Below are 72,089 nucleotides of genomic sequence, written 5' to 3' on the forward strand. Positions count from 1 at the left end.
AAGGTGGCGGGTGGGGTTGGAGGAGGTGGCTGCTTAATTTTTCTTTTTTTTTTTTAATTTTGTTTTTGCTTTTTTATTTTTATTTTTTTTGAACCAATGACAATCCGACACGTGTCCAGCAACCTACAATAAGAGGTTGTTGACCGGTTTAGGATTGTTAGAAGAAAATGGAGGTGAAAGTTGGGACTATTGTACAATAATCGATAGTTGAGATTATTTAAAGTAAATTGGCCAAAGTTGGGATTAATAAAGTGTATTTTTCCAACGATTTAAGCACAAATGCATTTTATCAAATTTTGTTCATTAGCTTTGTTTGAATGTATTTTTTACATTTGTTTATTTCAATAAGTTTTGTTTAAATGTATTTCATTAAATTATAAATAAAAGAGGAAAGAGAAGAGAGAATAGAGGACTACACAAAGTGGTGATCGGTAGGGGTGGCAACGACGTTCACCAAGGGTCAGCAAATGGTGGTGGGCCGGCAACAAGTCGGTCCATGGGACCTAATTAATGTGCCTATTTTATTGTACCTTCACCCCAAGGTCATATTTGTGTTAAATTTTGATCTTCAGAGCTATTTTATTACTAATATGTGTTTTCTAGTGTTATTGTAGAGTTGACTTCATTTTGTAAGAATTTGCGGTTTTGCGGAAATTTCTTAGCGTTTTGGACCATTACGAAGCAATAGAGTTGGTCAACATTGTATGGCTGAGATATTCAAAGTCCAAGGTCGAGCATGAAGATTCAAGCGTGGTGATTAAGGGATCGATTTAGTGGATGACGGGCTTAACATCAAAGCCCAAGTGAAAGAGCCACAAATCAAGACAAAGGCAAAATTGAATTTGAATTGATAGGCTCTATAATGCAAAGATTCGAATGAAGATCATCTTAAGTCTTCAAAGAAGGCCCTAAAGGCATCTGAGCCCAATCAACTAGCATTTGTCCAATTAAGCGACCATAACTCTGTGAAGACCGAACAATGCACTTGGGGCCGATCGGGCACGATGGATTTTTTAGCTTAGCTTGTAGATTAGAGTTAGATGACATTGTTTGTTTTGGGGATAATATAAAGGAAAAATTGTTCCCATTAATCTGAATTTTTCCTCGTCCGCCCAAATTAATCCCAACTTTGGATTATTATCTATCACTCCCAATTTTAGGGGGTATTAATTTTTGTTGCACCCAACAGGTCATCCAACCTGATGTAGCAGGTTACCTAGACACGTGTCAGCGTATGATTGGCTTAATTTAAAAAAAAAAAAACAAAAAACAAAAAACAAAAAAAAACCCCACAAACCACCCATACCAAGCGGCTGCCACCACAGCCCCAACCCCACCCCCACCCAGCCGGAATATCACCCCCACCCCCGAAAACCCCCTCCCTTGCTGCTGGAAACCGCCGCCCAGCCTTCCCCCTCCCTCGAAACCCACCCCTTCCCTTCCCCCACCCCCGAAAACCCCTCTCTCGTTCTCCGAAACCACCGCCCAACACTCCCCCTTCCCTCAAAACTCACCCCTTCCCTTCCCCCACCCCGAAACCCCTCCACCATTGCCGGAAAATGGCGCTCGTCCCTCACCCACCCTCAAAACCTATCCCTTTGCCTTCCCTCACCCTCAATTTCACCCCCTTCCCCGACAATTAGCCATGAAAACGGCACCCCCTTCCCCGTCAATTAGCCACAAAAATGGATGTGCTGGGTTGTTTCCAGGGTCTGGGATGGGTGATGGAGGAAGGGCGGTGGTTTTTAGTGGAAGTCGGTGGTTGGCCGGTGAAATTGAGGGCTGGGGTTAGGGTTTCGGCATGATTGAGGGAGGTGGTGGTGGTGGTGGAAGTTGTTGTGCGTGGTTATTTTTTTTATTTTTTTTATTAATTTTGTTTTTTATTTTTAATTTTTTTTATTTGACCATTCATGTAGTGACACGTGTCCAAAAAAATCTAAAACACAAATGTTGACCGGATTAACCGGTTGCAGGTAAGTTGGGTGCAATAGAAATTAATACCCCCTAAAGTTGGGATTGATAGATAATAATCCAAAGTTGAGATTAATTTGGGCGGACGAGGCAAAGTTCAGATTAATGGGAGCAATTTTTCCTAATATAAATACCTAATTAGGTTGTTTTCTAAGCACGTTTTTTAGCTTATCTCAATTAAATTTTTTAAGTTTTTGGAGCACTTCATACTCTTGTTTATATTCAAGCTTTCATTTAGTTCACATTTAAGTTCATATTTTGTTAGTTTTTGTATTAATTCTTTACTTTCATTTGTTTTAGTTTCTTGTTATTGATTTCATGATGTTTAACCTAATTGCTTTAATTTGATTAATTAGTTTAGTTTTAATTATTTGTAGTTTGATTAATTCTAGGGTTCGTGGGATCCATGAAGGGATATTTTATGAATTGTTAATTGCTGACTATGCATGTTTATTTCCTATTATTGATTGATTTAATACTATTCAATTAGAATTGGAGAAGTTTTATTAAATTAGTATTGCAATATTAGATCAATTATCAAGAGGTATAAATTTAATATTAATGCTAATTTCACTATATAAGTATAATAGAGCCTATTAGTTTGGTTAATAGCATCATTGATTGTTAATTATTGTGTTTTATCCCATAATATTATTTATTGGTGAATATATAAGCTAGGCTTTGTAATATTGATTTTCGCCATAGTTTAATTATTGTTATAGTATAATATTATATTACTTGATTTATTATTAGAAAAAGAAAAAAACACATTGTTTCCCTATGAATTTGACCTTGCTTCCATGCTTTTATTGAATTCATTTAATTATTTTAGCTTTAATTTAATCTAATTGGCCTTTTCTGAATCCATTCCACTAAATAAAATATGATTCAATTTTCTTTACTTGAAACCATTTCAATTTAGTTTAATTCAATTATTTTTGTTCAAATTCGTTTCACTATTATTTGATTCATTTAGCATTGTTCGAATGTGTTTCACTTTCATTTGATTTTAGTGATGACAAAGAGGTTATTTTCTCTGTTAACTTCACAACACAATTCCTTCAAACTCTAACATTTTCTTTATTATTTTTTTCTCCTCCATTATTAAAGTCTTCTGAAGATAAATCATCCTCCATTGTTGATTTTCATAAGCTATTGTGTTATTGAAATTTATCAATATTCCCACAAAAAACGCCTGCCGTATTAGGGAAAACCATCCCTTAATTTTTGTTAGATACGAGTCTAAGCTGCACCAGCAAACCAAGAGAGAGAATCCACTTCACAAGTCCAAGGAGGTTCCACCCCAAAACCATATGGCAATAGGAGGAGTAGCCCCTTAGCCTTATAAAGTGGTTAACTCTCTCTTTTTCAACCAATGTAGAACACTTAGACCATCTCCAATGGTGAGACTCAACTTTGAGTATTGAAATACAAAATGAGTTGTTTTTTACCTCCAATGGTGATACTTAACCACTTCTCAATTTAGCAACTCATGTAAAGTCTAGTTTTCCAATGGTGAGACTTTCTAAATTAAAGTATACTAATGTCACTTTCAATTTATGGTCCAACAAATCATATTTTAAGTTTTTTAGAAAAAATAAAATTTAAACTTAAATAAATTACAAAACATATAATAATATTGATAAGGGCCCACACTTTTTGTCAAATGAGACTGAAAGTTGAGTATCTAAACAACAACTTTCTTTTGGAGTTGCTAAGTTTAGATACCAACTTATTGGTATATTTTGCTAAAAATACTCTCTCTCTCCTAAAAAAACTCACTCAAGTCTCACCATTGGAGAGTGTCTTACATGTGATGATACTTGAGAGGTCTATTCTTCAACAATTTTTCTATTTTTCTTAGGGTTTTCTTTGAACCCGACAGTAAAGCAATCGAAAGAAGGTGAATAAATGGTACCCAAATTTACAAAGAAAATTGAGAGTGAGCATGGATCAACCAAATTAAAATAGGAGCAAATGCAACTTTTCTTTAAAAATTCAAAGAAAGATGGTAGAAAGAGATGAGTTCTTGTAAAGCAACAAGAACTCGAATTGGTTGATTCTTGCGGCTGAGGTGATGGTAATGGTGGTGTAGGAGGTGGCAACAACATGGATTTCATCTTATCTAATGGGTTTCTAATGGTCAAACACGTATATTGTATAATTTTTAGAATCAAATCGAAATTCCAAAATTGAAATTATTATTTCTAGTATTTGCCAAATCATTATAATTCCTTTGTTTTTTTTTTTCAATTGCATCACTTTGCAAATTGCGAATTCCTACACAGTTTTTGGAGATGAGAGAGATAAAGAGAATAAAGTAAGGGGTTGTTTGGTTGCCTCCATTTGACAAAGGCATTGGGAAATCATGGGAAGTGAATTTCTGTATTGTTGTTTGGTTGACAAAGGGTAAAGAAAATGGGGGAATCGACAATTCCTTGGGAGGTTACAATTCCCACAAAACAAGGGAAGTCAGTGACCCACCCCCCCAAGGTCACTCATAACTCCCACATATAATTTATAAGTAAATTACATATTTACCCTCATAAAGTGATGTAAAGGGCGCCTAATTTTTTTCATTTCCCTCTCAAATCTGGAGTCCTCTATTACTTGACTATGATAGCCCCTTCTCTCTCTCCTTGATTTGGTTCCACCTTCATTTCTTCTCCAGCACCAACAACACAAACCAGAAATCCAAAGTATGTGAATTCTCTCTCTACTACACCTGTTTTATTATATATTGTTATATGAAAGTTTAATTTTTTTTAATGGGTATATTTTACGGTAAGTCATAAGGCGTAATTGTTTGATTAATTTCAATAAATTCATATGAAGAGATGATTTTTTGCTTGATTCAAAGGTTCATGGTCTTTTTCTCCGTAGTTAATTATATCTTTAAAATGTGAATTGAATATTCAAATTCATCTTAAAAACAGAAGCAATTTAGGTTTTTAGTTTTAATTTTGACAGTTTGGGGTTTACATGCATTTAATTTGTATAGAAAATTAATAGATCTAAAGGAACCTATTCACAAAAGAAATAATTGTTTTTAATATTAATAGCCATTGCAATTTAATTTTTGAAGATTACAATATACAAGTATGTCGTTAGATACTACAATAGTATGATTGTCAATGAAGTTTTTTGGTAGTTGCTAGAATTATAGGTCTAAAGCCCATTAAAGTCTTGTTTGATCTACATTCTTGATCTTAGCCCCCCCACTATTTAATATTTGAGTGACACTTTATGAGAGATTTCTTATTTATGTTCCTAAACTTACTAGTTTTGTGTTAATATCTTACATAATTATCTACATTGTGCGTACTCTGTACATATTAAATGTAGTTATGGCTCGTCTTCCATTACGTAAACAAGCGAATATTGCTACAACCTGTGTTATGATATATAGGCAAATGATGATTATGCTTCTAGAGATGATGATTGAGCTTATGTATCTTCTTACTAGTTTGACTGTTAAGATACCAAAGCCTATGACTTATATATTTGACAATTCCTCTGAAGAAAGATGTTATGCTAGAATCTTGAATCTTAGGGCAATGATTCAAGGAAGTGACATAGCATGCTTGGATCATCTTAGAATGGACAGGGCTTGTTTTTATAAGCTATGTGAGATGCTCAGAGATGTAGGCAAGTTGCAAGGGAATAAAAATATGAGTTTGGAGGAATGTGTTGCTTTATTTTTATTTACACTTTCTCATGATACAAAAAATCGAAGAACTCAACTACACTTTAGACGGAGTGGAGAGACGATATCAAGACACTTTAACTTAGTTTTACAAGCTGTTCTCAAATGTCACCACATCCTATTTAAAAAACCTGAACCAGTGACAGAAAACTGTCGCGATGATAGGTGGAATTGGTTTAAGGTATGTTTAACTTGATATCACATTTACATCAATTTGAAAAAGGAAGAAAATTAGATACAAGTTTAATAAATTGATTATTTTTTGGCTGATCTAGAATTGCTTAGGTGCTCTTGATGGATCACATATTAACGTTCGTGTTGGGGATAATGACAAAGTTAGATTTAGAAATAGAAAAGGAGAACTCACTACCAATGTATTAGGTGTATGTACAAGAGACATGCAATTTGTATATGTGTTGCCTGGTTGGGAGGGTTCCGCTCACGACAATAGAGTAATCCGTGATGCGCTCTCTAGGAAAAATCCTTTGAAAGTCCCTCAAGGTAATAACATGTACCTTAAATTTTTAATGATTTTAGGAAAAAAAATAATGACAATTAAATTACTCTGAACCTTTTTTTTTTTTTTTTTTTTGTTTTTGTTTTAGGTAACTACTATTTATGCGATGCTGGATATATGAATTGTGAGAGATTTTTAACACCATTTAGGGGTCTGTAGACACCCATTTGTGTCTCCCCAAAACCAAACCCAGTGATGAGTACCTTTCACGTCGAATCATAATCGAATGAAACGAAAGTGTGGAAAGGTCTAGTGTTGCGGAAAGTTTTATTTCTTTTCTCTTCTCCCTATTTTTGAAAACTTTATTTTAAGAAAACAGCCAATCCAGTTTGGTTGGTCCATGATATGGTCCAATAATGGTATAATTGGATGGGGCTTGCAAAGACCTTTCCAACGATATATTATAAGCCCAATTCCGATGAATATTGAGGAAGTTATGGCCAATTTACTAAACTGGGCCCCGTTTGAGTTTTAAGTACGACCCAATGATCTAGGGGAGGGCCTAATATGATTTATCATTCCTAATGCAATTAGGAATGGTTTTAGTCTTCTAGAACATTCTAGAGGGTTCTTTTCATTCCTAATTCAATTAGGACTCTTCAGAGTTTTAATTAGATCAAATAGCATTTTCGACTGAATTTATATTATTTTATCTTCCAGTACGGTAAGTTTATCAGATTTTCGAAAACGCGTTGAAAGCCGATTTGGCGTCCAACCCCAGGCCTTGGCGCCTGGAACCAGGATTGGCGCCAGACGCCAGCATTGGCGCCTGGCGCTAGCCACTGGTCCTGGCGCCAATGAGCCAGGTCTGGCGCCAAAGTGGTTTTGTGGTCTTCAGACTCTGTTTTGATAAATTATCTTTTTTGGATGATTTTCTCTATAAATATCGTATCAAAAACTCCGTTTTCATGGACGGATTATCAATATTCATTCACCAAGAATCTTCAATTCTCTTCTTAAAAAATCATTCATTCTTTCTTTTCTAAAACTTTGTTTTCTCGAATACAAAATTCCGCATTCGCAAGATCTTGATACACCTAGCCATATTCGAAGTTGCCTTCGCCCTAGACGTGAAAGGTTTTAATTTCTGAGGGTTTGGTCCCAAATCTCTCTTTACATTATTTAATTTGATTGCTTTGATTATTATTTTCCTTGAAGTTACTAACGCGTGTATTTTGTAATTAGAAAGAGGTACGAGGCATCCAAGTAAGTACTTTAATGGTTTAATTGATATTATGATGTAGAAATCATGCTTAGATTGTTATTTTGATTCCTAGTATCATGTCTAGGGTAACTTTAATATCAAGTATGATTAAAAATACGATGCTTCCTATATTCTTCCTAATATTTATTCATGTTAGTATCATGTTAGGGTTAAAGATTTGATTTTTATTGCTTAGTGACATGTTAGGGTTTGTTATTAATCTTGTTAGTATCATGCCTAGGATCTTGCTATTATTATTATGCTTTAATATTAACATGAACATGATTATGAATATTGTTATTGTTATTATTATGATGATTATGATTTTTATTATCATGATATTATTTATTATGTTGCTTGATATGTATCATATCTTATATTATTTATTGCTTGATCACCTTTTATTGCATGTTTAAAGGGAATTGGTACTTTCAATCACGCTTAATAAGATAATTAATAATCTTGTTAGGTTAATTGTGATTATAATTCAAGTGATCGCCAATAATAGTTTATTTGTGCATTATATTCAACCAACATAGATTAAACAGGTTTAGGGTTAACCTATTGATTGCATGTTAATCAGAAAGCGCACATGAATACGAGCAGAATAAAGTAGAGGCCTATTATTAGGGCAGGTTCAATCTCTTTTAGGTTGGATTTGTACCATCATCCCCGAACCCTTATTTGGTTCATGACCTTATGGAGTTGACGATCTCTTGGATCGTTAAGGGGGTGTAACCTTCACCTCGTGATGGTTTACAAGTTCCTTAAAAACTTGTTGGCGACTCTTTTGCTCTATCTTCTTCCCTTTTGGACGCCACCGTACTTTAGTGTATGATCACAGTGGGGTTCAAGCTAGTGGGATTTTAAAGGCTTGAAATTATTCCCTACAGGGTCAAAGATATCATTTGAGTGTTTGGAAAAGTGGTGCTCAACCATTATCGGCAGAAGAATATTTTAATATGAAGCATTCTCAAGCAAGGAATGTCATAGAGAGATGTTTTGGATTATTAAAAATGAGATGGGGTATTCTAAGGAACACAACATGGTATCGTCGAAAGGTCGTCAATAGAATAATTTTGGCATGTGCTTTGATGCATAATTATATTTGAACTTATATGATTGTAGACCCTATGGAGTCCTTGATTGTAGATGGCATGGAAGAAGATAATGAAAACAATATCGAGGTTATGGAAACTAGCACAGCGTGGAACACATTCAGACAAGAACTAGCTACTGATATGTATAATACATGGTTGCAATCCAGGGCTACTTGAGTAGTTTTATGAATGTATTAAAAAAAAATGTAGTTTATATGAGTATACTTTCATCCTTTAACCCCTATTTAGCTCACTTGTGAGAGTAATATCATTTTGTTTCTTATTTATCCTTTTATAGTTTATGTATGAATTATACATACATACATACATATATATATATACATATATATATATATATATATATATATATATATATATATATATATATATATATATATATATATGTATATATATATATATACATATATATATATACATATATATATATATATATACATATATATACATATATATACATGTATATATACATATATATATATATATGTATATATACATATATATATATATATATATATATATACATATATATATATATATATATATATATATATATATATATATAGTTTATATTGGGTTTGATGTTTCAAAGAAAATGCATTGTATTATATGTGTACTGTAGATGAATAATGCTCAAGGAAATGTTGTGCAAGGAGCTAATGCTTGCAACTCAGTTAGAAACTGCAACAGATGGTCACTTAGTGAGGACCGTGCACTAGGCTATGAATGATCTTATCGATCTAGGTGGTTGGAAAACAGATAATGGCCAGTTTAAAAATGGTGCTTTTGCTAAGTTGGAAGCTCTCATGAAACAAAAACAACCTGAGTGTGAAAAAAAAGCCAAGCCTCACATTGAGTCTAGAGTAAATGTAGAAACAGAGAAACTTCACTTAATTTTATTAGCTTTCATGAGCTCAATATTTATAATACAAACAATTAGTTTCCTAAGCCACATAAAACGTGTGTTGCCAGCTTAGGAGAACCAAGATAAGATATGGAAATATTCACTAGATCAAAAAATGTTTCCTAAATATATCTATTTCCTGAAATATATCTTAATAGTAAAGCTCCTTAGGAAGCAGTATGATGCTATTTCAGAGATGCTTAGTCTGAGTGCTAGCGGATTTGGGTGGAATGATGATGGGAAGTTTGTTACGTGCCCACAATCAGTTTGGGATGAATGGATTAAGGTAAATTGCTTCTACTTTTTAGGTCTTTTACAAGAATATTCACATACAATCTGTTTGATCTCCCCTGACTCCCTGAGTGTCTTAAATCAATGTAATTAAATTGTATGAATTACCTATAATGTGAAGATTTACTTGTGACTTGTGAGCCACAAAAGTTGTATGACAATTTGTATTTCTTATTTTGGCAGAGTCATAAAAATGCAGCAGGCTTAAGAAACAACCATTTCCTTTTTATGATGACTTAGGGAAAATATTTGGCAAAGATAGGGCTATTGGGAATGAAGCTGCAAATGTTCATGATGTACTTGATGAGGTGGATGAAGAAAACAAAGGAGAAGAAGAGCAAGAAGTCCCTCAATATTCTGAAGAACATATTAGTTCAACTCCTCTATGTAATCAAACAAGGCCTCCACTTTCACCAACACCTACAACTAGTAGGACGAAAAGAGCAAGAACCGAAACAATTGAAGTTTTAAAAGAGTTTTCGACCAAAGTTGGAAAAATAAGCAATGTAATGGAAGCTGCAGGCGAGCGCATAGGACGACTTGCCAATTGTTTCAAGCATGAGTCCGATTCTGCTGAGCGAAGGATGAAAGTGACTTCCGAGGTAATGAAAATTGAAGGCTTATCTCCTACTGAAGTTCTTTTGGCATCCAAAAAAATTTCCCTTAATCCTCTTGAAGTTGACTTTTTTTTTTTTAGCCTTCCAAATGACTATAAATACCCTTATATTCAGGGTCTCTTGCTTCCAGATCAATGATTGAAAAAAAAACTTTGCATTTGATGTAGGTGATCCTAACCTATGACTCGTAAATTTTTTGGTGTTTTAGTACTACACACTTTTTGTAAAGTCTAACGAAGTATTGCAGCTTGTGAGCCAAATTAGATTTGCTTATGCTCATATAATTAGGGATATAATACTGGTCTTTTGTAAGAAACACTACTAAACAATCTCATCTAATTTAGGCTTACTTATTTGGATAGTCAGTTTTTGCAGATTATATTATCTCTTTGTGTAAGCAACTTGTAGCTCTTTTGCAATATATGAAATATGTATTATTAAAAGTAGCCATAATACTTGTATACATTTTATTGCTTTTTATTATCACTAGTGCCTCTCCATTGCTTTAAATTTTCAAATTATCTTGCAAAATTAATTAGTTGTTAATAAAATTCATATGTTGACTAGTTAAGATTGTGTGTATATATATATTATGTAGTGCTGTCAAATTTCAAACCGAAACCGTTTAACTGTCCGAAATCGACCGACCCAAATGAGAATCGAACCGATTAAAAACTGATTTTTTTGAAACCGAAAACCGACCCGAACCCCATTTTAGTAAACCCGAAACCGAATCGACCCGAATAATGTTAAACCGTATAAGAACCGAACCCGTTAACAAACCGAACCGAATATAAACCGAACTGAAAGAAAACCGAACCAAAAAAAACGAACCGTATCTAACCCGAAACCGGTTCCAACCCGAAACCGTTTAAACTGGCAAAAAAACCGCTTACACCGAACCGTTAGCAAACTGCTACTCGTTTGCACCGAACCATTTAAAAACCGAACTGATTGTAAACCGAACTCGTTATAAACCGAACCGTTTATGAACCAAACCGCTTCTAAATCGAACCGTTTACAAACTTTTTTATATAATTAAATGGATTTTTTTTTTTTGACGGGGATATAACTAAATGGATTAAATATTAGAAATCTTAGAATATTTTTTTTTAAAATAGCAAGGCAAATCATTCATTAAGGTCTTAAGGATAATCAGTGTTCACAAACAAGAGCAAAACAAGCAGGCTCAGGCCCTGCCTCAAACTATTAGCAACACTACTGCCTCTAGTCATGTATACATTTGAGGTGATGAAACCAAATGAACAAAAAGCTTGTAATATTAAGTACCAAGGCTTGGCTGAAGGCGTAATAAATAAAATTAATTCACAGAGACTATTAAGCATATGATTACATTGATTCTGTGAGTAATAATGAAATAAAGACGGGAGTGTGCTAGTGACATGAATATACTATTAGGCTATGTTTTAATTCAGATTCAACTATAATTTAGTAAACTTGAAATGGAACCAATATGAATAACGTTAAAGTGGTTAAACAATCGAAGAACCGAACCAGTTATAAACTGAACCGAAAAAGAACCGAACCAGTTATTAAAAACTGAACCGAAAAAGAACCGAACCAGTTATAAACTGAACCAAAAAAGAACCAAACTGTTTCTAACCCGGAAACCGTTTCCAACCCGAAACTGTTTGAACCGGGATAAAAACCGTTTACACCGCACCGTTAACAAACCGCAACCCGTCTGCACCGAACCGTTTACTACCCGGACTGTTTACAACCCGAACCGAATTAAAACCGCTTAAGAATAAACCGAAACCGAATCGAACCGATAACTATTTAAACCGAACCAAAACCGACCCGTGAGACAATTAAACCGATTCCAAACCGACCCGATTAAATACCGAACTGATTTCAAACCGAACCGAAACCGAACTGTCAAACCGTTTTGACAGTGCTAATATTATGGGAAAAGTAGTTAAAGTAGTTACAATTCATGGGAAATAGATAAATACAACCAAACAAAATAAGGGAACTTAATTCCTGGGAAGTGTAAATTCATTATTGTCAACCAAACAACTTTAGAGAACTTCCTAGGAAATGAATAAGGGAAAAAACTTCCCAGGAAAATGAATTTTCCATGGGAACTTATTTCCCTTATAAACCAAACAACTCCTAATTGGACCCATGTAATAGGAGAGAGATATAGATAGTTTATTAACTAACAAGAAAAGTGATGAAACTAATTTGAAATTTCCGTTTTAGGAAAGCGATGCAACTAAAAAGAAACGGAGGAAATATTTAAAATTAAATTTGGACTGGATCATCTTGGATGACAACTTGGAAGACGATAGTTAAGTCCCCTTTAACGCCGTTTATTCCCTTCACTCACAGAGTATATTTTCATTCATTTAATCTAACCGTCTAAAAAGACAAGAAATAGTATTTTATTGCTGTCGTGACACTAATACTAAGCACAAAGTCTTATATGTGGTTGACCACATGTCTAGCCTTTCGTTAGTGTAATAAGGGATACTTGGTCAGTGTTAAAAGAGTTACTTCGTCAGTGTAATACGGTTACTCGCTAGTATTATAGGGGTTACTCGATCAATATTACAGGGGTTACTCGATCAATATTACAGAGGTTACTTGGTCAGTGTTATAGGGATTACTTTGTTCTTTTGTAAGTGGCCACACGGTGTGATTAACCACATACAACACGGGCCGAAAATCAAGACATTTATTCAAAAGAATGCTATTAGAATTTTAATTAATTGCCCGCTATTAAGGGCCTGTTCTCTTCCGTTGAAATTCAGTTCAGTTCAGTTCAGCTCTTAATTTACGTCTAATGATATTGCTAATGATATAAAGCCAAATTTCATTCTTTTAAGCTCTTATTACAACGACAACAACAACAACAACAACAACAACAACAACAACAACAACAACAATAATAATAATAATAATAACAATAATAATAATAATAATAATAATAATCAATAAGTAATAAATAATAATAATAATAATAATCATCAATAAATAATAATAATAATAATAATAACAATAATAATTGAAATAATAATACTAATAATAATAATCAATAAATAATAATAATAATCATCAATAAATAATAATAATAATAATAATACTACTAATAATAATAATCAATAAATAATAATAATAACAATCAATAATTAATAATAATAATAATAATATTATTAATAATAATATGTACATTTGTATATACACATATGTATAGAATAATCAATAAATAATCAAAGATCACTAATCCGTAGTTAAAAATCACTAATTAATAAGTTCAGTTCAGTTCAGCTGAGTTCAGTCAATCGGAACACGCCCTAAGTGTGGTCAACACTAATTTCATCTGAGTATTTGGTGTTTTAAAAATTTCAATCACTTTTACATACATCAAGTACGTGACAAATTTGACAAACATAATCCCAAACGTAAACACAAATACAACCATGAACAAAAATCCCCCCAAAAAAAACACCCAAAAATCTTATCCTCGAATCGAACACGTGTTAAGTCTTTTAGCCAGTTAGCCCTTCTTGATTTGTAGCAAAACAAACAAGACAAATTCACACACCATCCAAATCGCATACGACGTCGTATTACCCTTATCAATAACGCCACTCTCACCTCACTCTCACACTCACTACTTGCAGTTGCAGCATAACCAGAGGAGAGAGAAAATGGTGAAAATCGGCGGGAAAAAAGTCGGAGAAATGGTCGGAAAAATCGGCGGAAATGGCGTCGGCCAAATTCTGATAGCCGTCGCCGCCGCTCTCTTCGTTCGCTTGTTTTCAGGCCCTGGTCCTGCGTTGTTGCCGGAGAATGAATTCGACGGCGATGAGAATGAATTTGATGATTCTGATGAGTCTTCTTTTGACGGAAAAGTTTTTCCGGTAACTATTCGTTGGAACAATATCACTTGTTCACTCTCTGATAACAAGTCTAAATCGGTTAGTTTCACTTAATTTTGCCATTTTTAATGAGCTTTTTATGTAATTTTGTTTGAATGATTGTTATTGTGATTTGTTGATTGCATTATTGTTTGTTTTAATTGAATTTTGCTGATGATGTAGTATAATACAGTACCTTACTACTTTAGAAAGTTTTGTAATCCTGTTGTTTTAGTTTATTTCTTTACACTAATTTTCGCAAAATCCGTTTATGGATTACTATACGGAATAATCATTTTAGGGGCATGTAGCCGACCCTACTTATGGGATTAAGGCTTTGATTGATTGATTCTGTAAGCTTTCGGCATAAACTTTTTCACATATATACCATTGGCAGAATTTATGATGGGTATTGTTCTCATTTTGGAAAAACTTTGGTGGAGTGTTGTTAGGGAAAACATATGTGCTTTCTATAATGCAAATAGTGCTTACAGAGGGGAAACTACAAGTTGATAAGTCTGATAACGAAATAAGCGTATTAGCCTTCAAATAGTGGTTTTGCCGCTTTTGCCAAAACGCTACTTCAACTAGCGGTTTTACTTTATACTTCCTTTTTTTTTTTTAGTTGACACCTTTTTAAATCACGCTTGCCAACCATGTTTGTAACGATTAATATCTCTAATTGTCAACATTATAAAATTTAAAAAGCGGATATTAATAAAATATACATTGAAACGACTCAGACAAGACTCCACATGAATGTGTTTTATCGTATCTATAAATCACAAAAGTGAGTCAAGCGTGTTGTGTGAATAGTGTAAAAGTCAAACGGTGTCAACTAAAAAAACGGAGGAAGTATTTGTTTATCAGCCGTATTAACTAGGGCTGCCTCCTTACAGAGTGGGTGGGGAAAGATTCATTCAAAAGTTGCATGATGGGGTGCTTGCAATTGTTAAAGAGGTTTCATGTTATGTGTTAGCCATGCTCTTAGAGGCATGCAGAATTATGTTCATACCAGGCATGACAGATTGAGAAGCTAGTGTATTTCAAGTCCATATATTCAAATTCCAGGATTTGTTTGCGAAGAAATTTTGTATTTACCCTCCCCCCATCAGACCTAATGGACTAGTTTTCAGTGTCTAACTATTTGGGAAAATGTTAGGATTCGGTGTAAAACTCATAAGTTTGTGAAAGACCAAAAACGGTTTGAATGTAATGATATGCTCTTTTGACTTGTAAGTTTTGGTGAAAATAGCACTAGCAATTGAAACTTTGAAAGCATGAGGGGATTTTATTACCATTTACCGGAAATGTGGCACTATCTTGATAAACAAAGCGTCTATATCCATAGAACACTACAAGAAGATACTATAACTAAAACTTAAAATAGTGAAGCAAGGATTGGAACTTGGAAAGGTAAAAGCAAATAATAGTTGCAGTAATAAACAATGATAATGATATTGATGAAGTTACAGTATCAAGACTATTAACAATGATAATGGTATGGATGAAGTTAAGTGTTAGAGCCCGCAGCAGAAACTTAGCTCCTCATTTCTGCTGCAAGCTTTAACATTGTGAACTTGAAACACTTGCATAACTTATGAGTTGGAATACTCCTTCCATTTGTATTTATTGATGCAATGTGTAGAAGATGCACATTTTTTAAGGAGCTCATGTGTAGAGAAGAGAGATGTAGAGAGCTAAAAAGAGGGGCCCATGTGACAAGTAGAGAGATATAGAGAACACATAGCATATATTGTGATTAGACTAGGCAGCAGACCCTTGAATATGAAGCCTAAGCCACAGTTAGCTGTATTCTCATAGTAGTTTTACTGTTGTACAGGGTAAGGAAAGTAAATGTGAATAGTTGTTGTGTGATCTAGTCTAGATGACTAAAAATGGACTAAATTTAATAAAAGGCTTATGTTGTGTTAGAGCTAAGGGATTACTTCAACTTGGGGTTTCTTCTTTAAATGATTGAATATGCAATTGCTAGTGGTGGCCTGGTGGGTGCCCTTTTTCTTGTTGAACTTCCTAGGGCAGAAGTGCTTTGGTACACCCTGATTATTGGGGAAGGTTTTTTTTTTTTTTTTGTTTTTTTTTTTTTTAACAAAAGAAAATTATTTTTATATCATGATATATTATGAAGAACTCAATGTATTCTTTCGTGGGTGCTAAATATTTTGGCAATTTTTGTTAAATTTGCTTCTTTTGCATGAAGTTTTTGTTTTCTTGGATATCAAAAGGCCACGGGCATCACGAGGCAGTTTGATCTTATGGACTCATAATAAAATTTTATAGCTTGATAGCCTGGTTAATTGTGTAGGTAAGATTCCTGCTGAAAGATGTTAGTGGGGAGGCTAAACCTGGAAGGTTGCTAGCAATAATGGGGCCATCAGGTTCAGGGAAGACAACATTACTTAATGTTTTAGCTGGTCAACTTGCAGCTTCACCAAGATTAAGTTTATCAGGTTTCTTGGAGGTCAATGGACAGCAAAAGTCAAAGAAATCTTACAAGTATGACTGCCTTTTACGGAGCTAATCCTATTAAAATTTGATCATGGGGTTTTTGTTTCCTGCTTAACTTCATTTAATAGTGTTCTTGCTGTTCCAGGTTTGCTTATGTCAGGCAGGAGGACCTCTTTTTCTCGCAAATGACTGTCCGTGAAATACTTTCTCTTGCTGCAGAACTACAGCTTCCACAGATGTCTTCAGCAGAAGCAAGGGATGCTTATGTGAATGATCTCTTGTCTAAATTGGGCTTGGTAAGACTGATGCTATTGATAATTTGTTGAATCCTCCAACTGATTTCTATATAACCATTTTGGAAGAAAATTATGTGTTCACCTTTTATTTCTTTTTACTTGAAATGAAGAGCCCTTGCTGAAAATTTGTTTCCTGTATTGAACTATTCCCAAAGGTCAGTTGTGCAGATTCAATTGTTGGTGATGCAAAGGTGCGTGGAATTAGTGGTGGTGAAAAGAAACGTTTGTCTTTGGCATGTGAACTAATTGCAAGTCCTTCAGTCATATTTGCAGATGAACCAACAACTGGTATGTGTGCTTCTCCTTAATTATGGAAGCTTGAAGGTCTTCCCTTTTCAGTATGATATAGTCTTTGCATTATATTTCATTGACCTGAATCTTAATACATGTCTGTCAGTGTAATATACATTTCATTTTACCTGATGCTGTGGTAAAAGATTATCAGATTATGTTAACATAAGCCTTGGGATTTATTTAATCTTCAGAGCTTAAAAACAAAGCTGGCTGTTTTCATTGGCTATATACAATTTTTTAAGCTCTAATCTGTTATAACCAGGTTATGTGCTCCCGATAAATTTGTCAAGCTTTACATAATTATATACCATGACTAAAGAAATATTAACGGTGAGGAGTTATACAATAAATGATTCTTCCTTTGAGTTTTTATCCCTCCAAATTCTTGTAGTATATGACACCTATTATAGGATAGATAAGAGTTTGTTTGCAATTGTTTAGGTTCAATACTGGCACAGTCTCTTTTACTACTCCATATTGATTAGAAATTTTGAAAACATTTTCATGAATCGCCATGAGAGTTCCTCGTTTAGACTGAAGCATCAATACCATGACTGACAATTGTTTTTGAAACCAGGTTAAGTCACAAACTCACAATGACAGGGACTTTTTGAGTTTTTTGTCTTTCTTGAAAGCAAGTACTTCTTTTCACTCATCTACTTCTTCCACTTTAGCTTCTTCATGAGCTACATATATACCCTGTTGAAACAGCCCTTGCAATTTCCAGAGTGCCATTTTCGTATAGGTAAACATTTTACTTAAAAATGTGTTTTGAGTAGAGCGAGCAAACTTCATACCATAGGACCTAACATTGAAACTTCAAGACAACCACTGCAGCACTCAGGCTCCATAGTTACTAGGAGCCTAGGACCGATCAGGCTCTCTGAGTCTCAACATCATATTGGTGGTAAATTGGTGATGCTGTGTGACAATTTTGGTGGTTGATGTTGGCTAGCCTACATTTGAAGCCTTGAGAGTTATCTGATATCTTGTCATACATTAATAAAAGTTGTGAAACATGTCAATTACTTTCAGACTACTTATCTGGTTGGTTCAAAGAAAGCATCATGCAATGGAAGAGGTAAGATTATGTATAGTTTACCTGCCATGAGTTGATGGTACAGCATTGTCTATTTCTTTTTAGAAGGTTTTGTGTAGAACGGACTCACGTGAGTCTGGTTTACCCAGTGCCACTATCTATCCCCCTGTCGGCGGCCGGCGATCCTCCCTCACCTATCCCCCGACGCTAGCGACCCTCCCCCACACAACTTTCTGTCAACATTTAAAGAGCGTTGCCAATCAACTAGCTAATGTCGATCATCCGATTACCGATGATCAAAATTTTGTTCTCAAACTAGTTGTGGGACTTTGCAAGACAGAATTTGACACTGTAGCGTCCATGCTCGCTCAAACAGAGCCTCTACCATTGTTTCAGATGGCTCGGTCTCGACTCCTTCTCCAAGAAATTCGCCTCAATAATGACTCTAACATAAGCAGCTCTTCGATTATGCTCAACAAGAACATGCTGATTCCACAACACACCCCCGACCATCATCCGGTGGCAGGGGTAAAGTGAAGGGATACAATGAAATATATATCGGTCAGGAATTATATCTTTTCAATCTGGAATTAGAATATTCTCAGTCAGAAATAGATAAATTTCAGTCATGAATAAACTTAATTTAGTCAGAAATTAAATTATTTTTGTTAGGAAGTAGAATATTTAAGTCAGGAAATACATTATTTTTGCGAGGAATTATAAAATTTTAGTCAGGAATAAGATTATTTCAGTCAAAGTTCAATTATTTTTGTTCGGAATAAGCATATTTCTGTCAGGAATTATAATTTTTCAATCAGGAATTATATTATCTTTGTCAGGAATTACAAAATAAAATTCCTGATAAAAGTAGTCTAATTCTTGATATTGTCTTATTCATGATAAAAATAGTCTTGTTCCCGATGAAAATAGTCTAATTCCTTACTATAATATAGCAATTCCTGACTATAATATATTAATTCCTGACTATAATATTTTATTTCTGACAATTGAACGGACTCATGTGAGTCCGTTCTATGCAATATCTTTCCATTTCTTTTTGCAAGGTGCTTCGTTAGAGTAGCTCATTTTGATGGAGTCCAAAAGTCCAATGCCTATGTCGGCTTGATTATAGAATAATTTGGTAGTGCTAATTATAGATTCCTTCAAACTGGAGATCTAGCTGTTATAGTGAGTGTCTGCATCTATTTATATTATCTTGTAAGGGTGTTGGCTTTTACAAAATTTAGCCACATGGACCTACCTTTGCAATGAATTGCCACTGGTGATGTGTCATGGAATTTCTTTGATACTCCTTCTCTGTCTGAATACTCGAATTAGCACATGTGCCAATGCACAAGTTTGACCTTAAATATATTCAATTACGTAAATATTAAGATATGAAAAAATTAACTCTTCCTCCGTTTTTTTAGTTGCATCACTATTCAATTATGTAAATATTAAGATTTGAAAAAATTAATACTTCCTCCGTTTTTTAGTTGCATCACTTTCCTAAAAAAGAAGTTTCAAATTACTAGCATCACTTTCCTTTTTAACTAATAAATTCTCTCAATCTCCTCCTACAACATGGGCCCCATTTATTTTTACTCTCTACTCCAAAAATTGCCTAACAGTCCGTGAAGACAAAAGTGTTGCAACTAAAAAAAATGAAGGACGTACTTGAAATTATACATCGAGACCAAGCCACCAACATAATACAAGTATTTTATTTATATGTATTGGTAAAAAACATAGTCAAAGTTGATATATGAATAGTGTCAAAATCAAGTGTTGCAACAAGAACGAGGATGTTAACTTTTGAAACAATGTACTTCCTCCATTCTCTTGTAATTACACCATTTGGACTTTCACGCTTGTCAATGCAACTTTGACCATTAATGTGTATAATTTTCTTTTATTAAAAAATAATTCAAAGTTGATACTTTGAAAGTGTAAATTGAGACAAATCTTCCTCCATGACTATAATTTACCTTATATTTAAATCACAAAAGATGGTCAAAAGGGAGTGTCTAAGAGAGTAAAGTCCAAACGGTGGATTTTTGTTTAATGAATATTTTTATCATGATGACACCCTATCAGCTTTTTGAAAACAATAAGTGTGTTTTTATTTATTTATTTTTTTTCCAATTTGTCAACGACATTGTAGCAGCTGCGATTAGCTGCTTCTGCAACAATGTAATAGTCACCAAAGTTGATTGCTGTTCGGTACAAAATTTGTAAATCACAGTTGTGTGATAAAAACCATGAGACAAATTTTTATCGCAAAACTTAGGGGCCGTTTGGTTCACACGGGGTAATCGGAATGGAATGAACAAAGGGAATGAAAGAGAATGGAATGAAACCCTTTCCATATGGTATGTTGTTTGGTTTACAAAAATCACCACCACCCACCCAACAACTCATCTTCCCACTTCTTTAGCCACTCCACCGCCCAGCCACGACCTCCCCCACCCCTTGCCGCCTGTCGTCGATCATCCCCCACTTTTCTCCGCCTGTAGTCGAACCTCCCCCACCCCTCGCCGCCACGCAAAACCCTAGAAAACGATCTCCTCCCTCTAAAATCGCCGGTCGTCCCTTCCCCTAGCCACCAAGTGTCGAGAAATCTCAAGGACCCTTTGTCTTGAGGTTCGATTTCTAGGTCTAGTCAAAGATGCTTGTGTCTTGCGGTTTGATTTCTGGGTCTAGGCGAATTCCGGCGAAGTCGAAGATGCTTGTGTCTGTTTGATTTCTGGGTCTAGGAGAATTCCAGCGAGGAGTGGGGAAAGCTGCGGCGAATCTCGTGAGAAGTGGTGAAGCTGTGGCGAATTTCGGCGACGGTAGGACCTGCTGCGAATTTCGGCGACGGTAGGACCTGCTGCGAATTCCGGCGACGGTAGGGGGACCTGCAAATTCCGGCGAAGGGTGGGGAGCTGCTGCGAGTTCCGAGGAGGTGCTGGGCGGTGGGGGTAACTAGATGCTGGTGTATGTATGGTGGTGTAGTGGTGGCTTAGGAAAGGGAGTGGAAAAGTCTTGGGGGGGGGGGGGGTGGGGAATCAATGTGGACTGATTTTGGGTAAACTCAAAAATAAAAAAGGGTAATGGGAATTAAAAAATTGACAAACAAACATCAACAAAGGGAATGAGACATATTCATTCCCTTTCCCTTTGATTATTAACCCCAACCAAACGGCCCCTTAGTTTAATTTGTTAACTGGAATTATCTGAATAATACTGTTGTGATTTACAGTACCAAGCTCTGTTCAGTACCATATTTATATGATCAAAGTAGGTCTGTCAATGATTATTTTTAGATAGTGAGAAGATAAACAGAGATATTGTTTCATGACATGGCGCCTAAACTCATAGCTATTTTGAACTCTTGTCAGTGTCAAGTCTCTGGGTTCATATTTTTGGATTAATGGCCAAAGTTCCTAGAAGGTCTGTGTTATTTTAACTCAGGCCAGAATTAATTTTTTTTTTTTTACACCAGGGGTTTTGATTTAAAGGTCCATCTGTCTTTATTAAAGTAGTCTATTTCATTGAAAGCACTCTCGTCCCTGTTCAGTGTTGGAATATTTATGTATTATATGTTATTATGAGGATTTCACAAAGATTTACATCATTTGGAGTCGTGTAGTTTAACGATGTAGATTGAAGGTAGAGCTTAGAGGAACAAATAATGATAAAGAATTATGCGGTGAAGATTGTATTGCGTCCGTGTTCGCTTGTGCGTAAAAGTGTAAAACTGTAGAAGTGCTTGAAATTTGTTGGAAAAGAATAAAACTCTAGAAGTGCTAGGTGTGACCTAGCGTAGATCTTTTGAACTGACATTATCGTGGCAACTTATGGGAAAACATGTATTTTCGAGTATGTTTTTGTTCTCTAATAAAGAGCACTTCATTTGTGAATGAAGAACCTAAAAATATGCTATTCAAAGTTTCATTTAACAGAGTTGGGATTACACATACACAAACCATTGTTAGAGCAACCTTGTAAGAACAACCAAGTCTAATTGATCTTCATTGTATCTCAGAAGTGTTACCGTGAGTGGGGTCAATAAATAACTATTATGAAAGCTGCATTTGGTTACTTGTCTAGAATAACCTACCCTCCCATTACTAATAATGTTTTGTAAGATCCAAGGGCTTACACCTAGCCTCCCAGACCTTTTCATCAATCTCTTCAATAGTCCCTATGTATTTGAGATTGTAGCAGAGCTTTAGTTAACATGCTCACATAGTCACATATGTATTATTGTATATCTCTGCTATAATCCTTTTCACTCCAAATTAAATTTGCTTCAGATTTGTTAAATCTGTTTGATTGTCTCGTTAATCTAGCTGGCTTTTGTTACTTTTTCAGGGCTTGATGCCTTCCAGGCAGAAAAGGTAATGGAAACGCTCAGTCAACTTGCACAAGATGGTCATACTGTGATCTGCTCAATACACCAGCCCAGAGGATCGATTTATTACAAATTCGACGACATTATCTTGCTGACAGATGGTTCTCTTATTTATGCTGGTCTTGCTAGGGATGAACCATTGTCATACTTTGCAAATCTTGGGTTGGTTGCTAAATCTCACACTATCTATTGTTCTAACGCTATTTAATATTTGGTATTTAATGGTGTAAGCATTGGTATGTTGCCTAATCTGTGGGTGCACCGAACAGGTACCCTTGCCCAGATCATGTCAATCCTGCTGAATTTTTGGCTGATCTCATATCTATTGATTATAGTTCATCTGAAAGTATCAATAGCTCTCAAAAAAGGATTGATGGTCTTGTTGAGGCATTTTCACAACAAACTTCCTCTGTTATTTATGCAACTCCACTTACCAGTGAAGATAAATTCATAAAAAGAATGAGGTTTGGTAGGAATGCCTCTGCTAAGAAAGGGAATTGGTGGAGGGAATTCTTCTTGCTTTTTAGACGTGCGTGGATGCAGGTATCTGGTCGCATAATTTTCCATCTTTGTATGAATATTTTTCATGAAGTTCTCTGAAATGAGTTATTTCTTCTATATTTTAGTATTACAGCAATGTGAATACATAATATGTGGCTCGAATTGTCTGATTGAAGAGATGGCGTATTGTTCTTTACATAATGGGTCCAGAGAATGGTACATTATGTCTTTAAGTTGAAGTTCTAATCTTTTGTTGTCCCACTTATCTCTTGTAAACTAAGTCACATAATTATTTCTGCTAGAAACTAATCTTTTGGTTTAATTTTTGTCTCTGGTTTTTGAATGCTTCTATCATATATCTTTTATTGCTGCTATTGACGTGGCTTGTGTGATACATATATTTTCTGTTGTAACTTGTAGTTTTGTAATCTTGATCTATGTTTTTGTTAGTTCTCCTGATCTTTTAAGTTTTGCTTGATCAGGCATCTCGAGATGGGCCAACCAATAAGGTACGGGCCAGAATGTCAATTGCATCAGCAATAATATTTGGTTCAGTCTTCTGGAGGATGGGAAGATTTCAGACATCTATTCAGGACAGAATGGGACTGCTGCAGGTACAATTTGTACTTCACGAGTAATTTGGCCTGGATTACCAATTTAGCATGTAGTGTCTGCACATTCTCTTTTACATATCGTCGGGGAAGGAGTTTCCATGGACCTAGGAAAAAAAGAGGGGATTGTTGGTAGAAGAATATAAGGTATGTTAATGAGGGATGTTGAAACAATAGTGAAGTGTCACAGTCTGTATTTTTGGGGTTCGGCATGCACAGCGCGCACTCTTGCCTTTTGGCGGTAAGAATTGAGATGATTGTATAATCCTGAATCCTCATTGAATTATGTGCTAAACATATAAGTTAGATTTGTGTAGATAGGGCGGATACTAGCAGAAAGAGAGCAAATAAATTTACCAATTCATAGGTTTATATTCTACTTCAAAAGCAATCTGTGTATAAGATTCTTAAGAACAGACAAAGTCTTTCTGCCACCAATTTTGAACGTAATAATCATAAGTTGTGGTCATGAGTGGTGTTTGTTGGTGCTACATGGCTCATTGCATCTTAGCGGCATTTTGTTACAAATTATACTCCATCCGTTCTCTTTTAGTTGAAATGTTTTGACTTCCACTCATGTCAATGCAATTGTGAATCTAACAAAATCCCACATAAATATATTTTGCCCAACATATAAACCCTATAAAGGTGGTCTATGAGAGGCTTTCCAAAAAAAAAGGTGGTCTATGAGAGAATGTGAATGTTTTAAATTTCCAAATGTACTATTTACATGCAATACGTGGACTAGATTTGATGATTATAGTTTAAAAAAGCATATGGTCATGTGGGATTTTGTTAGATTAAGTTTTACTTACTGATAATTTAAGAAATGAGCTATTGAAATGATGCATTAACAAGTGTGAAATGAGAAATGTAAAAGAAACAAAAATAAAATACAAAATTACGGAGGGATTATTAAATGTACTTTTTGAGTTTTGAACACATATTTTATTTGTTTTGTGAGTTTAAGATCTGTCCTATACATATGTAGTGATTATTTTGTGAGTCTAGAGTGAGTTTTGGACTTAAGTAGAAGCCATACAAGAAATGCTTATTATAATGGCTGATGCATTAATACACTAACCTTTAATTATGTTCTGATGTGAATTTAAAACACGTGTGATGAAACTAAGTCAGAAATCTTTTCATAACAAAGCGTCCTACATTTGCTTCTGCAGTATTGATTAGCCAGATACTAGCAAACCTGCCATACAAGCTCAGTGGTATTAAGCTATTAATTATCTGTTGATTTCCAAACTAGCTTCTGTTGTGCCTGCCTTTTCTTGTTGTAAGTTTGGTGATTGATTTTTGGTTCCTTGTGCTAGTAAGAAAAATTCTAGAACTTGTGGAAAATGTATTCATGTGACAAATTTTCAATTTTATGTTTCTAGAATTTGGTTTTGGCAAAAGCTAAGATAATTGATTGTGGATTTACAGGAGTGTGGACAAATTATTTATTGATCTCTTACAACAATCACAAGTTAATTTGTCACTTGATTTTTGAAGCAGGCTAAATGTACATTATATGTTCTATGAATGTATGTGGATATAGCTTTGTATTTTCCATTTGAACTCAAACGAATGAAATTTCAGGAGAAGGCTTTTTGTACCACAGGGTTTTTTTTTTGTGGATGTATCCTGGTCCCCTTTGCTAGGTACTAACATGTGTATCCTTTTAGGAAATTTTTCCATCGTTGTTGCAAAAGCTATTATTGTTATCAAGGGGTGAATTTTCAATTTTAAATTACTGATCAAATGCCTCCCTAGTGGCTAAACTATGTGTCTTTATTTTGTGTGTTTGTGCTAGTAAGCTACCTTTTGGATCTAGGGTCTAGTTCCTCTTTACAATATGGGGTAAAGCTGTAGAAGCCTCTTTGCAATTGTACATGCGAGGCTTCTTATGCTTGACCTTCCTTATCTTGCCTAGGTATGAGCCTCATTAAAGGCTTTGGGGTAATGTTGTAGTTTTGTATGCATATTTAATCTCCAAAATGTACCTGTGAAAGCATGGATGTTTATCTGTCAGTTTGTTTAAATGGGTTGTATATGTCTGGTTTTTCCCTGATCTTGTATATATTTTGCTACTGCTAGGTTGCTGCTATAAATACTGCAATGGCTGCTTTGACGAAGACTGTGGGTGTTTTCCCGAAGGAGCGTGCCATCGTAGATAGGGAACGGGCAAAAGGATCTTATTCATTGGGTCCATACTTACTGTCTAAGCTGCTGGCTGAAATACCTGTTGGAGCCGCATTCCCGTTGTTGTTTGGTTCCATTCTATATCCTATGGCACGCCTGCATCCCACTTTGTCCAGGTAAAGTTCTTCGAAGATCATGTAAAGTTGTAAACAAATTTGCGGGTGAGAAAGAATTCACTAGCTCTACTCCGTGATGAGCAATATTTAAAGGGGAAATGGGTTAAGGGGTTTCTTACTACCACTAGTTTTAAAATTTGGTACTAGGCTATCTAGAATTGTTTTGATGCTAAGGACTTAGGGAACCAGGCACCCTCTGTCTTTTACGTTTGCTTTGGCAGTGGACATCTAGTGCTTGTGTTCTTTAATTTTTATTTTTGTATTTTTTTTTTGTCTGTTAGTGAATTACTCGGATCATTCTTTTCCTTTTTGTACCCATGTTATACTCTTATCATATGATGTCTACCTGTGTGCAGCATGGGTTTGATGCTTCAAAAATAGCATAAACCTTAGAAACCTTGGAAAGGTAGATGTATATTTGGAATAAACCATATCCATGTTCTGCATTGTTGGCAAGCCTGAATAACATAAATGCTCAGGACTGGGAGATTGACTGAAAAAGAGGCTTTAGAGTAGTGGGAGAGGAGGTGTTTATTGCTCTTCTGCCATTTGTGACTTCCTATGTTTTTTTTGTCTGCTGAACTATAGCTTCCCCCCCCCCCCCCCCCCCCCCCCTCTTTTTATCAACCCAAGTGGTCACTTTCTGTGTTTTCCAAATTGTCTTTGGCAACTCAAGTGTCGTAGACTCGTAAGATTAATTTTCAGGTGCTTGTCTCACTTTGGATGGCTGTGTATGCACTTTATTTGGTTTTTCTAATGGTATAGAGGTTTATGATTTAGAACTTCCACTTTGTATTGGGCATTTTACAATTTCACTTGCATTGCACTCCATGTAAGTGTACTTTATTGTTGTCACACACAGAGTACTGTTTTTAGTCGTCCTCAGTATTATTTCAGAAAAATGTTGAGTGATATTTGCTTTAGTACACTTCTTACCCTATATGCTTACTCTGTATTTGTGATCTGCAGGTTTGGTAAATTCTGTGGAATTGTAACTGTGGAATCTTTCGCTGCATCTGCTATGGGTCTAACTGTGGGTGCCATGGTTCCTTCCACTGAAGCTGCTATGGCTGTTGGGCCATCTCTTATGACTGTCTTCATTGTCTTCGGGGGATACTATGTTAATGCAGATAACACACCTATTATATTCCGCTGGATCCCTCGCGTGTCTCTGATACGATGGTAATTGCACTACCCCTCCTGTCTCTAATAATAAATACTACGTATGTAGGTTTAGCCTTTAGGCAGGGAAATCTGAAACAGTTTCTTGAAAATTCATAATTTTTGCATTGCTTTTGTCCACTTCCAAATATTTTTCTTTACTTGTAGGGCTTTTCAAGGACTCTGTATCAATGAATTTAAAGGCCTGCAATTCGAGCATCAACATCCATTTGATCTACAAACTGGAGAACAGGTATTGACTATACAGACCCCACCCCCACCCCTCTTTGAGATTTTCTGAAAATCAAGGCTATTTGTTGGTGGTGTAAACCAGAAGGAAGATCTGCTGTTAAACTTCATACTAATATGAGATGAGAAATTATGGTTTTGCAGTTGACATTTCCTTGTTTCTACTAGTATCTCAAAGTACTACCTCCGGTTTTTATTATTTGCAACTTTGGGGTATTATTTGTGAGATATAAAATATTCCAAAGTTGCAAATAATAAAAATCGGAGGTAGTATGTGATTTCAAGTTTCTTGTCCTTCCACATCTCTGTTTGCATTAGCATCCTGCAACACAAGAGTTAAGTGACATATCAACTTCAGACTCCCCATCATTTGGATAAAATACACATTGCAACACACCTGTTCCTACATATTTTATCATCAATCATATCTGTAATCTCAATTCACATTTTGGTTGCAAAACATAAATCTGTTCCTAATAGTTTTGTTCGCAAACTAATAGCTACACCACCTTTTTCTTACTTTTCTTGGTTTGCAAAAGTGTATTAGTGGGTAGAACCCCCCAAAAAAAAAATGATTTGTTTATTTATTTTTGATATTAGGAAAGAAAAAATGAAGAGCTTACTTAAGAAGCCCTAGCATTTAAGTTTCATTAACACCAAACCTCCAAGACAACCATAAACTAGCATAGCAGCTGAACCATTTTGCTCAGACTACAGTTTAATTTCACTGATTGAGTTGATTGTTCACTAAGTGTCACAAAAATAGATGATAATAACATATTGACCATACAGCAATCAGTTTATGTGTACAGAGGAGAAATTATTGCTGTCAGTTATTTAGATTATTAATATGTTATGGTTCTCTTGTCATGTGATTTGTTGTCGAAATTTTGTTTTTACAAAATGTTATATGACCTGGTAGCTTTGGAGTTTTGGCTTCAGTTGTACGTTTCTTATTTTGAGATCAATCTGCAGGCACTGGAACGACTTTCGTTTGCTGGCAGTCAAATTAGTGAGACTGTGGCAGCGCAAGGCAGGATATTGTTATTTTGGTATTGCACAACTTACCTTTTACTGGAGAAGAATAAACCCAAGTACCAGCAACTTGAGGTTCCTTCTCCAGATCAAGTGCATCAAGTGCTACCATCTGAGACTGCCGTAGATAAAGAAGATCAGCATATTTCTGATCAAGTTGAGGGAAAAGAGCAGCTTGAACCTCAGGCAGATCAAATCCAACCATTTATCCTGGAAGGTTTGTAGAGTCTTGGGTAGTTGGGTACATTATAGTTGGCATACGATACAAAGGCATTTATTATTTTATCTCATACAGGTTCTAAGTAAAGAAGATATACTTTGGCACCAAAGGAGGCTGTCTTGCCTGCTCTGATAACAGAAGATAACTCAGTAAACAAGCTGTTGTGCTCGACTTCACAATGTAGCTAGAATAAGGACATGTAAGAAACTGATCAATTTGGTCCATATGGAATGCTTGATCAGCTAGAGTCTGATCATAGAGCTTGTTTTGTTGTACAGAATCACTACCAGATTTAGTCTGTATTCCCTTTCTCTGGTGTTTAATATGATTTCCTCGAATGGTGGTCAAATTATAGTTTCCTGATTATATGGAAAACTTCTTGATGTCACATATTCACATTAACAATCATATTCTGGAATAACCCGGTGTCTATAATTTTTTGGCTAAGCGCTTGTGGAAAATCAAAACTGTTGAAAGAATGTTATCGGGGAGATTATTGTTCTGTGGTATGGGTTGGAGTTAGAATTCCTGCGGTATGACGTTCCATGCTAACAATAAAATCACTCAACCAAACACTAGAATGAATTTCAAACTTAATTCTAACCTTAAGCATGTTGGTTCGGTTTGTTTCTGCCTCCATCATTTGCAAAATGTAACGCAAGTCTTTGTGATGTGTAATGACAGATTGGCGGTAGTGTTGTTGTCATATTATGCTCTCTTATACACGGGTTACTGAATTTTGTAGGTCAATATGTTATTCACAAGTTATAGAAACTTATAAAAGATAAAAGTGTTCAAATGCGCATATAGAGACCGCATCAAATGCAAATCAGAAAAGCTTCAAGAAATGCATCAACTTTCTTGAATTAGCTAGAGTGCAAGAAACATAAAATTAACAATGCATGCAATTATACATTTTTCACGTAGCATAGTGATATTCCTTTTTTAGGAAAGATTATGCTCCTCAAAAAGGAGGATCTTACTTGAAAGGATTCAATCCAGCCACAAATTCCCCTTGCTTAAGATCTTTGATAGTCAAAGTATTTTATTTTTTTATTCTAAAAAAAAATCCATATTTAAATTGTTACGGAATGGATTGCATTAATTTATATTGCAAGTTCGATTGATAACTAAGTAATCACTCAAATCCTCAGCAGCGAGAATTGCTACAATAATGGATAATGTGTCCATGATATCCTTCTTTGTAATCTAATTGAGATGTCGAAGTGGGAAGTGAAAGTGAAGCATGTAAATCAAGAAGCCAATCAAGGAGTAATACATAGCAACCATTTAAGTCCCCTTAGCTTTAGGGCATATATTACCTAATGATGTATTAGGTGTGACTATGCCACGGTTTCATTTGTTCCCCTAGCTTTTTACTTTAATGCTTTGTTTCTGTGACCTAGCCCCTCATTTGCACCAAAAAAAATAAAAACAAATAAATTATATTAACGTTAGATATTGAATATGGAGTAATGAATACTTTAGTTTTGGAGAATTAAGCATCCATTGATTGCCAAGTGGATGGCCAAGTTCCAACACTAGATATTGCAAATTGAGAAATTCAAATTCCACCAAGACCACAACTAGTAAGCCAACAAAATAAAATGATGTTAATGCTTGTTTCCTGCTATATCACTTTGAACAGAGTACTTGTTAGAATCTTCCTACTCCCAAGCATTTTGTAGTTGGTGGGATTCAAACTCGTGACCTCAAAGTCACAAAGTGAAATCCCCACCAACTCCACTGCTTTATGATTTGATCATGTTTCTCTTGCAAAAATATTCCACACATAATACGAAGTAAATAGTAAGGAGCAGAGGGAATAAAACTTAGGGCATGTTCTCTTCATATTATTTTCAGTTCAGTTCAGTTCAGTTCCAATAAGTTCAGTTCAGTTCATTTCTTAATTTCCTTCTCTCATAAAATATTCAGTTTAGTTTATCTCAGTTCAGTCAATCAGAACAGACCCTTAATTGGCTTTTAACCCCTTGAACATTGTTTGCCTTTCCAGTTTCCACCCTTGCTTTTCATTATACAATCACTTACTCTGTTTTCTTTTATTTGCAACAGAGCCTTTGACATGCTTCTTAGGAGTTGATAAGAGCAGGTAAACAAGCGACTTTATCAAAATAATTTAACACCAATTAAAAGAGAAAGATATCATATACATCTAATAATTATTACTCATTATGCACTTAACTTTAATTAATAATACATAGTTAATGCTCATAATAATTTGATTATTAAGCATAATAAATTTCATTAAAGGCATTTGTTCTCCAACTAACAACATACTTTATATTGTATCAAACATGTTTGTAAACAATTATTAGTCAAACAACCAATGTTAACACCTAGTCAAATCAATTTAATAAAACAGTCGACGACCAATAGCTTATCACTAAACAAGTCTGTAATAGAAATCGTATAAACAATTCCATAATTGGTTTATTGGTAATAGTTTGTCTTTAAATAATTCTTAAAAACAATAAACAACTATCTCATCAGTTCCAATTTGTTTTTCACATCTGAATTTTTTTTTTTTTTTAGCAACGTTAAGGTAATGTCACGGTTTTATATAAAGTTTTTTTTTAAGGACAAATTGATACGAATAATCTCAACTTTGGCCGTTTCATTTACAGTAAATAATTTTAACTTTTAATTATTTATAAATTATCTTATATGGTAATTTTTAAGTGGGCCATACCCCATAGCCATCTTGGCCCATAATGTAGCCGCTTGAACCCCATCTTTAATTCCTTAAAGAATCTTGCTTCAACCATGGTATATATATTCACTCATACTATAAAAGAAGATTAATAAGAACTCAAATTCTGTTAATTAACTTCACTCTTGGGAATCTTTCGTCACTATTCTGGAAAATGCACAACAAATCTCGTCTTTTCTAAGCACTCATCAACAAAACGTGTAATCCAATGTAAATCTTTCTTTCTCTGTTCTACTACTCTTGTCATTTTCAACTATGTGAATCATTGTAATTTTAAATTAAAGATTAGTTGGTAGTTAATTGTCTAATTACATACCCTTTTCATTATTGCTTTCAATTATTTATCAGATTCACTTTCTGGGTTTTTCTTTTGCATGACAAAATTGCTAATCATTGAATTATTTAATTTATTTGATTTGATTTGATTTGATTTTTTTTTTTTTTTTTTTTTTTTTTTTTTTTTCTGGGTGGTTGAATTTGCATGATATACTTTGTCAAAGTGTATTATGAATTGATATAATATATGCTTAGATTTGTTTTATTGATGGTGCAGAAACATATTTTGATCTGAGAAATAATGGCACAAATTGGTAGATTATTGTTTGAGACTATTGAGAGTACTATGAATTCACAACGTGAAGATATTTTGAGTGCAATTGTTCCATTGTTGAAGCTATTAAGCCTTACTATGATTGGATTAGTGCTTTCGCGCTTCGAAATGATTCCGAGAGCAACGTTTAAGCTGCTTAGCAAGCTTGTTTTTGCATTGTTCTTACCTTGTTTGATTTTTACTCATCTTGGGGAATCGATTACTCTCGAAAATTTCATTCAATGGTGGTTTATACCAGTAAATGTGGTGGTTAGTACTGTTTTTGGGTGTTTGTTAGGATATGTGGTGGTTCTTATATGCCGGCCGCCACCGGAATTTAACAGGTTTACAATAATTATGACTGGGTTTGGGAATACAGGGAACCTGCCTCTTGCAATTGTGAGTTCTGTTTGTCATAGCTCGGATAATCCGTTTGGGCCGGATTGTCATCGGAAAGGGGTAGCTTATGTGTCGTTTGCGCAATGGGTTGCTGTGATTTTTGTGTATACACTTGTTTACCATATGATGGAGCCTCCAATGGAGTATTATGAGATTGTCCAAGAAGGTGCTGAAATTCAGGAAGAGGGAACTGAGGATGTTAGTGCACCGCTTCTAGTGGAAGCAGAGTGGCCCGGAATTGAGGACAAAGAAACGGAACATTCTAAGACCCCTTTCATAGCAAGGGTGTTTAATAGCATCTCGAGTCTTTCAAGTTTGCCCGATATGGATTCCAGAGACGGAGCAATCTCAAGAGGCAATACACCCATGTCAGTTACATGTTTTGCTGGTCCAAATAAAGTAGCTAGAAAGATCAAAGTTGTTGCTGAGCAAACTCCCATTCAGCACATACTCCAACCGCCTACCATTGCTTCATTGTTAGCTATAGTTATCGGAATAGTACCTCATCTTAAAGAGCTTGTATATGGTGATGATGTCCCACTGGCATTTGTTACTGACAGTCTACAAATTGTGGCAGGTGCTACAATCCCAGCAGTGATGCTTATTCTTGGAGGCATGCTTGCTGAGGGGCCAAATGAATCTACCCTTGGACTTCGTACAACGATTGGTATCATAGTGGCACGACTCCTGGTTCTTCCTTTGGTTGGAATTGGTGTGGTAGTGCTGGCTAATAAACTGAACATAGTAGTTGCAGGTGATCAAATGTACATGTTTGTGCTATTTTTGCAATATACGACTCCAAGTGCCATCTTACTCGGGGCAATTGCTAGCTTGCGGGGTTATGGTGTTAGAGAGGCTTCAGCACTTCTGTTTTGGCAGCACGTTCTGGCTCTAGCATCCCTTTCTCTGTACATTGTAGTTTACTTTAAATTGATGTCATTCATTTAGAATTGTTATTTTTGCCTTTACTTACTTTTTTCTTCAACAGTATATTTCAAGAAATGTGTGCAAGTGTTGCCATCGGTTTCATGGCATAGCTATCTCATACAAGGTTTTTTTTTTTTTTTTTTTTTGGTTAATAGCTCATAACCCTGTAGAATTTATTATACCAATGTCATCTTTTCTTTTTCATCTGTATGTTTCGCTTTCTTGCTAAATTTAATCAGTCTTTAACTGTCCAAGTGTTGTTTTAGTTTGTAAATGGTTAGTCTTGCTAATCTAGCTAAACACGTACACTAGCTTCCTCCTTTTTTACATGGAGTCATGGAATGAATTTTTAGGTTACAAAAATAGTATAAACACACAAAAACCTGTCTGCTGTCATGCTAAATGTACTAGTTGCAGTCAGCAATGTCATAAGAGCTAGTTGCAGTCAGCAATGACATACTGTTTACGTTTGATGAAGAGTCCAACTTAAGGTAGTGTAAAGCTGAATGCTGATAGGGCCTGAAAGAAGATAGGAATGGCAGGTGCGGGATGTATTATACGAAGGGGGAATGGAACTTGGTTCCTGGGTAAATCCTGGAAAATCAAAGCCAGGAACCCTGCCTAAGCTGAATTAATGGCAGTTATGGCTGTAAGGGGTGGGATCGCGCTTGCTCTTGACTCAGGATTGGAGGTCATACATCATAGTAGAAACTGATGCAAGCTTTGGTACGCATGAATCGGTCTAATTCTTGCTGATATAGGAGAGTTCCTGAAGAAAAATGGCAACTTTAGGTTCAGCTAATCATGCTTAAGCATGGAGGAGGAAGAAAAGATCCATACTGGGGCTACGCATTGTGCCATGGATGCATTTGAGGAAGGCCTTAGGGAGAGCATATCAGATACTGGTGGACTTGTTTTACAGTAGGAGGCGCTGTTGTTCTTGCTTTTGGACGAATAAGACTAATTCAAGTGCTTTGTCATGTTGAAATTTGTAGCTTTTGTTGTTGATCTGCTTATGTACTTCATGCTTGTGGATTTGGTTTTAATTAATTTATAAATCTTCGTTTTCCGATAAAAAAAAAGACTGCAGCTATGAGGCAAGATGGCAATTTTGAGGAATCTGTTCAAGCCTTCAAGGGATGTATCTCATATTTTCTTAAACAAGTGTGGCTGTGGGGTTTTTTTTTTTTTTTTTTTTTTTTGTTTTTTATTTTTAGGACCAATGTAAAAGTGACACGTGGCATTTTTATATTTTATTAAAAAAAAACATCTTCAGCAGGTAACTGGTTTTCAAGGTTGATAGAAGAAAACGAAGGTGAAAGTTGGGATTATTGCAAAATAATCGATAGTTGAGATTATTCAAATACATGACTAGGCCCAATAAGATAATTGGACCCAAATACATGACTAGGCCCAATTAGATAAATTGGGACCCAAACATAAACTTTAATAATTTTTACTAATCTGAAATCAAATATATAAATGATCAAAGTATTTGTATTGTTACATAGCAAGATAAATTAATATGCAAGATCATTCATGAGTTCATATGGAACGACATTAGTTGGTACTTGGGACACAACTTTCTCAAATTTTCTCTACACCAAAAGAAAGAAAACAAGCTCACACATGCAATTGGCACATGTTGCTACTTTTCATAAGGGAACAAGGTGAAACATTTAAGGGTTGAGAATGTAAAATAATCAATGCCAAGGCCAAACAATTCAGTTCAGTTAAGTTAATTTCAATTTATAAATTAATTCAGTTTCAACTAACTTAAGTGGTAATTAATTTTTTTCCGATTGAATTTTCAGTTATGAACCATTCGGGGTTTGGTTAGTTTCAGTTCAAACAATACTCTTCAGTTTAGGTCAGGGTTGGTTAACAGTTGAACCATTGATACAATTATACAACAATACCGACTTGAATTACGTGCCCAACATAAGGCCCAGTTAGAATATATTGGGCCGTGATAAAATGTAGCAATTGGGCTAGGCCCAAAAAGTTATACTCAGTATCATCTTCCTTAGTTTTTCTGTCTCTAATTTCTGCTACTGAAGAAGCGAAGAAGGCAAGCATGGCTAATGAAGTCATGAGGTTTCAGGTATTCACCTATTCTCAGCTTCATTTTTTTATTTGTATATTTTGTTTCTATGATGTATTAAACAAATTAATACTATGATTTATCTAATTTCTAAATATTTTTTCAACTGTTATGATTTTTTTTTGAAGGGATGTTTTGATGAGATTTTTGATAATTATAAACATGAATTGATGTGATAAACATCCATTATCTTTATTTACCTCGTTTTTGTCATTAAATTATGCTTGTTGTTGTTGTTGTTAATTTGATGAATTTTTATAATGGGGTTATTATTATTATTATTATTATTATTATTATTATTATTATTATTATTATTATTATTATTATTATTATTATTATTATTATTATTATTATTATTACTATTACTATTATTATTATTATTATTATTATTATTATTGATTTTTTATTTATTTATTTTTATTTTTTTACGAGTATTTATTTTTTGAAGGATAATAGGGCTATTGTATTGAGCAAGGATGTAACTATTGTCAGGATAAAATGATGAGATACAAGCTTTTTTAAAAAAAAAAATTGCTATCAAGTATTTAATAAATTAACAAGTCTAATTGCATATTTGCAATGAAAAAAGACTTCTTATAATCTTGTTAATTGTTGAATTTTTAGTAGTAATTTTAATTGTAATAATGAATCTAGAAATACAATTGTCTGTAATATTTTTCAGTCATTAACTCATGTAAGGCTTTAATGAGTTTAATCACATCGTCCTTAGACTATGATTTGTTGTTTAGGTTCTTGACAAATATCTAGATATAAACGTTTGATGCTTGATAAAATGTATTCTGAACTCTGAAGGATGTTTGTGTGATTACTGTTGTACCAGATATATGGATGTGCAAATTAATAGATGGAATTCGAGGCTTTACACTTGTTTTCAATTTCCATTAACTTAATAAGTTGAAAAGAATTAGTTAGATGGAGGTGAAAATCAAAAGAAGCATGCCAATTGCAGCTTTTATGGCGTTTTGCACAAAGGGTGATGTGTACCCTATTGCTGCAGTTGCTGCGGCTTTTGCCTGTGACCAACGAAAGTATGATGTGGTTATCATCACTCACTCTGCACACCAAGACATAGCTGCACACTTGGCTAAAAGTAATGTAAGATACACTTCCTCCTCACCCACTCACTCTCCGCCAGTTCTTCCTCCTCCAGAAAGTAATGAGGATGATGATAACTCTCTTGCTTTGTCATTCAGTATCCATAAACGTACGGTTACAAGGGAGCATAGACAGGAATGTCTTTCAATTATGGAAAGAATATTTGGTGATGGGCCGAGTTTAGATGGTGATTTTGTTTTGATCAACTTCTTTGCATTGGAAGGTTGGACACTAGTTGAATTGTTTCATGTCAAATGCGTTGTTGCGGCTCCCTATGTTTTAAACTACACTGCTCCTTCTTCATTTCAGATGCAGTTTAGGTGGGAACTTCCACTTCTTTATAGGTACTTGCTAGAGGCTTCTCTTGGATGGAAAGATGTGATGCATTGGATGCGGCCGCTTTTCTCTGAAGATTGGGGATAATGGAGAGAAGAACTGAATCTTAGTCCTTTGCCTTTTACCGACCTGGTGACAGGTCATCCTATGTGGCATGATAGGCCGTCATCTTCTTTATTGTTGTATGGTTTCAGTAAAGAGATTGTGGAGTCTCCTGATTACAGGCCTTCAAAATGTCGAGTTTCTGGGTTTTGGTCATCACCTTGCAAGTGGCAGTTTTCATGTAACAGTTGCCGAGATGTTTTTGATTCAAGAAGGGAATTTTGTTCAATTCATACAGGGCTACATAACTTTCTTAACGCTAATCTATCAATGCCTCTTGTTTTATAAGTTTTAGCTCAGTTGCTAAAAAGGGTTTCTTGAGTCCTACAACACTACTTTGTTTCTTGCAAGTGGCTGTGGAAATAATCAAGTGTATATTCATTCTTCTGGCAGCTGAATATGAACCATTAGATGTGGCTGTTCAATTTATAGCTTCTGAAAAGAATTCATCAATTAATAGTGATAATATCAGCCTAAATGATGGGATATCTTTGTACAACGACCATTTGTTTTGCTTCTCTGGCTCGCTTCCTTACAGTTGGCTCTTCCAAAAATGTGCAATTGTTATCCATCATGGAGGTAGTGGTGCCACTGCAGCTGCACTTAAGTCTGGAATACCCCAAGTTATATGTCCCTTTATGCTGGATCAATATTACTGGGCTGAAAGGATGTGCTAGCTCGGAGTAGCTCCGGAACCCTTGAGAAGAAATCAATTGCTTCTTGACAATTGTGATAATGTTAGCGTTAATGAAGGTGCTAATGTGTTGAAGAAAGCTATAAAGTGACCACGAGTCCTGATATAATACTATAAAAGCATGTGCCCAAGAGATTTCAAAGAGAATTTCTCAGGAGAATGGAGTCTCAGAAGGAAAAAAATTAGCTAATGCCAAACCTGCAAGTGATAAATTTTGGTAGTAGGTGCTTTTTGTTTGTAATAGCCTTCTGAAAGAACTTGTAGTGGAATACTGGAATATGATTGAGAATGAAGGCTTGTTCAACTTACTTCGTCACCAGATGGCAAAGATGTATAATATTTCACTGTGAGTTTTTCTAACTCGGTAAATGAAAATTCTGTTTTCAAAGTTCTTTCTTTTAAATTCCTATCTTCGTATGCCATACTATTAACCCCATGCCCCTAAGTTTCTCAGTCCCACACTCAGGGTTGGATAGTGAGGGTTTAATTTACTAAACCATAAGACATATAATAGCAAATTGAAAATCTGTATACATCAATATACGGAGTTAAATATTGTAGACTTGTGGTCAATAATAGATTGTACTTCGTATATGAAACACATAATACTGTTTAGATCTATAGCGATGGAAACACTTTTGTGAGATTCTAGCCAGACCATACCAATGAATATATGACTGCTAAGTGCTATCCTTCTTGCATTTACCTTGGATGAATTTGTAGAACTTCACCTCTGTGACTCTGTCATCAACCTTATCCCCTATACTACTGACTGTGAACTTTAATAATAATTCACTTCATGTGTTTATGGAAACGGTTTAGTCCGGTCAGCAAGAGATCAGTTTAGATACGGGGTGGGCTATAAACAGTTTGGTCCAGGAGTGACTCAGATTAAAAGAGGGTCTTGATTGAGTTGAATCAAGTTTTGTTCCTGGTTGGGTGTGGAATATAATGGTTTAGATTGAAAGTATTGGTGATATCAGTTTCAAATCTACTTTAAATTGCATGTGGCTTGGGTTTAGGTGTCTATTTTACCAGTATATTGGGAGTTGGACTGTCTGCTGTTGGGTCGGGTACGAGTGTCTAATATCTCTGTTATGTTTGTGTTGGTTTGTGACCACTTGGGAATGTAGATGTAAGCAGCCCAAAATTGGTCAGGCAACCTGCAGAAATTAAAGGGAGATGTGGGATATTAAATTCAAATCAATTGGGATCTTGTTTGGCTGTGGTTCTGTTTAATGATTGGGGCTGGAATTCTTGAGCATTAACAATGACAATGTTGAGATACCGGTTTCTATGGAGTAGTACACTATAACACAAACCTCATTCACTTATCTTCTAAATGGACTAGATTTCACCCTCCCTAACTGCATCACAACTTTGCACTCTATAAAAATCTTGATATCCCAATGCTGTCTTTTTTTTTTTTTTTTTTTTTTAATAAATAAAATTGCTGGTGTTTCTAAACTATTGTGAAGTCTAACACAACTCACTCTGAACCTATTGTCAACCTCAGCTCATTTCGATTTTCCAACTTTATGCATCAGGAACTGTTAGACTTCAATGCATACCTTTGTAAGCTTTGTTCCCTAGAATTAGTTACTATGTAGAATTCATGCCTTTTCTGACTTGCTCTATGGGAGTGTGTTACCGTTGTTGAAAATATTGCAAATATACATTTAAATCTGATTTTATTTCCCACCCTTCATATGCTCTCTAGTATATTGGTTGTGATCTTTGTTTTGTTTGGTTTTTTTTATTTAAGATTATCGCACCAGTCTCAAGTATATGCCCTGCCTATACAATTGAATTTCGATATTCAAAATTCTGGAACCAAGTGCCTTCTGTGGACATCACTGAGTTAGATGGATTGCAACTCCTAATGATATTGATGGATATTTGACTCGAATCATTACTTGACAGTTGAATGATTTTTTGTGTTAAAATTTTTCATGTTGGTTGATGCAAGTGTTTTATTCTCGGTTTACAATTATTGAACTTACTATGCTAGAGTCCTTATTCTTATCATTGCTTCTGAAGATATTGTTAAAGAAATTGGTTGTTCTAACCCAATTGGCCACTAAAATTTCCAGACTAGATTTTTTTTTTTTTTTAATAAAAATTTTGGGAAAAATTAGAAAATAACACCATAAAATTCTCAAAAATTAGAATATAACACCACCTAATTCAAAACTTTTATTATAACACCACATAAAAATCAAAAAAATTGATTTCACCACCATTTGACGGAAATCATCCAAAAAATCGTTAGTGGGCCCCACAACAAACGCGTGTCACTATTCTATTTGATTTTTAAAAAAAGAAAATAAAAAAAAAAGAGAAAAAAACTTCAACCCAACCACCACCCTCACCTCCGATAGCCGTATAACCCATCACCGGCAAGCCTACACATCCACCACCCTCACCGAAATCTCCTCCTTAACCTTCGAAATCACCATCAGCCCCCGTTAAACCCAATCCCCCACCAGCCCCACCCTCTAGAGGTCCACAGCCCCGGGTAATCGAAACCCTAGCTCCGACCACAACCATAAAAAACCGGGAATCGGAGAGGGAATGTGAAGATGGTGGGTTGCGATTGATGGTTGTAGTAGGATTTACGGTGGGGCTGTGGTGGGTTTGGCTGGTGGGCAAAGGGGTTTGTCGAAGTTTAGGTGGTGGTTTTGGGGCTGTAGTGGGTTCGGCTGGTGGGTAATGGGGTTTAGGAGGTGGGTTTCGGCTAGGCTATGGGGGTTAGGTGGTGGGTTCGGTTGGGCTATAGGGGTTAGGTGGTGGTCCCAGGGCTGGGATTGGGTTGTTGGCGGTGGGGTTAAGGTCGCCGGTGGTGGGCCGGTGGTTGGGTTAGAGTTTAGAGTTTTTTTTTAATTTAATTTTCTTTTTCATTAAAATAACGTCTTATTGACACGTGTCCATAGTGGGTCCCACTAACGGATTCTATCCAAAAATCCGTTAGTTGGTGGTGAAATCCAATTTTTAGATTTTTTGTGGTGTTATAATAAAAGTTTTAGAATATGAGGTGTTATAATCAAAATTTTGAGAAATTCGTGGTGTTATTTTCTAATTTTTCTGCAATTTTATTACCAAAAGAGAAAGCTTACGGACTACAGCAAGCTAACCTGCAAACACCCAAAAAACAGAGACCCTTAGGCCACAACCACCCAGAAAACAGTTCCTAAATACATGGTCCCATCTTCTAAGAAGGGTTCCCCATGCAAGAACTGACTCACGCTTCAAGCAGTCAGGACCAGACAAGCAACTCTAAAAACATCTTTAAACACCTCATCAGCTGGCATACAACACTTTGTGAAGACTATAGCACTCCTTTGGATCAAGATGTTGTACACTATCTCTACAAGAAACATAAGATAAAGCCTTCCTGCAGCCTTTGATTTCCTACAATATTTAATACCCCATATAACCTCAAGGTCAAAAGTCTGCACAAAACTAAGCAAACAATATTCCAAGCAACAAGATTAGATGATTCTCTTTGAATACAAACACTCAAAGAAAAGATGATTCACATTTTCACAGATATATAGGATCACAGTGGATATTCAAAGATAAGAGCATATCCTTTGTCATCAACCTTAGGTAAGCAAATAGTATTCCAAGCAACAAGGGATTTTTTTTAGGGACTTGATTGCCCTGTCCAAAGAAAGGCTCTAAACTTGGCCTCAATCTCTTTTAAAATCTTTTTTGGTAGCACAAAGATTCGAGCCCAGAATGTTTGCACCTCAAACAACACACTTTTTACTAATTGAAGTCTCCCAGAGTAAGAAAGATGTCTTGCAGTCCACCTAGTTATTCTAGCAGTAATTCTATCCACAAGAGGTTTGTATTGACTAATAGTGCGCTTTTAGGAGGATAAAGGAACTCCAAGATATCTGAAAGGAATAGTTCCAGGGACCACCCTTAGAATCTGGAGAAGAGAGGATTCTTCTGCATCAAAAATACCCCCCCAAAGTAGGCTTCACTTTTATCAAGATTAGTTGTGAAGCATTAGAGAACTTGGTGAAAGCTTGAAACAGCAGTTTCACAGATATCTCATCTGCCCTAGCAAACTTGAGTAGGTCATCAACAAACATAAGATGAGTCAGATGTAATTTTTCACATCTTGGGTGAAATTCAAATCACCTTGAAAGATACTCCATTCCAATGGAAAACTAAAAGGGAGACATTAGGTCTCCTTGTCTAAGTCCTTTCTTGGTAGAGAAAGGAGGAGCAGGAATGCCATTGAGAAGAAATGAATAAGCCACTAAAGTGAGGCACCCCATGATCAAAGAAACAAAGGTACTAGGAAATCCCAGTTCTTCCATAACAGACTTTATAAAAACTCCATTCAATAGAATCATAAGCTTTTTTTAGATCAACTTTGATTATGTATCTTGGTGTGACAAATTTATTGGAATACCCCTTAATGAGCTTTGTTGATTTCCAGCAGAATATTATCACAAATATGCTTTCTAGGGATGAACCCAAGCATCATCAACAACCTCACCAATGACTGCTGCAAGCCTAGAAGTCAAGATCTTAGAAATGATCTTGTATAACATAGAACAACAAGCTATAGGCCTAAAATCTTTAGCATAAGAAGGGTTTTGCACCTTAGGCACCAAAGTGTAGTGCAATTCCAATCTTTATGCATCTCCCTAGTAGTAAAAAAGTGAAAAACAACATCATAGACATCAGCTTTCACTATAGGCCTAAAATCTTTAGCATAAGAAGGGTTTTGCACCTTAGGCACCAAAGTGTAGTGCAATTCCAATCTTTATGCATCTCCCTAGTAGTAAAAAAGTGAAAAACAATATCATAGACATCAGCTTTCACTATACCCCTAGCTTTCTAAAGAAGAAAGAATCGAAGCCATCAATGCCAGGAGCTTTGGAAAGATCAATTTCTTTTAAAGCAGTATCAATTTCTTGCTTAGTAACTGGGGCCACCAAATTTTGCTATTATTGGCTACCCTTCCTTAAGATTATAAGATCATCTACATGGAGAGTCCTAGCAGCAGATCCCATTAACTTCTTATAGAACCCTGTAAATTCTTTTTCAATATCCTCATGCTTCTTCAACAGAACTTGATCATCATTGAAAATAAAATCAAATCTGAACTTGCTGTTTCTAGTTTCATACAGTAAAGAAATAATGAGTATTAGAATCACCAAGCTTGATCAAATCAACTCTAGATTTTTGTCCGTAAATACTTTCCTGAATATTCCTCCAATATTAATGCATTCATTTTCTTCAGCAACTAAGCTTGAACTAAAATTGAGAGTCAAGTTTAGTCTGAATATCCTGCAACTTATCATAAGAATTCTCAATTTTGATATTAATATTACTGAAGTGTTTCTTATTAAGATTTTTCCATTCAAATAAACTGTTGGAAATCTCTTACCTCATAGTCAGTAACCGGATTACCATTCAGCCTATCATGTGCATGAAGAACAGTATTAAAATCACCAGCACACAACCAAAGAAGAGGAGAAGCAGGGAGATTCTGAATACCCTCCCAAAGAGCTCTCCTATCTAATATGAAATGAATACCATAAGTAAAAGTACAAGCAATTTGCATCTGACAATCCTTGGAACTAATCAAGCGTACAAACTGCTCATGCACCTGAATAACATCTAGATTTAATCTATCATCCTTCCAGCCAACCCAAATCCCAAGACCAGCCTAAACCAATTCTTTTCTAAATAGTAAGAATATTCTTTATTTTGACTTTATTTTCAAGCAAAGCAATAACATCACAATTTTGCTGTAAAAGCAGCTCTTTGACATCAGCTACCTTATTGGAGTCATTAAGACCCCTAGTGTTCCTGGTGATGATTATCATGGCACTAGACAATCCCCCTTGATAGGATTAGATAAATCATCCTTACTCAAGTAATGTAGAGTAAGGATTTAAGCTAGGAACTACTGGCATGATATGAACATTACTATTACTTTTATGTTTCCTGCCAACCGGTCTCCAATCTTTGTCATGCTGAGCTGTTGGAGCAGGAGTAATAATACGAGCACCATGAACATCCCATTACCACCATTGGAGACAGAGACAACAACTACATGTGCAGGAATAGGAACAGATTGGGCCTTAGGAACCCACACCTTTGCCTGTTCTTTAGGCTGCTCCTTGGGAGCATTCTGTTTCTTCTAAGTCAAGCCTTTTTGGCAGGTCTGTTGCAATCATGGCCAACCTTATTACATTTTTTAGAAAAAGGAGTCCATCTGGACTCTCAACCCAAATATTATGAGGTAGAGGTTGAGTAACATCTACTTCAATCAACAATCGGGCAAAGGAGACCCTCAATTGCTGTGAAGTACATTCATCAGCACATATTGGGACCCCAAGCACACTCTCCATGCATCCTACTCAGAGTATCCACCCCCCAGCAATTAAGAGGTAGATTAGGGAGCTTAACCCATAAGGGAACAGTCCTTAAACCTCGGTATGAAAATCGAACTTCTCAGACCAAGGTTTCACAATTGCTGCCTTGCCAAAGAACACATGTGGATTGGTACTTAGAATAGTATTCATATCATCAGAGTTTTGCAATGTAATCAAGAAATATCCATCATCATGCCAAAATATGTCTGGCTTAGCTATGGCACTCCAATTATCAGCAATATATCTATGCACTGCAGCAATCGTAGGATAGTAACCTATAACATAGAAAACTACAAAGTTTTTCCACTTAACTACTTAAGCTTACCTTCTTGAAGTTCCGCTTGCTGCAATTGAGCAATAGCCTTGCCATCTTTGAGAACAGGAGCAACAAATGAAAGCGCAAATCCTTTAGCAGTAAGCTTAGCAGATCCTGTTTTCTGAGCTGCAAGAACTATTTCAGGATGACCAGGTGCATCCACATTAACCTCCGAAGCAATTGATTCATCAACAAAAGCAGTATCGGGTCTGGAATCTAATGGAACAGTACTTTGTGAAACCCTAGATATTGCTGGATTTGCATTCCCTGTGATTGAACCAAAATTGAGCTCATTACCACCCATAATTAGCTCAGAATTACTCCTTATATCATCCATAGTAGCGGTTCCAGCAGAATCGGGTCTGGAATCCAGTGGAACAGTAACTTTCGACACTGTTTCATTAGATCTCTTCAATGTTAACTTGCGATGCAGTTCAAGAGCTATCACAACTGCCCTGGTAATCTTCCCAGCTAAGGGATGAACCAAATGAGGTGGAGGAGTGACCAACTCTTGAAGTTCATCAGATTCTTCTGGAATTGCAGCAGATCCAGAAAAACCATGAGCATTCAACTGATTTAAACCATCATTCAAATTAGCCAATGATGCTAGATTAGATTGATTCAGAGTATTTTGAGGTATGGGGGTGGATTGTTTCTTCTTTCGAGCCATTGAAATCGATTAAGCTGAACAAATACCAGCAAAATCAAATCGCCATATTTCCAGACTTGATTAACATGTACTATATGACAATCTGGTACTTCAGATTTAATTTCTTCCTAGCTTTTGATTTCTTTTTCTTTATTTTTGTCTGTTTGACCATTTAAGTTACTTGGTATACTTCAAATAACGTTGTTCTGTATTTTTTCTTTATATAATTGAGTTTAACCCTTTTCTTTTTGATCTTCTTCTTTCCTTTTTGTTCAGTGCAAATAGCAATGGATGCAATTCATAATTTGTTTACTATATCTCATCATGGACCTACAATTGAAGCAGGATCCAGGGCCTTGGATTTCAGACAACTATGCTTCATGTATGTTAGTCAGTTCGAATTGGTTATCAGAATCAACTTTTTTTTTTCCAAGAAATGGGTGATCCATAAGTATGCTGAGTAGGTTCACCCACCTCTATATCTCTGGTAGACTTCATTATGAGTAATTTGTTGCCTTTCTGGCACACTCAAGTTGCTTAGAGTCTTAGACATCTTTAAGTTCATGATTATAAGCTTGAGTCTTTTTAGGAGAGCCTACTTTTACCCAGAAACTTTGGAATTTACGAGTTGAAAAGAACTACCTTCAAATATCTGGCAGCCAGCTGTTCGCAGTGTTCTTTAAGACTTGCATCCCTGCAGTCACTCTTTAATTGCATATCAAAGATATATAAGCCTTGAAGACTTTGGGTCTCTATCTATGTCTATTCCTGATTCATGGCCAGCAAATTTGTACATTGCCAAACTTAAGCTTACTTGTTGCACCATTGGCAGAGATGAACTTTTTACATGCCTACCCTTTCTTGAAACCTTTTATCTCCACTTTGCTAATTTCGAAGATACTATAATGGCCTTGAGGTTTGTTTGAATAAGTTGGTCAAATTGAAGATGTTCTCTGTTATATGTTAAATTATTATGAAATAACTTCATAGTATATCAGAACTCCATAACTTGCAAGAGTTAAAACTTAATGACTGTTTAAGCCACCATATTCGGGAGAGCTGGTCAATTTCTGCAATATCAATGTGTAATGAACTAACTTAGGGGAGGGTATTATGGGCAGTTTAGTATGTTAGTAGTATCAAATGTAGTCTGGGCAATATGGGAATTCTAGAATTATTAGGTTAGTAGTTGTAGCCGTAGTATAAATAGAAAGAAGAGAGAAGGAAGAAGGTAGGCAAAAATTGGATGAAACTTGTTGAGAGTTGTGACCTCAAGTCACTCCCTGGAGAGTTGTGAGCTAAACTCACTTTTGAAGATTGATAGCCTTAAGCTACTATCCTATCTTTTGTAACCTTTCAACCATTATCAATCAAAATCCAAGCTTTAATCTTTGTCTACTTGCATTATTAAATCAGATTATAATCCCCGAAAGTCAGTTCATTACACAATGACAGTGGATCTAGAATCAAGTATCTTTGCCAAGACCGAGAGGTTCAGGGTGAAAAGTTTGTCATACAATATAAAAGAAGTAATTGTTGTTGTTGACATTAATGAAACATAGTACAAGCATATGGCGTCTTCAATTCTCAGTATCTCAACAGAAACCTGCAGTGAAGACTGATACTATGCCAGCTTTTATTCAGCAAGTTGATGAAGCATTATCCGAAGAACTAAAATGGGACATCAATTCTTCCAACACAGTATGGGCTGTCATGAGCTGGCATCTGAACAAGGTGTTATTGCTGAAATCCTGGAGGTAAATCCTTTATTTTATATGTCAATATCTATGTTGTGCAACCCGTTCGGTCTTTATATTAGTTTTACATGTCCAGTTTTTTGGTGATTGTTTGCTTTCCGCTTCCAACACTCCATATGAAAGTGATAAGCCCCATAAATTGGGTCTAACAAGGGTTTTAACGTTATGAGTTTCAAGTAGTATCCCCCTTCAGGCATTCTTGTTTATTTATTTACAATGAATATGCCACTGATCATCATATGATGGGTAGTCCAGTTTTTTTACCTTCAGCGTGGTTGGGAAGGGACTCTTGAACTTCTATCAATCCCACTAAGTGTATTTTGCCGTTTTTAATTTTAGAACAGTAAGCAATTCTTGTTGGGACACCTAATCTTAACACCAATACTTAAATCACGTAAAGCATATGAACATTTCTGACATATTGTTTTCTTGGTAATTTAAATTGACTAAACATTCTGACATGTTGAGTGTATGATATACTTTGTATGTAGTATGTTATACCCCTAGTTGGCATTACTGGTAATGTTGTAGAATTTTTCCAAGTCCATGTCCGTGAATATATAGATGTTGCTTGATCATTGATGCCAAACTTCACCGCAATTGACATAGTCCATTGATTTCTCAAAAGCCTTCCTGTGCCTTTTCATGCTTCTATGAGGGGCCATTCGCAACATTATTGATTTGTGTACATAGACAATGTATGGGCTAGTGGCCTGAAAGTACTTTCAATAAGTGACAGTTATTCACTTACTCCTATAGATATATACTATTTGTCCTGTCTGTTGTGGTTCGGAGTAATTTCAAGTTTCGGGTCTCTTAAATCATTTATCATACTTGATGATAATTTCAGTTTTAAGGTTTGCAATGAAGCATCTATTACACAGATTAGGGGAGCATGTTGGTGCAAAAAAGAGTACAACTGACAGTGACTATGTGGAAGATTATATATGGATTACAGAAAGTCAGATTACATTGTCAAAGTTTGTATTAATGAAGTGTATGTTGTGTCACTTTGACTAAGGTCACTTTAAAAGGCAACTAAATGCTTATATAATGGGAATTTCAAGCAAATTCAATGTGAGAGGTACTTAAGAAGTAAGTATGAGGCTAGATCTTGAGTTGAAAGATTTAACTTGCCTAAACACGATGCAATCTGCTGGCTCACATGTCCTAGATATAATGATGCCGAAAAAAAGAAGCAGACTCTCAACATTTTGGAATTTGTGAGGATATACGCAATGTGTGTGCTAAGGAAGGTGAGAGTGTGATACAAGTGATCATATGTTCTTCAGTAATCAATTCAGCAGACAACACGTCTTATCAACCATGGCGAAACTAGGTTTTTTTAAAAGTGAAAACAGTTAAGAGTATCTCTGCAAATGGATTATGAGTCCTTATAAGGAAAAAAATTCTGGAAGCTAGTCTGCTATGCTTACGTTTCAGCTATGGTGTACAGTACATGGAGATGCAGGAATGAAGCTGTCTGAACTCCTAATGCAGAGAATTTACAGACCCAATAAGCTCTGTGATGAAGTTCATTTGAGATTCAAGTGTTCGATGTAGAAATACTAGCATATATGATAGGAATTGTATGTAGCATTTTATTCTTTCTTTGAAACTTAGAGGCTTGAGATAGGTCTTCCTAGATGCGTTGATCTGTATTGTTTGTACTTTGTATTGTTTTTCATTGGCAATAAAAACTCGAGTTACACACATTTAATGTGAAGTATCAGGATTTGGATTACTAATGAGCATGACTTTGGCAGGAGCATATGTAAAGCCATTCACTAAGGATTGTTCAAAGCTGTAATTCAAGTTATTACTGAAATTACTAATGTGTATATCATTTCTCTTGTATTTTATATTGTTCAATAAGAACATTTATTTGTCAAAAGTTCCACATGCACCCTCCCAAAAATAAAAGAGTGCATATATTGAAATTCTTGAAATTCTTAAGTACTATATGCATGCATAGGATATTGAAACTTTGGACAGCACAAATCTAAAGTAACAAAATTTGATAGAGGATAGATGAGAGAATAACAACCTAACTACTGATAGATGTTGCTATGCCCTCGCTAGGATAGCTTAACATACACTAAACAGAAATTATAGATGCCTCACAAGTTGTAACTATACTGTAGTCACAAATAAAGCAAGCATTTCACAGTATTTGTCAAAGCTACCAGCTTGGTTTGTTTATTATATGAAAAAGTTACTTCCACATTCTAGGAAGTTCACTATAGTCAATCGGCACCAAGAAGAGACAGCTCACACAGCTAAATCTTGCTTCATCTCCTTATTGTTTCCCAGCCCCTCAGCAAAGTCTCCGAGCCCCGGCACCACAATCTTTCCAGTTGCAGCCAGAATGCTGAAATTCTGCAGGTGATAATTTTTGTTAGTAGCTTCTAAATTACTTAACAAACAGCATAAACAATATTCATATAAGACTTACATTTATAGATTTCCTGTCCAAATTGGTAAGAAAATTCTGAACAGATTCAACAGAATGTAGACCATCAACGTCCCCCAAATAGCCTACTGTAGACACCCATTTGTGTCTCCCCAAAACCAAACCCGGTGATGAGTACCTTTCACGTCGAATCATAATCGAATGAAACGAAAGTGTGGAAAGGTCTAGTGTAGCGGAAAGTTTTTATTTCTTTTCTTTTCTCCCTGTTTTGGAAAACTTTATTTTAAGAAAACAGCTAATCCAGTTTGGTTGGTCCATGGTATGGGTCCAATAGTGGTGTAGTTGGATGGGGCTTGCAAAGACCTTTCCAACGATATATTATAAGCCCAATTCCGATGAATATTGAGGAAGTTATGGCCAATTTACTAAACTGGGCCCGGTTTGAGCTTTATGTACGGCCCAATGATCTAGGGGAGGGCCTAATATGATTTATCATTCCTAATGCAATTAGGAATGGTTTTAGTCTTCTAGAATCTTCTAGAAGGTTCTTTTCATTCCTAATTCAATTAGCATTGATAAGTTGACTTTGTTGACTTTTCAGAGTTTTAATCAAGATCAAATAGCATTTTTGAAGAAATTATATTATTTTATCCTCCAGTACGGTAAACTTATCGGATTTTCGAAAACGCGTTAGAATCAAGACTGGCGTCCAACCCCAGGCCTTGGCGCCAGGCGCTAGCCATTGGCGCCTGGCGCTAGCCACTGGTGCCTGGCGCCAGCTAGCCAGGGTTGGCGCCAATCCTGTTTTGCGATCGTCAGGCTCTGTTTTGTTAAATTATCTTTTTTGGCTGATTTTCTCTATAAATATCGTATCAAAAACTCCGTTTTCATTCACCAATTTTCACCAATTCTCTCATTCTCAAGTATTCTTTAGCATTCAGTTCTTTCTTGCTTTTTCATACAAAATTCCGCATTCACAAGATCTAGAAACACCTAGCCATATTCGAAGTTGCCTTCGCCCTAGACGTGAAAGGTTTAATTTCTGAGGGTTTGGTCCCAAATCTCTCTTTCAATTATTTAATTTAGTTGTTTTGATTATTATTTTCCTTGAAGTTACTAACGTGTGTATTTTGTAATTAGAAAGAGGTACGAGGCATCAAAGTAAGTACTTTATTGGTTTTAATTGATTTATGATGTAGATATCATGTTTATATTGTTATTATGATTCCTAGTATCATGTCTAAGGTATTTTTAATATTAAATATGATTCTTGTGATGCTTCCTATGTTCTTCCTAACATTTATTCATGTTAGTATCATGTTAGGGTTAAAGATTTGATTTTTATCGCTTAGTGACATGCTAGGGTTTGTTATTAATCTTGTTAGTATCATGCCTAGGATCTTGCTATTTTTATTATGCTTTAACATGATTATGAATATTATTATTGTTATTATGATGATTATTATTTTAATTATGATTTATGATTGTCATGATTATTGTGATTATGATTATTATTTTTATGATTATTATTATTATTATTTTATTGTCATGATTATTGTGATTATGATTATTATAATGATTATTTATGATATTTATTATTTATTATGTTGCTTGATTATATTTATTCTTTATTGCTTGATCGCCTTTATTGCATGTTTAAAGGGAATTTGGTACTTGTAATCACGCTTAATAAGATAATTAATAATCTTGTTAGGGTTAATTTGATTATAAGTCAAGTGATTGCTAATAATAGATTTGTTTGTGCATTATATTCAACCAACATAGATTTAACAGGTTTAGGGTTAATCTATTGATTGCATGTTAATCAGAAAGCGCACGTGAATACGATCAGAATAAAGTAGAGGCCTATTATTAGGGCAGATTCAATCTCTTTTAGGTTGGATTTGTACCTTCATCCCCGAACCCTTATTTGGTTCATGACCTTATGGAGTTGACGATCTCTTGGATCGTTAAGGGGTGTAACCTTCACCTCGTGAACGGTTTACAAGTTCCTTAAAAACTTGTTGGCGACTCTTTTGCTCTATCTTCTTCCCTTTTGGACGCCACCATACTTTAGTGTATGATCACAGTGGGGTTCAAGCTAGTGGGATTTTTAAGGCTTGAAATTATTCCCTACACCTACAAGACTAACGAACACCTCCGTGCCCCTCATACCTTTATTTAACAAATCAGTTTCATTCCATAGCAAACCTATTGGGTCTGCCATCAGGAACTTGTCACTGACATCCACTGGGCAGTTTCCTCTATTCGACTGAAAACAACAACAAAACACATATGTTGTAGCAGGTAAAAGAAAACAAAGGATAAAGAAAGATAAAATGAAAATTAAAAAGAGAAAGAAGGGAATGCAGTTACCAAAAACTTCGCATGTAGCCAGTGACTCGCAAGAAAAGAAAGACCAACTTTGTTGAATAGCCACCTAGAAACTGTTATTTGATCCATACCATGGCGTGCCAGCCTAGCAGCTTCAGCATTTGCACAACAAATTTTGATAGCAACCTCTCTTTTTGGATCCATGAAAACGACCATCAGGGTCATGTGTTTCATTGACGGAAAGGCATCATTTAGACATGTTTTGAAGATCGCCTTCATTATATTTCTGTTCCTCTTTCTGAGCTCACTGGTCTGTCACTTCTGCACAATAAGAGGTGTCTTTTGTAGTACATTCAAATTCAGTAATTACTGCATTGTTGATGTTGTATGGGAGAACCTCCAAAACAGTATAAGACAAAGCACTATATCCTCCAAGTCTGCCACCAGCAGTAGTGCCTATATGCTCTAATTCTTCCAACGCATTTCCTCCAAAATCCGAGCCACAAATTAACTCTTCTTTCTCCCCGTCGAAGTCCTGATCTGTCTTGCATATGAACAGCAAATCCCCGAGTGCTGGGAGGAAGAATCGCAGCATGATAGTAGCAACTTGTTCATTAGGAAAACTCATTTGGATACTTGATGTTAGATAAGACGCTTTCTGTAGTGCTCCCAGATGAGGCATGATGAATGATGCTAGATGCCTTTGCCCTATAGTCATTCCCTTCTTTCCGACAATCTGCAAACATCTTTCTCCAATACTAAAGGCCACAACCCCAACATCTTCAAGCTGTTTTAATTTTTTCTTAAAGGTTTCATGTGGGAGAACCACCTCACAGTGGAATTTGATGTCAGGAATGTTCAGAATTTTATCATCCATGCTCAACAATTCTACATAATATTTTTGATTTGGATCCCTCCCTGAAATAAGTAGAGAATGCTTAATTAAACTATCCTAGAATAATATGAAACTCCTAAAACTATTGTCAGTAAGAACTTCAGCCTTAATTGTAAAATTCATTGCACTTTTGAAAAGATCATCAGTAAGGTTTTGCAATTAAAATTTCATAAGAAACTATGATCAATATGAACAATGGTAGGTCTGTGCCCAACTAAAGCGATTCTACATCGTACTTAATGGTGTATCTTAATGAGGTCATGTTACTGTCATCAAATATAATACTCACAAAAATAAAAATTGTTAGATGTGGCCCAAAATTTCATATGGACCAAGTTTTAAAGAAGCCCAATACAATTCTTTTTGCTTCTAGAGTATGTCAAATATTCTACAATTATGTTGATTATTCTAGAAAAATGGTCAACTCTCTAAAAGCAATATTATCATGCAAGCATATCTAGAGAATTCTTCATACATCTTGAGGCATCCATTTCCACCGACCTAACCAACTATAAATAGTTGGAGTTTGGCTCATATTGAGGCATCCAACCAATATACATTCAACCTCCATACAAATTTACTCACCCACAAAATTACTCATCCATTTACACTAGTCTCCCTAGTTAATCTCCTCCTTGTAATTTATTCCACTATTTCCTTTTCTTTTATTTTGAGAGTTTAATTGTAAGAGTTGTATCTCAATACCCTATTTATTGGGGTAACTTTGTACTCTCATTTTATTATAGTGGAATTTTTTGGTGCTCGTCGTCGTGGGTTTTTTTACCTCTATTTAGAGGGTTTTTCCCACGTTACATACCGTGTCTCCTTTTATTGCTTATCTTACATTTTACCTTTAATTTCTCGTTCTATTTTACATTTCCGCTGCGTGCTCATACCCTAACAAGTGGTATCAGAGCTAAAGGTCATTATGTCGACTACTACTAAGTTCGACATCGAGAAATTCGATGGTAAGATAAGCTTCAGCATCCGGAGGATCCAGATGAAAGTCGTTCTTACTCAGAACGGATTGAAGAAGGCATTGGATGGTAAATCAAAGAAGCCATCTTCAATGACCGACGAGCAATGGCAAGAGCTAGATGAGAAAGCTCTGTCCGCCATTCAATTATGTCTTACGAAGGAGGTTCTTCGAGAAGTCATACATGAGGAGACTGCTGCCGGTCTATGGTTGAATTTGGAATCGCTCTACATGACCAAGAGTCTAGCAAACAAACTCCGGCTCAAGGAAAGGCTTTACACCATTCGCATGGTTGAAGGTACATCTCTCCAAACCCATCTCAATGAATTTAATTCTATCATAATAGATCTTGAAAATTTGGATGTGAAGATTGATGATGAGGATAAGGCTGTCTTATTAATCGTCTCCCAACCTCCCTCTTACAAACACTTCAAGGAAATCATGCTTTATGGAAGTAATGATTCACTTTCTTTTGAAGATGTTAAATCAAATCTTTTATCAAAAGAAAAATTTGACCTTGAAGTTCATACTGAAGATAAAGGAGAAGGTTTAAATGTAAGAGGGAGATCTCAAGAAAGAGGAAATTCACACAAAAAGAAATTTAGATCTAAATCTAGGGGACGTAAACCAAATGTCACCTGTCGTTATTGTAAGAAATCTGGGCACGAAATCTCTGATTGTTTCAGATTGAAAAACAAGAAGGAAAAAGAAGAAAAATCCAAACAACCTCAAAAATCCGCTGAAGCTAGCAACGTTGAGACTGATTCTGAAAGTGACACAATGTTACTTGTAACCTCTGAAAAGAAAAGTCTCAATGAATGGATTCTTGATTCTGGTTGCACCTATCATATGAGTCCTCATAGGGACTGGTTCACCACATATGAATCTGTTGATTGTGGTACAATCTTAATGGGAAATGATGTTTCCTGTAAGGCTGTTGGCATAGGATCAATCAAAATCAAGACTCATGATGGCGTTGTCAGAACCTTAACTAAGGTTCGTCACATTCCTGACTTAAAACGCAACTTAATATCTCTTGGTACCCTAGACTCTCTTGGTTACAAGTTTTCGGGTGAAGGTGGAGTTTTGAAGGTCACAAAAGGTGCCTTAGTTGCCTTGAAGGCCAATAAGCATGGCAGTTTGTATGTCTTGCAAGGACATACAGTAACAGGTGCAGCAGCCGTATCATCTGCACTATCCGATTCTCAACTCACTCAATTGTGGCATATGCGCCTTGGTCACATGAGTGAGAAAGGATTGGAGATCCTGAGCAAACGTGGACATCTTGGCTCTCCTGGCACGAGTAAGCTGCAATTCTGTGAGCATTGTGTTTATGGAAAGCAGAAGAAAGTAAGTTTCTCTACTACTACTCACAAAACTAAAGATATTCTTGATTATGTCCACTCTGATTTGTGGGGACCTAGTAGGGTCACCTCTTATTCTGGAAAACGTTATTTCATGTCTATCATTGATGATTTCTCCCGTAAAGTCTGGGTTTATTTCTTAAGGCAGAAAAATGAAGCCTTCTTCATTTTTAAGAAGTGGAAAGCTCTTGTTGAGAACCAGACTGGGAAGAAAGTCAAAAAGCTCAGGACTGATCGTGGTTTGGAGTTCTGCGAAGATGAATTTCAAGAGTTTTATGCTCAAGTCGGAATTGCTAGACACAAGACATTGCTTGGGAAGCCGCAACAAAATGGAGTTGCCGAGCGTATGAATCGAACTCTTCTAGAAAGAGCTCGATGTATGATCTCTAATGCTGGATTGTGGCATCGCCGAGATTTGTGGACGGAAGCAGTATCCACGGCAGCATATATTGCCAACCGTTCTCCACACTCTTCCATTGACTTCAAAGTTCCAGAGGAGATATATTCAGGTACAACTGTTGATTACTCTCCTCTTAGAGTATTTGGTTGTACTGCTTATGCTCATATTAATGATGGCAAATTAGCTCCTAGAGCTGTTAAATGCATTTTCATTGGGCTATTCTTCTGAATCTAAGGGATATAGATTATGGAATCTCGAGTCTAAGAAAGTCATTCTTAGCCGAGATGTTACTTTCAATGAAAATGCTATGATTAAATCATCTAGTTTGAAGTCCTCTAGTGGAGAACATGAAGATAGTGAGAAGGTGGAGTTTGAGATTAGTAGCCCTTCTCACACTACTGAAGATGATTCTTCATCAAGTCCACAATCTAGCCATGATGGTGATACTCCATCTACCAGTGATTCAAGCCAGCCACAAAGCCCACAACAACAACAACCTGATGATTACAATCTTACAAGAGATCGTTCGAAGAGGCCAATCAAAAAGTCATCAAAATACTCGAGTGATGAGTATCTCCTTGCTTATGCATTATCAGTTGGTGAAGAAACTCCAATTGGAGTTGAGCCATCATCTTATTCAGAGGCCATCACAAGTCCCGACTCTTATAAATGGCTTGTGGCGATGAGTGAAGTAATTGAAAGTCTTCACAAGAATGACACTTGGGATTTGGTCAAGCTTCCAAAAGGTCGAAAGGCACTCACTTGCAAATGGATTTACAAGCAAAAGGAAGGAATCCCCGGAGTTGAACCTGCAAGATGGAAGGCACGTCTAGTAGTCAAAGGATGCCATCAAAGATAAGGTATTGACTTTAATGAGATTTTCTCTCCTGTTGTTCGTCATACCTCTATTAGAGTCCTTCTTGCTATGGTTGCTATGTTTGACATGGAGTTAGAACAACTCGATGTCAAAATTGCCTTTCTCCATGGTGAACTTGAAGAGGAGATCTATATGAAGCAACCCGAGGGATTTGTTGCTCCAGGAAAGGAGAATCTTGTTTGTCGCTTGAAGAAATCCTTGTACGGCCTTAAACAAGCTCCCAGACAATGGTATAAGAGATTTGACTCTTTTATGGTTGAACGAGGTTACACACGCAGTCGATATGATCACTGCGTCTATTTTCGGCAGCATAATGGTGTTTACATCTATTTGTTGTTGTACATGGATGATATGCTCATTGCATCTCGTGACAAGTCTCTGATCGACGACTTGAAATCTGATCTCAACAAAGAGTTTGAGATGAAAGACCTTGGAGCAGCAAAGAAGATTCTTGGCATGGAAATACATCGAGATCGACAGGCTGGTAAGTTATTCCTATCTCAGAAAAATTATATCATGAAAATTTTGAATAGGTTTAATATGAACAACTGTAAGCCTGTCTCTACTCCTCTTGCTGCCCATTTTAAGCTATCGTCAGCATGTTGTCCTCAAACTGAGGAAGAAATTGGGGAAATGTCTAGTACTCCGTACGCTAGTGTTGTTGGTAGCCTTATGTATGCTATGGTCTGCACAAGACCCGATTTAGCATATGTTGTGAGCATGGTGAGCAGGTACATGCACAACCCTGGAAAACAGCATTGGAATGTTGTTAAGTGGATATTTCGCTACCTAAAAGGTACTGTGGATCTAGGGTTGGTATATGATAGAACCCTAACACCTTCTACTGATGTTGTTGGGTTCGTTGACTCTGACTATGGTGGTGATCTCGACCGTAGAAGGTCTATCTCCAGTTATATCTTCACTCTGTGTTCTGGTGCAATAAGCTGGAAAACTTCTTTACAATACAAAGCGGCTCTCTCTACAACTGAAGCCGAGTATGTTGCTGCAACTGAAGGTATAAAGGAGGCTACATGGTTGCGAGGTCTTGTCATGGATCTTGGTGTCTCACAAGGAGTTACTAATGTGTTTTCTGATAGCCAAAGTGATATCTTTCTCACCAAGAATGATGCTTATCACAACAAGACCAAGCATATCTCAGTCAAAATTCACTATGTCAGAGATACAATTGCAGAAGGAGAAATTGATGTGAAGAAGATTCACACTTCTGAAAATCCTGTAGACATGCTCACAAAGCCACTTCCTACCACTAAGTTCAATCATTGTCTGGACTTAGTAGGTTTCCATTCTATCTAAGGCCTTCGGGGCCCATACGACGAGCCCATGAAATTTGGTCCAAAGTGGAGATTGTTAGATGTGGCCCAAAATTTCATATGGACCAAGTTTTAAAGAAGCCCAATACAATTCTTTTTGCTTCTAGAGTATGTCAAATATTCTACAATTATGTTGATTATTCTAGAAAAATGGTCAACTCTCTAGAAGCAATATTATCATGCAAGCAAATCTAGAGAATTCTTCATACATCTTGAGGCATCCATTTCCACCGACCTAACCAACTATAAATAGTTGGAGTTTGGCTCATATTGAGGTATCCAACCAATATACATTCAACCTCCATACAAATTTACTCACCCACAAAATTACTCATCCATTTACACTAGTCTCCCTAGTTAATCTCCTCCTTGTAATTTATTCCACTATTTCCTTTTCTTTTATTTTGAGAGTTTAATTGTAAGAGTTGTATCTCAATACCCTATTTATTGGGGTAACTTTGTACTCTAATTTTATTATAGTGGAATTTTTTGGTGCTCGTCGTCGTGGGTTTTTTACCTTTATTTAGAGGGTTTTTCCCACGTTAAATACCGTGTCTCCTTTTATTGCTTATCTTACATTTTACCTTTAATTTCTCGTTCTATTTTACATTTCCGCTGCGTGCTCATACCCTAACAAAAATAAATCCAGACATTAATACTAGTTAATATTCAAGAAATGAAAAATCAAGACACATTCACAATTATCATCACGAAATCACAAATCATAACAACTGCTGGAACTTTTTATATTAAAAATTTTATCGACAAATCATATAATTAAACACAAGATTCAACTACAACAAAATTAATACTTCAGAAGTTAATATACAAGAAATGAAAAATCAAGAAACATTTACAATTATCATCACAAATTAACAAATCATAATTGTTGGAACTTTTATCGACAAATTCACAAATCATAATTTAATCGAAAAATTATATAATTAAACACAAGATTCAACTAAAATCAACAAAACTAAAGCCTTAATTGCGAAAATTTGGGGTTGATTAATACGAAATAATATCACGAAAAACAGAGTATTGCAGGAAAAAAACACTTAAATATTGAAATTACCGAGTGAGAACGTGAGTTGAAAAATTTAATCGACAAATTATATAATTAAACACAAGATTCAACTAAAATCAACAAAACTAAAGCCTTAATTGCGAAAATTTGGGGTTAATTAATACGAAATAATATCACGAAAAACAGAGTATTGCAGGAAAAAAACACATAAATATTGAAATTACCGAGTGAGAATGTGAGTTGATTCGACCCATCAAGATGATATATGTTAAGTATATCATCATCTTTAGCAGCAATCGGGTACATTTGAGACACATTAATCAACTTCCCAAAAATGGGTTTCTTGCAGTGATATTTCATCATCTCCGTAGACTTGAAGAACATAACTGCGACAGCTTTAGAGTCCGTATTTCGTACTGTAATCTCGAAACCTCTTTCGGTAATATCCAGCCTTCCCATAGCTTTGGGGTTGAACTCATGGTCACACAAACACATTGCAGATTGCTTAAGACTTAATGCTGGACTTAGTTCAAACTCTATTAGTTTTTCAGGGTTTTTATGAGATGCCATTTTTAGTTAAAGAAAGAAGAATGAAGAATGAAGAATGAAGAATGTTGATATTTTTCAGGTGAAGATAGTTAGATAGAGAGTAACAGAAAACTGAAGTTGAGAAGGGATTATATAGTTTGAAGTTCTGTTGCATAACTTGCATTAACCGCCTAATTATTAAAAAACTGAAGAAATAACAAGATACGACTTAAAACTAGAGTGAGAAATTCTCTAGAGTGAGAAAGTATTTTTTTTTTTTTAGACAAAGGGCAACTCAAAACAAAACAAACTAAAACGAACTTGTAATTGGTTCTTTTGTCTTTGTATTGTTCGATTACGATCTCTTATGTAAGTGTCGTATGACTTATTATTAATGAATTTTATCTCCCCCCTTCAAAAAAAAAAAAATAAAAAAAATTAACTGACGTCTCCTGTAATGCCCCGTATTTTTAATATATTTTATAAATTATTTATTTAATTATAAAATATATTTTGGGTCAAACCATTTTAATTATTGGATTATAGATAAAGCAAGTATTTATATTTGGGTCAACAAGTATTTAATCCAAATGTAGTCCATCTTTCTTATGAACCCAATCATCCTATTTTTACTTTTGGGTCACTTATTTCATCATTTAAAGTCCATTATTTTTATGAAGCCCAAACCTACCCTAACCTACTCTACACTATAAATACTCTATTTATCCCCAAAAATTTCCCACACAAAAATGTTAGTCTTATTTTCTTCTCTTTTGTTTTAATAATTGTGTAATTATAATAATTGATTTATGGATTTTGATTTTATTATCTGAAATTAATTTAATTAGTATCAAATTTTATTGTTGATGATTAAACTTTATAATTTCAGGAGGGTTCTTGATTTATGAATAATTGAAGGATTATGATGTATTATGGTTTAGATTTTTTATTAAAGTGTTTTTAGGCTAAATTACAGCAAGTTTTAATTAAAATAAAGTGCTGGAATTTTTAGTAGAGTATTTAAAACTAAGTTTCTTTAAGAAATTTCAATTACCCATTAATTGGGACTTATGTATGATGTTTTAAATATAATTTCATCTTATCTTAATTAAGTTATGAGGGGTTTTATAATAGTATATATTGCTGGAAATTTGTTTAGAATGGATTTTAATACTCTACTATGATTTTAATGTGTAGAAGATTTTGAAGTAAGCGATTTTTATTAGTCGTGTCGATTTTAATATCGTACTCAAGGTAAGTTCGCGTACTTAGCATATTTTGGTGATGTAGTATCATGCTAGGCTTGATTTAAATCAATTACAAGTAGTATCATGCTAAGGTCTATGTTTGGAAGTGTGAATTATTGGTGTTGGTGATTGAATTATGAAGCATGGTTTATTTGTGATGGTTTATAGATTCGAAAATTATATTTTGACATGATTTTATGGACTACACTTTTATTAATGGCATGTTAGAATGCATGTTTAATTAAACTACATGTTTAATTTGGCTTGGAATATTGAAAAGGAATTTTATTATGGTTCATATAATTTTTTATTGATGCTTTAAGCATGGGAAATGAGCTATATAAGTATCTATGTACACGAGGAGTAAATTGTATGCTGGTGCCTTTGTGCACTTAAGGTGTTTTTAACACCGAGGGATAGGATTTTGGCGCTTTTGCATTTAAGGTGTCTTTGACACTGAGGTAGAATTAAAAAGGGTTCAACATTAAATAGTATGTGGTCACTAAATATTCAAGAATTAATATGATATGTTTATTTGGTTGAATAACTATTGTTGATTGAATTATTATGCTTTGAGAGTCATCACAAGTTTAATAATATGTAAATAACGTAAAGTGAAAGAGATTACGCACCAAAACTCTTGGAACGTATATACCTTGAGTATGAACGTATGGGGGGAGTTATGGGGTTTTATATTTAACCATAACTTCTAATGGAGTACAGGACCCTGTACATTCCTTTTTATTTATTATTATGCGCTGGAATTCCACCACCTATGTGTGGTTTTGTGCTGGCACGGTTAGCTCCCGTGTCAGTTAACCTCAATTTATTTGGGGGAGGTAGAGTTGGAAACCCGTTCGATGCGTGATCAACGCTTAATAAATTATTTAGTGGTCTAGTTGAAAACTCTTGTTGAATGTTGTGTGTGCTTGTAAATAGGTGCATTGAGGTAAGTGCGTGTGTTGTTAGGAGAAAGCATGTTAGTGTGTCATTTACGCTTATGTACTCAACTTTGCTGATATTGTGTCTTTGATAATTGCCTTAGCCGTATTCACGGTGGCGGTAATGTCTTAGAATTTCCTATTTTATATTTTAAAAAGAGCAAAACAGGTATTTTAAAGAAAATGAATTTCTAGGGTGTTGCATCTTACACAACCTAGTGCGTAATAAAACTTTATTAACAAATTTACACACAATAATGTGTAAACTATCAAGCTATCTAACAAACTCACACTACTATCAGTGTAAGATCCACCCTTAGTAATAAACTTACACATCTTAGTGTGTAAGACAATCAAACATATCAATTAAATCAGTGCAAAACTGACAAAAAAAACTTTAAAATGCCAAAATTAAAGAAAAAACGCGTAATTCTACCGCACTCTATCCCCCTTAAAGAAAACGAGTTACGCCCCCTAATTCCACTTAATTCAACTATAGAATTATCTTATTCTGTTTCTCATTCCATCCAACATGGGATTTTTTTTGTAGACAATCAATAAATAAAATGAAAAAATATATGGTTGGAAAATGGCTTTTCAGATGTCATAATGAATAAAACTTCACTGATTTATGTACTCCGTAGCATTATCTCAATCGCTTTTTTTTTTTTTTTTTTTATTTTTTTATAACTTTATTTGTTTTCTCCATTTTTATTTTAATTACTATGCTAATCAATTACATTAATACTCCGTAGCAAACAATTTGATTCAATCAAATACTTTTGTAAATACTCAATACAAACAGTTGACTTTAGAAAAAAAAATTAATACTTGTACTTTGTAGAAGTACGTAGCACAAATAAGTGAAGTAGTAGACCTTCAATTGAAGGTCAATTAAGGTCATACTTAGGCCCCGTTCTTTAGAGCTGCTCTGCTCTGCTGAAATCTGCTCTGCTTTGCTCTGCTCTGCTGAAATCTGCCCTGCTCTGCTCTGCTCTGCCATGCTCTGCTCTGCTTAAAATTAATACTTAATATTGAATTATTTTAATAATAATGTATATTTAATAATAATAATAAATAATTAATACTTAATGATAATAATAAATAATATTTAATAATAATAATAAATAAATAATATTTAATAATAATAAATATTTAATAATAATAATAAATATTTAATAATAATAATATATAATTAATATTTAATAATAATATAAATTAATATTTAATAATAATATAAATTAATATTTAATAATAATAATAATTAATATTTAATAATAATAATATTAATAATAATATAATTAATATTTAATAATAATAATATTAATAATAATAATATAATTAATATTTAATAATATTAATATTATTAATAATAATTAATATTTAATAATTAAATTTAATGATTATAATAATAGTAGTAGTAGTAGGTAGTAGTTATAATAATAATAATAATAATAATAATAATAATAATAATAATAATAATAATAATAATAATAATAATAATAATAATAATAATAATAATAATAATAATAATAATAATAATAATATTTAATATTTAATGACAATAAAAAATCATTACTATTATTATTATAGTATTAGTAGTAGTAGTAGTAGTAGTAATAATAATAATTGTAATAATAATAATAATAATAATAATAATAATAATAATAATAATAATAATAATAATAATAATAATAATAATAGTAATAATAATAATATTAGTAATAATAATGATAATAATAATAATAATAATAATGATAATAATAATAATAATAATAATAATAATAATAATAATAATAATAATAATAATAATAATAATAACGAAATCTGCTCTGCTCTGCTCTGCTCGGCTCTGCTTCAATCTGCTCTGCTCTGCTCTGCTTTGCTGAAATCTGTTCTGCTCTGCTTTGCTCTGCTCTACTCTGCTGAAATCTGCTCTGCTCTGCCCAGAAGCTCAAAAGAACAGGGTCTTACTCATATACCTAAAGGTAAATCATAATATTTCTGTATAATCATTCCTTGTTGCGAGTACCAATAATCTTATCAATCCCTTACTCATTATACCAAAAATAATCAATTTCATCTATACCATTTTTTTACTAATCCTCTTGTAAAGGTATGATGCACTTTGCTATTCAAAACCATGATTTTGTCAAGCTTTCTCATGATTAGATTGGTTAAGCTCCTATTCAAAAAAAAAAAAAAAAAAAGATTGGTTAAGCTCAATAGTTTCCTTTACAACTCATACTTTTAGTCATTGTTCAAAATGACTACTGAAAAATGTCTTATACCTTACTAAGGTCTAATGATAATGCTTTATTCATCACTTTATCAATTTTTCGCAAACTCATATATTTCCATACACTTTGGGACATATTTTCTTTCACCAAGGGTAGCGCGAAATCATCTTTTAAGTTGATAATTGTCAATTTGATCTACACTACACAACATTGAGACAAGTGTATATCGTTTATTTGCTTATTTACTAAGGGTGTGTTCTACTCACCCGATTTTCACTGATTTGAACTTACCTGAACTATTTGAATTTATTAGATCTTATTAAAACTTATTTTAGTTGTAATTTGTATTTAGGTAACCCTTATAAAAAGTTATTAAACTTGAACCGAACTTATATAAACTTATTACACGCTTAAATAAGTTGAAATAAGTTAATCAGAACATAGGCTAGCAAGTCCGTAGGCAAATGTGATGCTTATGGTGCAAGATTACATGAGTGTACGACTTTCTAAGTCTATGGAGTTTTGAATTGTCAGTGGCAATTCATCTTCCAACTCCCAACACCAAAATCAGCTCACCAATTTCTGCAACCCAACAAAAACCCTTCAAATCATGTAAAACATCTCATATTCATACCAAAAAAATGGGAAAGAAGAAGAAAGAAAGAGTTCCAAACGTATTATGGAGACAATTCAGAGATAAAGCAGCTTCACTTTCCAAAACAATTATCTCAATTATCCCCAAACTTTGCAATTGCAATGGAAAGGGTAAATGCATTCGTTGTGTTTTCGGCAATGGTGATGATGATGCTGCAATGTCGTATTTGATTAGACCTGATGATCCAATTGAGTATCGTAGATTGATGACTACTTGCTTTGTTGTTGTTCCTTATAATGCTCCGCCTTTTCCCCCTCTTTCTAGCTTCACTCGACATTGGTCTCAGCTGCAGGTTCTTTGTTTTTAGTTCTGTTTTGTTGGTTAATTTTTCTGGGTTTTGCTTGTTTTGTGGAATTTTTAGCATATTTGTATTACTAATTTGGTTGAATTGTGTGTTAAGTGAAGTGGGATTATCTGAAATGATCATATAGTGAACTCTAACGGAGAAATCATGTAAGCAAAGTAAGGTTTCGGGTCAATAGGTTGGGCGGGTTAGATTTTGGGTTGATTTTGAGTTGTGCTAAAAAATGTATACAAATAATGTAAAACATTAGGTATTTGTATAATATATGTATAATACATGGGTCACATCGGGTTGAACTTGGGTTGTTCGGGTTTGGGTTTCTCTCAAAAACTTCAGGTTCAGGGTAGTTCCAGCTCCTTAGTCATAAGTAGAATAGTAGATGTTAGTTACTTAAAACTCTGAAACTTTTTCATGATGTTCTTTCATTTCACATACAGAGTACTAATTAATAATTACCGTTTTTCGAGCTGTACTGAGGTTTGGATGTCAATTTTCTGAGCTTCTAGCTTAATTTTAACAAAATATTGCATATGAGTGGATTAGTGGTAGTGGTATAAAATGGTTTTGAATTAGGTGCAGAAACCAGCAAAATTATGCCTAGACAAGTAGTAGTATTTTTTGTTTATTGAAAGCAGACAAATTGTAGTATCTGCTAGCTGATTTGTTTTCATACTTTTTTCTGCTACTGAGCAATGTGGGTGTAAATATGCCATGGGATTAAGTGAACTTAATTTGTATAGGTGATTCTGAGGATATATTACCTTAGACAAATTGAGAAAAAAAATTGTGCTGCCCGTCATCACCACACTAGTTTCTCATAGTTTAAGTTTCTGCTATTGTTTGCTGTGTTTTTTTTTTTTTTTTTCCTTTTTTTTCCGGTTGTTTCCATGTTTGAAACTTTGAATAAAAAATTATTGTATGAATTCGCATGTATTGGTTTTTAGTGCAAACTAATTTTATTTTCTTGCTAGATAAAATTGTACCTATTTTGTGCTTTTAGATTGTTGAGAAGACCATTCAAGCATTATTCAATAAGGCAACTGCACCATCTAATGTCTTATGCCATGGTTATCAGAAGGTATCCTTAATTTTATGATAAATAATCATGTTATCTTTCTCATCTGCATGTTTGAAAGGTCTAGCATGAAATTATCAATTGTTTATTGTATTTAAGAGATGAAATTCCATTATATTATAGTGAGGGGCACTTATCTACCAAACGAAATTACAAAGAAGAAAACAAATCTCTATCATGCATTACTTTAGTAACGTTCATGCCATGAAAAGACCATTGCCCCATGTCGGCATGCTTAAAGAGGCACTAAGAATGATGGAGAAGACACTTGATGATGAATGTATCGTGACACAATTCATTCATCTTCCACCTCCCTAACCTTGTATACCCCACCTCTAGATGGCCAAGAGAGTATATGGAACCCATTGAATCCAACCAAAATATAATAATTATTAGCCTTTACCATAGAAAAGCCTTTGTCTCCAAATGCAAAATTAAGTGGATTATTATTGTACTCGTACAAAGTTACATGGCTACCAACTCAATATTTCATGTTGATTATTAGAGTTACATGGGATTAGGTGTATTTTGACCAATTCATACCCAACCAATTCATTTAAACTTTTAAGGTCTTGGTTTTTTGGTCATTAAGCCAAGACTATGTGGTTGTGTGGCTATTGGATGAAGTTAGGTAGAGGGGTTTGGCTTACAAGTTTGTTGCAAGGAAGGTACATAGTGGTTGTGTCATGGGTTGGTAGAGTACTTTGTGGATTGGCGAACATTGTTCTATACAGTAGGTAAGTCCTGTGCTGTGTACACATCAATTATAATGGAATCTGGTTGGGTTGGAGACAGAATCAAGACACAAGCATGGAATGTGTGACTGGCCTTTGTGACAAGGGGAGGGGTGTTAGGTTCTTAAGTAATTGTCAACAGATGATATAAGAAACTCACGAGTCTGGGTAACAGGGTAATGAGGATGTCTAAATTCTAAAATAGTGACGGACACTTTTTTCTAGGGTTCATGCGATCGTTGCCACGCCTAATATAAAGCAATTTACAAAATATTTATTTCGCTATTAGGTCTATTGTTGTTCCTGCTTTTATGTTGTAGGCCCTGTTCTCTTCACCTTGTTCAAATAAAATTCAGTATAAATAATATTGGACCTTTGATTAAGTAAATAAAAGTTCAATTAATCAGTAAAAATTAGTAACTTTGATGAACAAATATAATAGAGAATCATTAAAAATAAGTTTTAATCAGTAAAAATAATTTCGGTTCTGCAATTATAAGATGAAGAGAACAGTGCCTTATTTTGATTTGCATGAGTAGGAGAAAAGAAGTTGCTTTATTAGATAATTTCAGCATTTAAAGTTAGATGGCTCCTAGCAGTGACAAATTCTAATGCTGTATTGAACTCATTGTCACAGTTTAAACTGAACAGCACCATTGTAAAGGTTCTAACTAGCTGGACATGGGAACTAGCCTTAGAAAGGGTATGTTTTCACACTTTTGGCTATTCAACTGATGAAATAATTATGAGTTTCTGCTAAATATTTGCCTCCATTTACTTCAAATTTATATTCTGCACAGGTTGGGGATAGTATCATGATTCATCTACTTATGCACACATTGATATTTATGTCTATCACGTGCAATGCACACCAACAAGTAGCGGGTCCTCTTGTCAGTCAGCTGGTTGCAAGGCTTCCCATGCGCATACCCCTAGATGACTCTGGATCTTCCATGCATGAAACTGATGCAAGTAGGTAAAACCATTGTGATGTTAAGCTCTACATTGTTTAATTCTTCTCTGCCTCTACTTTTGGAATGTTGAAGGTTATATCTCCAGATAGTAACTTTACTACTGACCTACTGTAAGCATTGTACAAGTAAAGGAGAAAGGCTTTCCTGTGCATTCTTTGCCCACTTCCTTTAGTTGTTTTCACTCATTACCTTTCACTTACGTTTTCTTTCTATTCATTCCAGCTTATGTTTTCTTAATCTATCCACTTTCTTACACTTTAACCAACATACTCTCTCTCTCTCTCTCTCTCTCTCTCTCTCTCGCGTTTATAGCCTCTAACTTTTTTAAACTTTTGATTCACATTCAACATCTATCTATTAATAAATGAGCCGAAAAGACGTGTGTGACTTGTTTTTGGATGGAGGGGGCTTTATTGTGACTTGTGAGAAAGATTTAGAGGGCGTCTAGTTCACTACAAAAAATGGAATAATCAGGAAAGTAAAGATAAGGAAGATCCATATATTCCAGCTTGTTTGGTTAGGCAAGAGAAATGGGTCTAAATTCCTCTTGGTTGTGTTTAGTAGAAGATTGAACAACAAAACCCTCCACTTCTTTTTCCTGTCTTGTAATATAGCTCCTTTTCCATTGATAGAAGAATGAATGCCCTCTTCCTGAACCAACCTAGTCAACACCACTACCTCTTACACCATGTGACCATAGTAGCCATTCATCTACCACCTATCATCTCGCGATCACTAAAGGAACGCTATTGCTCCACCCCCACAAGAAATCTACTTTTGGTGGCCATCTAGAGCTTTAATGGTGGATTTCAACCATTTGAAGTCATTTTGCATTTTTTTTTTTTGCTACCTTCTATTCTTTCTATCACGCTTTAGTTTGTGTTATTATGGTGGTTTTTGATGTGGTGGTTGTGGAATGGGGATGATTCCTACCTTGAATGGGGTTTTTGGTGGGAGTGGTCGGTGGTGTTAGCCACGTTAGGGTTGTTGTGGTGGTTGAAAGTCTTGGGGGTTTTTGGTCTTTGGGGTATGTTGTAGTGGTTGGTTTTTTTTTTTTTTTTTTTTTTTTTTTTTTTTTTTTTTTTTTTTTTTTTTTGAATAGATGTTGTAGTGGTTGTTGGTTTTTGAGTAAGTGGATCAGGTTGGTGGGTTAAGTTTTTTAGGTAGGGGTAGGGGTAGGGGTCATGGTGGTAGCGAACGGAGGTATAAAGGGAAGTGTTTAATGCTAGACTTATGGAGGATGATAAGGTCTGCACTAGTGGTGGTTGCCAATGGCTAGAGATGACCTGATGAAGATTTGTTGATGGATTAGCAGTAGAGTAGAAGGTTCGGTAATCGATTGTTATGGTGTGGAGGAGTTTAAGTCCCAAATGGTAGGTGGGAATCAAGATGAGGGGAAATGGGTGAGCTCCAAATTGATTAAAGAGGTGTGTTTTTTTTCTTTTTTTTTTCAAGAATTATCAAGCTGAAGTATGTTCTAGGAAATTAAGAGTTTCAGTTGCCTTTTCCTTTGATTGATTTACCACAACAAACAATCCCTTTTGTCCAACTTTTTATACCATTTCCTTTATGTAATTACTATTATCTATATTTTTGACAGCTTAATAAGAAAATTTGCTAATAATGCTGAAGCTATTCATATATTGCCGTTTTAATAGTCACTCTATTGAATTGTTTTCTTAAGTTATTTTTATTTATTTTTTTCCCCGTAATCTATTATGGAGTAACAAGTTTACTTCTGTACTTTAGAAAAAGTTAAATGTTGATATTATAAAAATATGGGTTACACCCAATATATCGAAACTCAACATGGCAAATCTAACAAAATCCCACATAATAATTTCTTTTCGTATATACTAGCCAAAAAGTATGATCAAAGTTACAAAGTTTGACTGTGACAGTGAAACGAGAAATTGAGCTAAGGAGTAAGTATATTGCATTTATAACAATCATTACATGATTGCCGCCAATATGCATGCTGATAGCTACATATGACTTCAGCACATATTCAAAGGCTGTAGTGTGATTCTCCTGCCACCTTGAATCTAACCTCTCTTTAGCTATGTTACTCGGACTCTTCATTTCGTACCCGTGTCGGACCCTCGACACTCGGACATGGGTATGACACTTGGACACTTCACTCTTAGTTCAAAATCATGGAATTTTTTCAAAAAATAGCCGAGTCAGACGCTTGGACACGTATCCGTGTCGGACATGGGGTACCCGGGTCCAAGTAACATAGCTCTTTAAATGGGAACTTTAAATATGCAGGCAAACCTGCTAGATGATGTACTCATACACTCATAAACATGCTTAAGTGTTGGATGAAAGTATTTGCATTTTCAATTCAAACTGAATATCTATTTTGAGCTAGTATTTATAGACATGTGCTTTTGATGGCTACATTTAGGATACAAGCGAAAGCGAGGAAGAGGCAATGGAAAGATTTCGAAGTCTGAAGAACCTGCCAGCAAGGTGCCTTGTAGAGCTGGTCAGGAGAATTCATTTGGCTCAGTTGACTCTGAAATAGTTGTCTGTCAAGGCAAAAATTCTCCCAAAGTGAGCCCTATGATCTCTGAGAAATGTTTACTTGGACAACATGCTACTGAAGAGCAACCCATTGAGAGGCTCAAAGTGGAGCCAAGGAAGCGTTTGAGATTGCCAAGTTGGCAACGCCGAAAGAGACGCAAGAAATTGGCATTACAAGACTGCTGTACTCAGGATCCTTCCAGGAAAAATTTGAACGACGTGGGTGATTTTCACAAGAATTGCCAGCATGGTTGGGTCAACAATAAAGGCCAGAGTCTGGTGGTGCCTACTTCAGTTGAAAATAAAGATAATCAAAATGGTGCTGATCTCTATATGGAACAATCGGTAAGCATAGGAACAATCGTAAGTGAAACTTCTTTGGTTTCATTTTATCTTATTTCTTGCGTAAGCATATGAATACTTTTTTATGCTTGAAAGTTGGTATATAAATTCTTTTGTTGCTCATTTTGGCCAGACACATGCTCTGTCCTGTAAAACTTTGTCATACTTTGTCCAACTTTGCAAAAATTTGTACAACTTAATCAATTTACTGTTTACTTTGTATTTGAGATGCAGCTGTGCCCCTGTTGCTCAGTGTTTCAATCACTGTCAAGAGTCCCTAAAGATGCTGAAATTACTAGGAAGTTTATGTTCTACAATGTGAAGTATTCATCATCTCTTTTCCTAAAAAAGCGTATCCTTTATTAAAATTTGTAGGCTGCAACTTTTTCTGTTGTCTTTGTGTGCCTGTTTTTTCCTCTGTTCTATAGTTATTTCTTAATCTCTTAGATATCCTATACTCCTTTAAACCTGGTTTTGCAGGTGTAAGTGATCTTCTACTACATATATTTGGTTTGCCAAATACAAGCTCAAGAAATTTACCAGCATCATGCTTCCATAAACGTGGGCTTTGTTCACAAGGGTCTATTTGCTTGTAAGAGTATCATTCTGTTGTTATACCTATCTGTTGTTTTAATCACATGACACTTGCATTTGGAATTTGTAAAAGCAACCAAGGTTTCAGTATTGAGAAACTTAATGACCCGTGCTTAATTCTTTAAATTGCATTGTTGATGTCTCAATAATATTAACATGGTAAAAATTTGAGATGATTATTGATAACCTCATGTAACACGTTCATTGTTATTTTAATGAAGAAATTTTGGAATGGAATTTCATGAAAATGGAGAAAATAAAGTTGGTTTGGCTACTTCCCATGGCTATTTATTCTTTTCCAGTCCCCCTTAGAGTGTGAGGATCGATGTGGGGATAGTTATAGAGCTCTTTTCTGCTTATGTTGGCTGTGTGGAAGCCCTAACAAAGTTTTTAAATATTAAATAAAGAAAAGGGATGTTCCTATTTCTTATTCTACTTATAATAAGAAGAGGCATGGCAAAAGTAACTAATAATATTTCAATTTCAAAATTTTTTTTTCCCTTTCCCAGATATTGCTTATTATATTCTAGGAAGTAATATTTGTTGACACTTCAGCTTATAAATGGAACATGATGGCATTCTCTTAATTTGTGCTGTGTGGATTAATGAAAGATTAATGAGTTTATTAGTCATATGCCACCTTTATCAGATTGAATATTTTGCTCTAAAGCTAGGATTAGTGGACAACTACTTTAGGCTGCCAACAAATGTAGTTAGTAGTTACCCTGATTTTTTTGACTACTACAGGAAGAAGATTGGGGAGGAAGGGTTGGTGGTGGAATTAAAAACCAAAAACCCATCAGTAATTTAAATAAATACTAGTCAAGGTCTTTTTTTTCTCCTGCCAAATAATGGCTTAAAAAACCTTTACCAAGCAATCCTTTTTCTATAACTCATGAGACACTACTGACTATTCTTTATATTTAAGTGTATACTGTATATTCCTGAATATTATTATTATGTTCTTTTAGATAATATGCTAATCTGTATGTTGCTACCGGAATCACACTATAATTGCCAAAATATCATAATTTTACAAAACTTTCCTAACACCACAAATTTCTCTAGTTTCCGTGGTCAAAGCTCTTGATGAACGGGAGCTAAAAATCCAGACCATATTGAACAAATTTCTTAGACTGAGCATAGAAAAACTTGGGTTTAAAGCAATTTTTATTAGTTCGTTCAAACTGGGAGGAGCTTTTCAGCTTGGCCTATATCTTTCAATGCGAGTAATTGATCTGTGTGCTTCTCTTGTCATTGTTTTGTATTCTCCTGTTCTTTAGAAACGACTGAGGCCAACCACTACATAGGAATAGGAAGTGAGCAAAGATGGCATATCTTTGTAAGCGGAGTTAATTTTTAATGTGGCTTTTTGTTTCCC

At 35.0% G+C, this 72,089-nt stretch overlaps 2 protein-coding genes and 3 pseudogenes across 6 annotated transcripts in view; all 5 read left to right on the plus strand.

Annotated features, from left to right (window-relative positions):
- Window positions 1-9,418: 9,418 nt before the first annotated feature.
- LOC145589096 (uncharacterized) lies at window positions 9,419-10,762 on the plus strand (annotated as a pseudogene). The gene is made up of 2 exons (XR_014101631.1): window positions 9,419-9,706; window positions 9,895-10,762. The product of XR_014101631.1 is annotated as an uncharacterized LOC145589096 (transcript).
- Window positions 10,763-13,959: 3,197 nt separating this feature from the next.
- Window positions 13,960-29,126, plus strand: LOC145556363 (ABC transporter G family member 7-like). The gene is made up of 12 exons (XM_081618017.1): window positions 13,960-14,275; window positions 16,542-16,732; window positions 16,830-16,980; window positions 17,136-17,268; window positions 22,673-22,874; window positions 22,982-23,255; window positions 23,696-23,827; window positions 25,916-26,136; window positions 27,106-27,318; window positions 27,466-27,550; window positions 28,522-28,798; window positions 28,877-29,126. Exons 1-12 carry the CDS (start codon window positions 14,006-14,008, stop codon window positions 28,885-28,887), a joined length of 2,160 nt encoding a protein of 719 aa, XP_081474143.1. The 5' UTR covers window positions 13,960-14,005; the 3' UTR covers window positions 28,888-29,126.
- A 2,499-nt stretch (window positions 29,127-31,625) lies between these two features.
- LOC145589185 (protein PIN-LIKES 2 pseudogene) lies at window positions 31,626-34,612 on the plus strand (annotated as a pseudogene). The gene is made up of 2 exons (XR_014101636.1): window positions 31,626-31,742; window positions 32,086-34,612. The product of XR_014101636.1 is annotated as a protein PIN-LIKES 2 pseudogene (transcript).
- A 686-nt stretch (window positions 34,613-35,298) lies between these two features.
- Window positions 35,299-38,133, plus strand: LOC145589267 (uncharacterized). 2 transcript variants are annotated; one of them, XM_081645888.1, is made up of 3 exons: window positions 35,299-35,551; window positions 36,393-36,890; window positions 36,977-38,133. In XM_081645888.1, exons 2-3 carry the CDS (start codon window positions 36,485-36,487, stop codon window positions 36,985-36,987), a joined length of 417 nt encoding a protein of 138 aa, XP_081502014.1. In that variant the 5' UTR covers window positions 35,299-35,551; window positions 36,393-36,484; the 3' UTR covers window positions 36,988-38,133. The 2 variants fall into 2 exon arrangements, with proteins under 2 accessions (XP_081502014.1, XP_081501945.1); XM_081645819.1 differs by having other exon boundaries at window positions 36,393-38,133.
- A 25,788-nt stretch (window positions 38,134-63,921) lies between these two features.
- The window catches only part of LOC145556373 (telomerase reverse transcriptase-like), a 15,948-nt pseudogene continuing 7,780 nt past the window's right edge, over window positions 63,922-72,089 (plus strand). Inside the window, exons 1-7 of the transcript XR_014091847.1 lie at window positions 63,922-64,448; window positions 65,461-65,538; window positions 66,907-66,972; window positions 67,070-67,241; window positions 69,654-70,117; window positions 70,349-70,466; window positions 70,562-70,706. The product of XR_014091847.1 is annotated as a telomerase reverse transcriptase-like (transcript). The remainder of the gene's footprint in view (window positions 64,449-65,460; window positions 65,539-66,906; window positions 66,973-67,069; window positions 67,242-69,653; window positions 70,118-70,348; window positions 70,467-70,561; window positions 70,707-72,089) is intronic.

Source organism: Chenopodium album, chromosome 1, assembly GCF_948465745.1.
Source record: "Chenopodium album chromosome 1, dcCheAlbu1.1, whole genome shotgun sequence".
Lineage (NCBI taxonomy): Eukaryota > Viridiplantae > Streptophyta > Magnoliopsida > Caryophyllales > Amaranthaceae > Chenopodium > Chenopodium album.

Bases quoted from the DNA above. Each gene is read 5' to 3' on its own strand.
- LOC145556363 (XM_081618017.1), top strand. From the start codon at position 14,006: ATGGTGAAAATCGGCGGGAAAAAAGTCGGAGAAATGGTCGGAAAAATC. The intron at 16,733-16,829 runs GTATGACTGCCT...TTGCTGTTCCAG, and splicing joins AAGTCAAAGAAATCTTACAA to GTTTGCTTATGTCAGGCAGG. The intron at 16,981-17,135 runs GTAAGACTGATG...CTATTCCCAAAG, and splicing joins TCTTGTCTAAATTGGGCTTG to GTCAGTTGTGCAGATTCAAT.
- LOC145589267 (XM_081645819.1), top strand. From the start codon at position 36,485: ATGGAGGTGAAAATCAAAAGAAGCATGCCAATTGCAGCTTTTATGGCG.